The 72,089-nt window shown below is 33.8% G+C and overlaps 1 protein-coding gene, 2 long non-coding RNA genes and 1 pseudogene across 3 annotated transcripts; all 4 read left to right on the plus strand.

The window, feature by feature from the left end:
• The first annotated feature begins 15,569 nt into the window (after window positions 1-15,569).
• On the plus strand, window positions 15,570-19,812 carry LOC148788092 (putative disease resistance protein At1g59780; annotated as a pseudogene).
• A 4,922-nt stretch (window positions 19,813-24,734) lies between these two features.
• LOC148788093 (uncharacterized) lies at window positions 24,735-27,937 on the plus strand. The gene is made up of 2 exons (XR_016065607.1): window positions 24,735-24,871; window positions 26,836-27,937. It is a non-coding gene; the product is annotated as an uncharacterized LOC148788093 (long non-coding RNA).
• Window positions 27,938-31,942: 4,005 nt separating this feature from the next.
• On the plus strand, window positions 31,943-34,665 carry LOC148788094 (putative disease resistance protein At1g59780). The gene is made up of 3 exons (XM_088880347.1): window positions 31,943-32,094; window positions 32,497-32,945; window positions 33,884-34,665. The coding sequence occupies exons 1-3, from the start codon at window positions 31,943-31,945 to the stop codon at window positions 34,663-34,665; spliced, it is 1,383 nt and encodes a 460-aa protein (XP_088736473.1).
• Window positions 34,666-35,621: 956 nt separating this feature from the next.
• LOC148788095 (uncharacterized) lies at window positions 35,622-37,293 on the plus strand. The gene is made up of 3 exons (XR_016065417.1): window positions 35,622-35,682; window positions 36,196-36,262; window positions 37,026-37,293. It is a non-coding gene; the product is annotated as an uncharacterized LOC148788095 (long non-coding RNA).
• Window positions 37,294-72,089: the final 34,796 nt, after the last annotated feature.

Consider the following 72,089-nt stretch of genomic DNA (forward strand, 5'->3'; position numbering starts at 1 on the left):
TGTGGTGATGCGGTGCAGATGGATTCTCGACACAAAGGATTGTTTTTTATTCCGCGTGGCTGGCTGTCTGGTCTTCTAAGTAAAACTAGGATGTTGTGCCTGATAATCGTCCGAGGTCGTGTCCTACTAATACAGGGCCTAGTTCATATTATGGTAGAGGGCCCTAATTATGTGTCTGGGCTAGTAGATCAATCTCACGATATAGTGCATGCATCCAAGCAGCCGTTGTGAAATGGTTGCACCCAATCTCAATTGAAGGTTGTTGCTGAGTTGGTGAGTATCAAGGTCGCCGACCATTTTCTCAGCATATGTATGACCAAATATCTTAGCGGGCTGATCATATAATGCCCCGCAACCACACCCTGCCCCATGATTACTATAGTACAAAGAAATTAATAAGAAACTTGGGTTTACCTATTTAGAAGATTAATGCGTGTAAAAATGGTTGCATGTACAGGAAGGACGACATTGATCTGCAATACTGCAAGTTTTGTGGAGAAGCTAGGTAAGCGAAATCCTAATCGTAAAAAGACACTATATGCCATTCTTAGGTACCTATCAATTACCCCTCGCCTGGAAAAGTTGAATGCTTCAAAAGCGACTACCGAGCGAATAACGTGGCATGGCAAGAATCAAACGGAAGAGGGATCCATGCGCCATTCGTCCGATCCAAATGCATGGAGGCATTTTGATCGGACACATCCTCATTTTGCAGTAGATCCCCGTAATGTTAGATTGGATTTCTGCACGGATGGGCTAGCACCGCACGGGTAGTACGGTGGTACGTACTTATATTGGCCCGTTATACTTATACCGTACAGTCTCCCATTGGGAATGTGGATGAGTGCTGAGTATATGTTCGTGATGATGGTGATCCCCGGTCCTTCCAATCCAAAACGTCTCAGTAGATGTTTACCTGGAGTCGTTGATCGAGGAGTTGCAGAATCTGTAGTATGTAGGTGTACTAACGTGTGACACTAAGAAATGGGATATTCCCAATGCAGGCCTGTTGATGTGGGACTTTGAACGACCTACCCGCTTATGGAATGGCGTCTGGATGGAGTTGCACTAGTATTATGTGGTGTGCAGTTTGTATAGAAGACACACATTCATTCTACCTGCAGAACGGTACGAAGGTGTGCTGCTTTGACTGCCACAGACAGTTCCTGCCCCTAGACCATCCGTTCCGTAGGAATAAGAAAGCATTCACAAGGAATCGAGTAGAAAGGAATGTTGCACAGTCAAGATTGATGGGAGAAGATCCGCAAATGGGTTGAAGAGTTTAGCCCTGCGGTTGAAGTTTCGTTATCACTCCCGGACGGGAACAGTAGCGAGCATAAGTGGACAAAGAAAAATATCTTCTGGGAGCTCGAGTACTGGTCGGTACATCTAATACGACATAATCCTGATGTCATGAACATTGAGAAGAACGTGTTTGACAATATATTCAATACCTTTATGGATATAAAAGAAACAACGAAGGATACTCTGAATACATGGAAGGACCTGAAGATCATATGTGATTGAGCGGAGCTTGAGTTGGATGAAAGGAGGTTGAACGTGATGCCCAAAGCTGTATATAACCTGACTCTGGATGGACCGACATTGCATTTCAAGAGATTGAGACAATACCTACTCCATAAGTTGTGACGGACAATTAGTCGTTCAGCTTTCTATTGCTAATCAACAAGGAGCAGGTACATATTGATCGAGGAACAATAAACTGATGACGAGTTTAACGAGGATAGCTTTCATGAGGATTACGAGAATACAATAATTATGATTGACATTTACCATTTTCTGTATCAAGTGTCTGTGTATTTTGCCAATAGAAATTAGTATAAATTAAACAATTACTGATAATAATTTAGAAAAATAGTTTTCCAGCTACTTTTGAAGTATAACTTGCAAACTATTTTGTTCATACCAATATATTTTTTTTAAAAACAAAACACAATTTTTTTCTATTTAGGAATGGTTAAAGAATTAGGAAGTCGATCCAGAGCCCATTCCAATTTTGAACCGACATTAATAAAATAAACCGTTAAATATATTACAATTTCCCAAATAAAAAAGAGGAAAAGTAAAATAGAGGAACGGTCTATTTATTTTGACCGTTTCAAAATAAGTTCAAACAAATTTAATTTCGCACCAAAAGAAACCTGGAGGAAAACTCAAACCTAGGAATGGTTATTTAATATTTGACCTTTGCAAAATATGAAATTAAATAAAATCATTCGTATAAAATATTTGTTTCTAAAATGATTAAACTGTCCCTAAATATTCCATAGATTGCTCGTTCACTTCCCGATTATAATATCTCAACATCTGGGACAGTTTCATCATTTTTAACCTCGTTGATTGTGTATCAGATACGATATCTTGATATCCGTTTAACAAAAATTTCAAAAACTTCATCGAATGTAGTATTTTGTCGATTTTATACTATCCAACGGCTTGATAAAAATTTTATCAGTCTGATTAGACGATGCAATAGAACAGTATAAAATGTCACTTACATCTACATAAGAGTAACAATCTTATATATACAAATATACTTGATCTTCTGAATATGTATCAATTTAATTTATAGCATTATATGTTTCCAATAATCTTAATTCATTCTGCAATTATAGAATGTTTGTGTAATTTTTCAAAATTAATTGTATAGTTGTGTAATTGATGCAAGTATTGTTAAATTTAGTGCAATTTACTCATGTAACATTCCATAATTTTTGCAATTCTTATGTGTATTATATCATATTGCTTTTTTTTGTGAAATTTATTGTATACATGTGCAATTTATTTTATAAATATGCTACTATTTACATCTTAATGTAAGTAACCAAAAAAATTAGACAAATATATAATCTCAATAGTAACATTATTTAAATAATAAAAAGTATTGGACCAATATTTTCAAATAATATAATTTTTACATCATAATCTAAACAATCACAAAAATTAGACCAATAGTTAATCCCAATAATAGTATTATTTAAATAATAATGTAAATAACAAAAAAATTAGATCAATATTTCCAATAATAAAAATTTTAAGAAGTAATGTAAACAATCAAAAAAATTACACCAATATTCCTAATAATAATGTTTTTACATAATAACGTCAATAGTAAAAATATTAGACCAATTTTTTCAATAATAACATTTACATAATAATATCAATAATCACAAAATTAGACCAATAATCCCTATAATAATATTATTAACAAAGTAATATCAACAATAACAATATCAAGGTAATATTTTAAATTAAAATACAATTACATAATCATTAGAAATAGAAAACAAATTGAGGACAATATTTCCAATAATTAATAATTATTTAAAAATGTATAGTTCTCTGGTAACTGCGTACAAACAAATCACGCATGCCTTTCTTGTTAGCCCATTCATTGAATTTTGCCCGTAGAACTTGTTATGTTTATCCATCTTCATCTGTCAACAAAATATAATGTTAATAGATTAAAATGTATAAATGTAACGAATACTACAATAATAAGTTAATGTGATAGGGTAAACAAGCTTAAATTAATACTTGGCCCGTTTGTATGTATGCAGAAGAGAATTATACATTTTAAATAATTAATGAGTACAATAATCATAACTTCATGATAATGTTTTCGATGTGTAAGAATTAGAATATGCTTTTTTATTTAAATATTAATGTCAATAACCGTAAAATTTAGACTAATACTTCTGAATAATTTGTTTAGATCTTGTTTAGTGGTATGCCTCCTATACCACATGGTCGTGCTCGTGCCCCGCCACTTCTACCATTTTTGTGGGATGCTTCCCAATTTGGGAAGCAGTTCTTCAACCACCCACACCACCTGACACGACTGCACCGTAGCCCGCCTCGCAGACTCCAGATGACGCTGAAGCATCTGGAGCTGGACCGGCAGCGGAAGACAGGATATAGCAGTCTGTCACCCCGGCGGTTGCTCCACCACCACCATCAGCACGCCCAGTACATCAGCCTCGATTACACGAGGTAAATTTGTTTAACAATTTTTTTTAGTATTATTTTATATTAAAAATGTCTAATATAGGATGTAATTTTAAATCTGACCGCCACTTTCACGAGTGCATCAATGCAGTCGTGACGGGGACATTTTCCGCACCTGTCGCCATATCTGAGGTACGTGCCGCCAGAGTACCAGCATTTCTGGTTTGACAGCGCAAAGGTAATCAATTTTAAATTAATTTTATTTTATCTAATAATCTAATTATTTAATAAATTTTACTAATGTTTTATTTAATTTTATTATTGTAGATGACCTACTGGTGGGACTGTGACGATGAGTTAATGTTCTTGGTTTTCAACATGTTGGCCGATAAGTGAATCTGGAAGATATTTTCTATCACCCTATCCAGCCTCGTCAGGCCACTCTGGCTGGCCAACAAGATTTGGCTCCAGCTCCAGACGTACTGGGCCAACGTGGACTTCCAGCGGGAGTCCTAAAAAAATAAGGCAACCGGGCGGCGAACTCTACGGTGTCCTCAATTGTGTATCAGGGGGAGGGGGTCGTCCTCTATCGGCATGCACAAGAGGAAGTTGGTAAGTAAATAATATTTAAATGCATTATCATTATTTTATAAACAAGATGCTAAATGTTTTTTCTTCTACATGAGGCAAAGGTCGGTCGCCCCCCAAGCAGATGATATTATTGGAGATGTGCTACAAGAAAAAAGTAGACGGTGGCTGGAGTGGGCCGAGGGCGTTGGAGGTGGCAGTAATAGATACATTATTAATATTATTTTTTAAAAAAATTAATTCCTGCTTAAAAGTGTTTATCATTTTGTTTGTTCTGCAGGAGACGTTCCAGAAGCTACTAGAGGATAGTCAGCCTTAGAGGGGTGGATATTCCAGAAGCTGCTTTATTATTTGCAATATCCAACCCTCTAGTCTTTGTTATTCTTTTAGCTTTTTTAAGTGTCTATTATACATATGTATATATATATATAGGAATTAATGGATTCAAATGTGTCAATTGATTTTTCTTTTCAAAATATTTGAAAGTGATATATTCTGTGGTGGCAAAGAACCATATAAATTGGTGCAAAAAATTCTTACACACATTAGTTTATGTGTATAACTTTAATATAATTGCAATTCAATTTCAAACATAAATTACTAGATTGCAGTTCATCAATGAAATCCAGTCCTCAAAGTGTAATAAATGACATTAGTCTATACCTATCTTTATATACCAAACCATTAATTACATCTTTCAGATTAAAACACACCTACCACATATATTTCGCTCTAATATCCAGCCTTTGAAACCGAATTCCAAACCCGTAGTTAAAAGTATTGCCAAATTTTAATAAACACAAAATTATTGAACTTGCAAGAAAGGAATACATGATTAATTTTTCAGTTTTGAGTATCAATTTTAACTTCATCACTACTTTAAGTTTTTCAATTTTAGTCAGAAACTGTAGTTGTATACAAAGAAGTAAAGACAAATGGTTGATTACAATACAACAATATGTACAGATTGATGAACTCTTTAATTAATTTTCATAAATGTTGTCTCATTTTTTTATTTTTTTTTTTTGCTTTTTCTGGACCAATTAATATAGAAAATAATTCATTGTATTGTATTCATAGATAGAATCAATATATACATTTCTTTCTAAAAATGCTTTTTGTCTTATTATTACAATAATATTATGTAACGACAAACCAGCAAAGAAGAAATTAACAGGAAAATATTATGACAAAAAGACAGGACGTAACTTCCGAGGCTTCTGCTACCCCCTATCGAGATTTGATGTTTGAAACACTCGCACATACACACACAACATTTACTCACACTCTCTCAGTCAACCACTCACACTTCAAATTTTCTCATGCCTTTTCTCCCTCAACACACTCACTGCAGAACACTGTTCAAGTCCATAAAGTACTACGCTCAGAGAGCCCTAGGGACGTTACATCTGATTCCTTCGTTAGCCAAGAAATGGCGAAAAACTCCATAAATGTAAGATGAATTGTATCCAGGCAACTGCATTATTCCTTTTCTCAAACATTTGATTCTTTCTTTTTCCTTCTTTAATTCTTCTTTTTGAATCAATTTGTTAATTCATCATCGTTATAATTTGCCAACAAAATACTTCAAGAACATACACTAAAGATTTTGGCCGGATTATTTCATCCGACCCAAATTCAAATTCATCTTGTGAAATTTCGGTGATGTGCTATCGTCAGATCCCATCTGTTGTGCTCTTCATGCAAGATTAATGGAGCCTCAGGTACAGATTTAATTATTTGTCTTTTTATTTCTCCAATTTGTTTTTAATTAATTTCTTTTCTTGTCAAAGTTTAAAAAAGTAAATATTTAATTTTTGAATATATTAAGAATATTTTTTCCATAATTAGGGTTCAACAAGAAATTCAACATTATCTTCACAATCAATAAAATAAAACAAGAAATTTTACAAACTAACCTTGTGAATAGTTGTTTGGGAGTGCTATCTTTTGAAGGAGCTCCCATCCTTCATCTTCATCCAAACACTTCATATTGTGGACGTATCCTGTGGAAGCAATGTTTTGATTTCTGGTTGTGAGCAAAACTTTGCTATATGCCTCTCCAATGGGAAAAGTGTGCCTTCCCAAACGTCATCCAAAACTAGGAGACAGTTTCTGTCTCTTTGTACTTGGTACAACTTTCTGATCAATGTATCTTCGTCTTGCTCCTCACTTTCATTGGGAAGAAGTTGTTTTAATAGTCGTTGGAAAATAGTGTTGGGTTGAAATTGTTGGCGTACACAAACCCAAGCACGATATTTGAAGCACTGCTGCACGGCCTCCCCATTGTAAATTTTAGTAGCAAGAGTGGTCTTTCCCAAGCCTCCCATGCCACATATGGAAATCACTCCATTTGATTTGTCATCAGTTGTCAGAACTGATTCTAACTGTTTAATATCCTCCTTCATTCCTACAAAATACTTTTCAACCTCATTCCCATACGTTCTTCTTGACCAATCGTTATCATCTACCAATCTTGATGAGTTGTCTCCAACACTCATGGACTCCGACTGTTTGGTGAGGTCGGACATACGAGACTTGATATTTTTAACGTCTTCTCCGATTTGGTGCATTCTCAACCACTCGCTCAATATACAAGTGAGTCGAAAAACACTAATTTTGATACCTTATATTTAGGACAAAACGGGGGATGAAGAGAAAGTGCAATAGCAGTGGTGATGGCTCAAACCAAACCTGATTGTGCCTATTTTCTTTTCTTTCTTTTTAAATGAAGATGAGATACTTTTTTCAACAAATTTAAGTAAATTATGATTTTATTTTAAATAAATAAATCATAAATTAAATCAAACAAATAATCAAAACTACAAAAAAAAAAGTAGCTAAGACCGCATAAAGAACTTAATAACAATTGAACCAACTAGCTACAAATAATAAACTTAAATAATGGCAAGCCCAAAAAAAATTTAAAATACATTTTAAAAAAAAATAACAATGAGTTTTAGTGAATTGTTGTACTAATAAAGAAGTATAAGAATAAAGGTAAAACTTTTTAGAGTTTCCAAAGTATATAAAATATAGAATAGTTAAGCTACAAGAATAAAATAAAACTTATATGTCATATATTATTGAAAAAAAAGAAGTGGCTCGATTAGGTCAGCCTGCTAACTTGACCCAGGGTTAGGAGGTCCTAGGTCATTGGGCTGGGCCTATCCCAAGTATTGATACTTGGAATCAGCCTTGGTTTGGCCTGGATTGTACCAACCAACTCTTTCTGAATGGGCCAATCAGATCCTAGGTTGAGTCCCTCTTGATCCCGACTCTTTAGGCATCTTGATCACCCACTGGAAACCATGTGTTTAGTCCATGACCATTGAATTAGCATTAGTTTGGTGGATGTTTCTCAATTACAAGATATAATGTGAAATTCCTATGACAAATAAAACTAAAATAACAGTAATTCTTTATTTTTTGGTCGCAAGCTAGGTTTATATATCCAAATCATTTGAAGATTAGAAATCCGTTTGCTATTATGATTTATTGATTCCGAGTACTGAAGTAATCTTTATCTCATCTTATTAATTTTTATTCTAATATTTAGTTATTTTCTTGGTAATTTTTTATTTGCTCTTTAATCTACATATAACACTTTGTTTGTAGATTTTTTGACCATTCCTAAATAGAAAAAAAAATGTGTTTTGTTTTTTTAAAAAAAAATATTGGTATGGACAAATAGTTTGAAAGTTGTACTTCTAAATTAGCTGGTAAACTATTTTTATAAATTATTATCGGTAATTTTTTAATTTATACTAATTTCTATCGGCAAAATACAAAGACACTTGATATAGAAAATGCTAAATGTCAATTAGAATTTTTGTCTTCTTCAGTCTCGTAATACTCATCAAAGCTATCGTCGTCAGACTCATCATAAGATTTAGAGTTCCCCGATCGGGATGTACCTGCTCCTTGTTGATTAGCAACATAAAGCTCAACGACTAATTGTGTACCATTTGGGTTATGCAGGTTATAATTATGGTTGTCCGTCGGAACTTGGAGGTATTCTCTCAACTTCATGAAACGCAATGTCGGTCCATCGAGAGTCAGGGTGTATACGGCTTTAGGCATCACGTTCATCCTCCTTTTGTCCAGCTCAAGCTTCTGTCCGTTACATATGATCTTCAGGTCCTTCTATGTATTCAGAGTATCCTTCGTTGTTCCTTTTATATCCATCACGGTATTGAATATAATGTCAAGCATGTTTTCTCAATGTGCATGACACCAAGATTGCATCATATCAGATGCATCAACCAGTAGTCGAGCTCCCAAAAGATGCTTTTCTTTGTCCACTTATACTCGCTACCTTACCCGTCCGCAAGTGACAACGACACTTCAACCGCAGGGCTAAACTCTCCAACCCATTTGCGGATCTGTTCTCCCATCAATCTTTGTTGTGCAACATTCCTTTCTACTGGGTTCTTATTGAATGCTTTCTTGTTCCTACGGTTTGAATGGTCCAGGGGGAAGAACTGTCTATAATAGTCAAAGCAGCATGACTTTCTACTGTTCTGTAGGTAAATGAATGTGCGTCTTCCATACAAACTGGACACCGCATAGCACCAGTGGAACTCCATCCAGACGCCAATCTATAAGCGGGTAGGTCGTTCACAGTCCACATCAACATGGCGTGCATTGCGAATAACTCGCTTCTCAGTGTCACACGTTAGTACACCTACATGCCGCAAACTCTGCAAATCCTCGATCAAAGGCTCCAAATAAACATTGATGAAACGTTTAGGATTGGAAGGATCGAGGATCACCATTATCACCTCAGCACTCATGCACATTCCCAGTGGGCATTGTATGCTGTAAGTATAATGGGGCGACATGAGTACGTACGACCGTACTGCCCGTGCGGTGCGCGCCCATCCGTCCATAAACTCAATCTAACATTATGGGGCTCTACTACAAAATGAGGATATGCTCGATCAAAACGCCTCCATGCATCTGCATCAGACGGATTGAATACGGATCCCTCTTTCGTTAGATTATTAGCATGCCACGTCATTTGCTCGTCAATCGCTTCTAAAGCATACAACCTTTGTAGGCGAGGGGTAATCGGCAGGTACCTAAGACTGGTATACGCTGTCTTTTTGCGATTAGGGTTTCGCGTCCTGGTTGACTTGTACCTAGCTTCTCCACAAAACATGCAATAGTCAAAGATCACCTTCCAGTATAACATGCAACTATTTTTACACACATCAATCTTCCAACAGGTAAACCTAAGTTTCTTATCAATTTCTTCGCAGTATAATAATCCTGGGACAAGGTGTGGTTGCGTTACTATATGATCAACCCACTGGGATATTTGGTCATATATATGCTGAGAAAATGGCCAACGACCTTGATATTCACCAACTCAGCAACAATCTTCAATTGAGATTGGGTGCAACCGTTCCCCAATGGCTGCTCTGCTGCATGCACTACATCGTGAAACTGATTTGCCAGCCCAGACATATAATCGTACCACCTACCGTAATATGAACTAGGTCCTACATTAGTAGGATACGACCTCGTAGCATTATCAGGCACACTATCCCGGTTATACTTAGAAGACCACACAGCCAGCCTGGGAACATCAAAAACCATCCTCTTTCCCAAATCATCTGCACTGCATCACCCCAAGGCGTACTGGTACCCTCCATAATATTAGAAATGGGAGTTTGCTCCTCCTGCAATGGGGCCACGGTGACGGCCTCAAAATACTCCTACACCCTCTCCTCGCCTCAAAAGCTTTTGAAAAGGCAAAAGATCTTCGAATTTAAAATTTCCTTTTTAATTATATATGTTGACAAAATAATAGGAAAATAATAACGAGAAAATTTACTGGCTATGAATCAATTAAAGTGCAAGCAATGATCTCCAACACTTCATTATCCATTTTATTTGGACTTTCATTGCCCGGATCTGATAGAATGCCTATTAAGATAAGAACATATAACAAAGATAATAGTTAAAAACATGAATGTTTAGGAAGTTTTAATATGCATCCTGACAAAATGACATAATAGTTCATTCATTTTTTATAATCTTCTATAGTTGAAAAGTTATAAAATAAAACATATCCACATAAATTTTGATCAAAGATAAAATGAATTTATAGATTTTGAATTAACTTGTTCCAGCACTAGATCACTCCTCGGACAACTATAGAGTATAAAAGTTGCAACCTCCTTTAAAGAGCGGAAGTTTTTAGAAACTCTATCATGAATATAGTACTATTGCATGAAAATTTGGTTGAAGAATGTTAGTTATATTATATTATTTTTGCATAACACAGAAATTTAAAGATTATTTACGTAAAGTATTAAATAATTACTACCTTATCAGTAGCATTTGAGGCTCCTCTAATCGTTCCTGTAGGGTAACTTGGATCTTGGTTGGATTTTTATTGTCTCAGTAATTTTCGGTAGAGGGTCCACGTCTTGTTGGAGAGGCACTTTCTTCACCCTTACGTCTAACTTCTCTTCAATTTCTTGTACAATTATGTAATACATGTCCATTTCCCCTACTTCAACCCGCCATACATATATACGTTAGTAGAATAAATGAGTTTAGATTTTTCTCACTATTCTAAGTTGAGGATATGCATAAATTAACTATCTTTGATTTGCTTTTTTTCATAATGTTGATACTGTTTCTTCTTTATATTCACCAATGAAATAATCAATTTTATTGAAAAATGTCACGTGCATATTATGTGCATGGCAATTGTAACTAGGAAAAATTTTCAGAGACAAATGTCCGCAATGTGCTGTTTTTTTTTTTTCTTAAATTATTGTGCAATGGGGTCATTAACTGCTTTTTGTGAGTGTAGATGGCATTTTTTTTCTTTAATACTAGCTATTATAGCACGTCTTTCCTGTAGGAGTAGGGCTTATTTGTCTCTATGGAGGAAGGCTCGTGTGCCTCCATGGATTAAGGCTTAATGGTTGTCTACTCAAGTTTAGGGCTTTATTTGTCTAAAAGAAAATATTAATAATGGAGATATATCTATTATGAACAGAAGTTGTGTGCTTGCACGGAGCAAAATATGTGTGCCTCATCAAAAAAGGATAATTTGGGGGTGCCTACTCAAACATCGACTTAAGGGCCTTGCTAGAGGAGCGATAAGGTGTCTGGTCAGAGCAGGTTTATATGCCTTCACATAGGAGGGTTCAAGTGCATGCACAAAACTTACAAGAATCGCTAGAGAAGGACCTAGATTTACCTTCTTATATAATCTAAAATACGCCAATCTACCTCCCTATTTTTTTTTTTCATAAAGGACAAATTTACTCATTTATAATATCACAGGGTGTGATTTGCTATTCACCCATGAATTATATATTTTGAAGTTTAGATCAATAATTAATAATAATAGATATACCTATTCAGAACATCTCACTGTAATACGATTGTAGTTAATTAATTCTTGATGCAAGTTATCTTTGAACTACTTAATTTTTATGTCATTGCAGGATGGGGATGAGGTCTACTACCGGTTTCCGTGCGACAAGAAACTACAATACTTATTTATATCTTACTGTAAGCAGAAGAAATTAAACTACGATGCAATAACATTTGTGTACGATGGCCAACGCGTCAAAGCTTCAAAAACTCCCTTCGAGGTAACGTCTGTCGATACTTTCGCGTAACATCTTTATTTCAGTCTTTGATACTAGAATTTAATGTTAAATGTGATTCTGTAACGATATGCACAAATTGCTGCACAAATAGGAAATGTGCAATTTACCTCCGTGATACGAGAAATGGAAAAATAAATAAATAAATAAATAAAGTGTTGTGAAATAAAATAGCAAATTACCCCATGTGTTTTGAAAAATGAAACCAATTACCCCCCACCCATCTAAATAGTGCAATTTGCAAGTCTTTTTTTCATAGAAAATATTTGTTCATTTCACATATCCAATGGGATAAACTGCATTTAACCCCTTTTTTACTGTGTATGTAAAATATTTGTTCCTAGCATTATAAGATCAAAGGAAACAATGATGAAATCTGCCCAAAAAAATAACATTATGATAGCGGAAATGTAATTATTCTCTTGCATTTGCATTAGTTTGCGTTCATGTATTATCATACGCAAGTATAGTTTAGTTTTTATGTTCTAATGCATAGTAACGTTTTTGTGCTTATGATGCATGGCTGATTTTCGGAACGAAAGGTCCCACGTGCACATATGTCTTGCATATCGCTTGCTTTTGCTAACGTAAACATCTGATAACTATGAAACTTTTTTATTTGTATTGCTACTTTTGAGTTTATACATAGATGGAAATGGAGGACGAAGATTCTATAGATGCCATGATGCATCAGGACGGAGGTGGCTACGCACTCGTGATGACTTGATCAAGAGTGAAGAAAGTCGATACAACGATCAACCAAATAGACCGTAGAGACACTTACGTTGTTGGTTTGCTTTATCTAGTTTGTTTATTAGACTAAATGCTACAACGTGCGGGAGTTTGTCTATTTGCATGAGTACTGGAGGTATATGATAACAATGATTTTTCTCACTATTCTAAGTTGAGGATATGGATGAATTAACTATCTTTGATTTGCTTTTTTTCGTAATGTTGATACTGTTTTTTCTTTATATTCACCAATGAAATAACCATTTTATTGAAAAATGTCACGTGCATATTATGTGCATGGCAACTGTAACAAGGGAAAATTTTCAGAGACAAATGTCCGCAATGTGCTTCTTTTTTTTTTTTTTTCTTAAATTATTGTCCTTTGTTGCTAGAATAAATTTTAAGTGGACCAAAAGTGTTACCTTCCATTCTTATAGAACGAAAATTACAATTTTTCCAAGAAAAAAAGAAGTTGAGTTCATTGAACTATTAATCTGTATTAATGTTGTAACAAGTTGTCAATATCTTTTAAATTATGCTAGTTATTCGTCGTGGCATGTCATTCTTGCGTGCATATAAATATAATTTTTTATATTTTAAAATATATTATATATAATTAAGAACAAAATATATAAACCAATCTATGAAACTTGCTTTTGCTAACGTAAACATGTAATAACTATGAAACTTTTTTATTTGTATTGCTACTTTTGACTTTATACATAGATGGAAATGGAGGACGGAGATTCTATAGATGCCATGATGCATCAGGACGGAGGTGGCTATGCATTCGTGATGACTTGATCAAGAGTGAAGAAAGTTAATACAGTGATCAACCAAATAGACATTTATGTTGTTGGTTTGCTTTTATCTAGTTTGTTTATTAGACTAAATGCTACAACGTGTGGGCGTTTGTCTATTTGGAAGAGTACTAGAGGTATATGATAACAATGATTTTTCTCACTATTCCTAAGTTGAGGATATATATGGATGAATTATCTATCGTTCTTGATTAATGAAAAAATCCTTGGCAAATGCTTTTGCAGTCGGCAACTTTAAGGAGTCCCCATTCCACCAATACAGAGGTGCTAGCTAGAAGCAGGAGAGAGTAGGTGAGAGCAGGAAAGAACACAGAAGTCTGAAGGATTTTTCACATACCCGTTACAAAATATCCATCCCAAATCGAGTTTTTTTTTTTTTTTGCAGCGCCACATTCACAATCACACAAGTTTCTCCCACTAAGACAAAGTCGACGATGCAGATTCATGAGTTACATAAAGTTGGATCAGGATCCACAGTTCAAAAACATACCGTAAAAGAGTTATTTGATTTGACAAAGTTGAGTTATGGAAAGCATAGAGATTTTCACCAGAGAGAAGCCAAGCAAAGCATCGAATGAACTTTTGCCTGTGATGTACTCACAAAGGACGCTATGTACTCTTCTAAATATGTGTAGCATAGGACAAGAATGTTGGATTTCAAACAATCACAACTATTCATGTATCGCAGATTTTATATGTAAATTATCATATAGTTTAAATTTTCTTATTAATAAGGTACTTTAAGTTATCACGCTTTATTTCAGTATCATGTAATAGTCCAAGACTTATATTTTTTAGACTAGAGTTGTATTACTTCTGAAAGTCATTTTGCACACTCCTCATCATCATTTTTCGATGTCGTAAACATTCTATTTGTTGGATGTAGCTCAAATTGGGTGAGCCATGTACGTCTTATGTTATTAATTTTTCTAATTTTTATGTTTAAGATGGATGTGAATTCATAGATTTATTTAACATTCTTTTAAAAGAATAAAAAATGCATAGCAATTGAAATATCTGATACTTTTCCCATAGACTGATTGTAGTCCATGTGCTTCACACTTAAATGCAATTTGGCATGCACATCTTATTCTTGGGGGGGGGGGGGGGGGGGCGAGAAAGCATTTGAGTTACTTATATAATATAGATTGAAGGATCAATGCAGATCATGGTACTAATCATTATTAAAACCCGAGCATAAATTTTTTTAATAAATTGATTATAATTATATTATGCAATCATCAATAATTAATATCAAATATATATAATTAATTAAAATTAGTATTATAGTTAACCAATCACTAATTTTGGTATGGATACATTGATAGTATAGGGGTGTCAATGGATAGGGTGAGACCCTACTCAGACTCATACTCAAATTCAATAAATATTACTAAACCTAGGTCCAAATCCAAACCCATTAAAAAATATAAATTATATTTGGATTGAGTCAATACCCATCAATAAAATTGTGTGAAAGAGGAGAAAAGAATTTGTACCTATGAGTAGAATTTAAATTAAATCTGAAAGGGATTTCTTGAACTTGTGTTATGAGTAGCCAATTCTTTTGCTTTAACTTACATTAAAAGTGTGAATCAAAAAAGTGTGAAATATGGGAGAAAGAATCTAAAACTTTCAATTTACAAGAAAAGATAAGAGGAGAAAAGAATTTGTGTCCAGTAGCGATAGAAGTTGGTATGCGCATATATAAAATGAAGGCAGTTGGTGAATTAAAAAGATCAATACATCCCTCCACTTTGCAATTAGCCGCTACTGATCCAACACATTTCTCCAGAAAATCACCCAAATACAAAATAAAATGGTTGATTCCGTTGCAACAATTGCACTTGAAACACTTCGGGACTTATTGATTGAGGAAGCAAAGTTTCTATCGAGTGTGGGCGGTGAGGTTGAGGAAGTCCGTAGGCAGCTCAACATCATGCACTGTTTCTTGAAGGATGCTGATAGGAGGCAAGATCGGTACAATTCACAGACAGTCCAAAGAGACAGAAAATGTCTCCTAGTTTTGGATGACGTTTGGGAAGTTGATCACTGGAATTGCGTATGGCGTGCCTTTCCCATTGCAGAGGCAGATAGCAAAGTTTTGCTCACAATCAGAAATCAAAACATTGCTTCCAGAGGATACGTCCACAATCTCAAGTGTTTGGATGAAGATGAAGGATGGGAGCTCCTTCAAAAGATAGCATTCCCGAACAACTATTCACAAGGTTAGTTTGTAAAATTTCTTGTTTTATTTTATTGATTTTGAATCTTCTTTCTCTAGTTAGTGACAAAAGAAAAAAGAGTAATGATACTAAAGATATCATTAATAGAATATATTTAGCAAAAAAGATTATTTTGTTAAGTGTAATTTTTTTTATAGTTTTCATGATGACAAGATTGTTTGAATTTTCTTATGTAAATTTCAAGTTGATCTATATGTATAAAATGCTATTGAATAGCAATTTAAAATTTATTTCTTGATACAAAATTTGTTTAAAACATAAAAGGAATCAAACATTTAGAAAATCATACAAAGAAATGGATTCAGCAATATAAAGTTATGCTTTCAGATTTTATTTCTATTTTTTATTTGTTGACAGTATAGGGCGAAATTCTCTTGTTTTGATTTGTTTTAATTACTATACATATTTATAAGAAATTCAAATTTTATAATATTTTGAATTAACTGACATTCATTGATTATGTATTCAGAGCTACCTACAACTGAAATAAAGTTGTTGGAAGAATATGGAAGGGAAATAGTAAAAAAATGTGGTTATTTATCATTACCCATTTCAATTGCTGGAGGAACTCTTCATCATGAAAAGGCATCAATAGAATGGAAAAATATGTGTAGAAATCTTGATTCGTACCTTCTACATAGGAGAGGTTTGGAGAATGACAAAGGAGTAAATCAAATACTAGATTTGAGTTACAATGTGCTCCTTTACAATCTGAAACCATGTTTTTTGTATTTGGCTTGTTTTAAAGAAGATGAAGAAATAGATATAGAAAAACTATATTTACTATGGATGGCTGAAGGTATGATTTGTTCCGAAAATAAGGGAAGAGGAGAAAGTTTGAAAGATGTGGCAGAACGGTATTTATTCGAGCTAGCAAATAGGTGTATGGTTGAAGTGGAAATAGACAAGTTGCCGCTATATAATAGATTTAAGTCATGCCGGCTTCATGATATGATACAAGATTTGTGTTTGTCAAAAGGAAAAAAGAAGGATTTCTGGAGGTTATAGATAAAAAGATGGGAGGAGAAGAGTCTTCAATTTGTAAAACAAATAGATTGGCTATCCATATGGAGGGAGTGGATAACGATCTTAGTTACAGGATTGGGGAAAATAAGAACATAAGATCTTTTCTAATCCTCAAAACGGACTGGCGAGATACATTTTTGTATAATTACATTACGTTTGGGATTTTCAAATCTCTCAAAGTCTTAGTATTGGAAGGTTATACATTTGAGAATCTGAAATTGCCCAAAGGAATCAAAAAATTGAAGCTGTTGTAGCTATTGAGTCTCGAAAATAGTGGTGTGGAAGAATTGCCACCATCTATATGCAAGCTACCTTGTTTGCAGACATTGAATGTGAAAAATACAATTAGATTACCTAATTACATATACAAAATGAGGCACTTGAGGCATCTATTTCTGGGATTTCTTCATGAGAGCATTGGAGGTGAAAAATTGAAATTGGAAGGGTTGAATGAGTTGGAGATGATAACTGGGTTCAACAGTTTGGTTGATGACATCACTCATCTTCTTAAATTGCCGAAGCTCCGAGTATCGGAAAGAAGAATATTTTATGAAGAAAGTTTGTCAATGATTGTTGATCACATCTTAAATCATCAATTTGAACCACTACTTTATCATCTACCCACTACTAATCGTTGGAGTTTCAATATCAATTTTCTTATTCATTATTAACTATTTTCATTGTCTTCTCAAATATACTGCACACATATTTCTTATCAATTTGATGTATTTACTTTATGAACTTTACATGGAATTTTGAACCAATCAAAATTAAGTGATTTAATTTATGTTTTATTTTCGATTTTCTTTTGTAACAGGGAATGTATCCTACTTTTATAGATACACCCATGTCTATGTGGACAGTTAACATCTATCTTATTTTTTATTAATTTTGTAAAAGATAGTTATAAAAATTATAAACTTTGGATTGTTTTGAAAAATATAATTAGTATTAACTATTTGTTTAAAAATTAATATAATAAGTTTTTATATGCCGTATAATAGTTGCTATTTATTAAGATTTTTTTTAGAAATGTCCTTAATGAATCTATAGTTTCACTAGGGTTGTTGGTTCTATTTTTCAATTTTCTAGCTTGAACTTTGTCTGTTTTCGTATTATTAAGTTAATTATTTTGATGCAATTATTCAAAAATATTCTTAGATTGTGTAGGTTATAGTAAATTATATGCATGAGTGAAGATGAAGGATGGGAGCTCCTTCAAAAGATAGCACTCCCATACAGTTATTCACAAGGTTAGTGTTCATTAATAGTATATATTAGGCGAAAAAGATTATTTTAATATGTCTAATATTTTTTTATAGTTTTCATGACGACAATATGTGTGAAAAAATTATCTTTAAAAATTATTAGTGACAAAAAAATTGTCATTATGAATAATTAGTGACAATTTCATGACAATACAAATATAACAACAATTCTCTTTTTATTTGTTTTAAGTATGGGGCGAATAATTGTCATTATGAATTAACAAACGTAAATAACTAACATTAATTCATTATGTATGCAGAGCTACCTACAACTGAAACAAAGTTATTGGAAGAATATGGAAGGGAAATAGTAAAAAAATGTGGTTATTTACCATTACCCATTTCAGTTATTGGGGGAACTCTTCATCATGAAAAGACATCAATAGAATGGAAAAATGTGTGTAGAAATCTTGATTCGTACCTTCAACATGGGAGAGGTTTGGAGACTGACAAAAGAGTAAATCAAATACTGGATTTGAGTTACAATATGCTCCCTTACAACCTGGAACCGTGTTTTTTGTATTTGGCATGTTTTAAAGAGGATCAAGAAATAGATACAGAAAAACTATATTTACTATGGATGGCTGAAGGAATGATTTCTTCAGAAGACAAGGGAAGGGGAGAAAGTTTGACAGATGTGGCAGAACGGTATTAATTTGAGCTAGCAAATAGGTGTATGGTTCAAGTGGAAATAGACGAGTTGCCGCTGTATAATAGGTTTAAGTCATGCCGGCTTCATGATATGATTAGAGATCTATGTTTGTCAAAACGGAAAAGACAAGGATTTCTGGATGTTATGGATAGAGAGATGGGAGGAGGAGACTCTTCCATTTGCAAAACAAATAGATTGGCTATTCATGCGGTGGGAGTGGATAACGATCTTAGTCAAAGGATTGGGGAAAATAAGAACATAAGATCTTTTGTATTCAAAGGTTATCAATTTGAGAATTGGAAATTGCCCAAAGGAATCGCAAAATGGAAGTTGTTGAAGCTATTGAGTCTCGAAAATAGTATTGTGAAACAATTGCCACCATCTATATGCAAGCTCCCTTGTTTGCAGACATTGAATGTGAAAAATATAATGAGATTACCTAATTGCATATACAAAATGAAGCGCTTGAGGCATCTATTTATGAAAGATGATCATGACAGGGTTGGAGGCGAAAAATTGAAATTTGAAGGGTTGAATGAATTGGAGATGGTTGATGATATCTGGGTTGGTGATGTGGTTGATGATATCACTCATCTTCTTAAATTGCCCAAGATGGACATGGATGTCAATACGAATCGGGAAGATGGCTCAACTCTTTTCAGGAGGTTGGTGATGTGTCACTCACTACATTACTTGAGAATCACACATTGTCAAGTGAGCAAATTACCAGCTTATGAAGTTCAACTATATCAAAATGTGATAGAATTGCAGCTTGTGGGTACAAGGATTGAGGAAGACCCAATGGAAATACTAGAGAAGCTTCCCATGTTACGAGTTCTTGGCTTATGGAGCAATCCATATGTGGGCTGAGAGATGGTTTGTCGGGCAACTGGATTTCGTCAACTCAGGGAACTTGTTTTGCATGGGTTGTTGAATTTAATGGGGTGGAGAGTGCAGAAAGGAGCAATGCTCAACCTCTCCAGTCTACTTATTGCAGAATGCAGTAAATTGAAGATGATTCCAGATGAATTGAAATTCATTAATACTCTCCAAGAACTGAGAATTATATCTATGCCAGAAGAGTTTGTGAAGAGGGTAGGAGTGGTGGATGGTGAAGGAGAAGATTATCACAAAATCAAACACATTCCAGATATTTTCATTTATACCAATTAATACCAATTGTAGGTCTCACTTATTTATAACTATAATTGATGAATGTATAATTAAATAGCATGTGTTCCGTGTAATGTAATGTACGCATTAATTAAATTAATTAATTAAAATCACAATTGGTACCTTTTTTTTTTGTTCTGGTTATTTCATAACTTTTTTAATTTTGTGAAAGTCAATCGAAATATTAAATGTTGTACATTAGTAATGCAAATAAATTTTGTTCTTTAAGTTATAATACATCGATATAAACAAAAAGTTCATAATAATAACAATATATATGAATGTAATGTTCTCTGTTTGAAAAATTACCATGCAACCTTTGATTCTAACATTAGTGTAATAATTAGTCCAATTAATCTATTTTTGTGGTAAACTGACTAAAATATTCTTGTGAATTTTGAATTATAATTTTAGTTATTTTTAAAAATTTTGTAAAAAATTTTTATGGACTAAGTTGATAATATTTCATCCACTATGTATGTTTTTTTTTCCATTATTTAATTTTTTTAGAAAAAAAGATAAAAATACATCAAGGGCAAAGTTGATAATTTTAAACCTCCATCCAAGGATTATATGATTTTATCAAATATTAAGGGGGAATTTATAATATTTCAAACAATGAGGAGTTATTCGTAATTTTTCAAACAAAGTTGAGAATAAGAAATATAATTAAAAAAAAAATTGACCCACCAAAAAAAGTGAGACACCAAAATAGTGCTCTTAATTAGTAATAAAGATAGATTGTTAAGGTTTAACTTTTAGACTTATCTTTAATTTTTGTAATAAAAAATTACTGAATTCAATTTTTTATATAACTTTTCGCAAAATGTAAATTCATAAAATTTATCACAATTTTGTATTTTTTTTATTTCAATAAAAAAAGAGAAAATAGAGTAGACTGTTTATTATGTTCACAAGAGTGCAAATTTTTTGTTATTCATAAAAGATAATTTTAATATATCAACATAAAAAATATACATACATTTTTTTTCCTTTGAAAAAAGGATGAATTTGACAATGTTATAAATTTAAGGGACTAAAGTGATAAAATCAAACTTAAATGGACTATTTTACCCTCCAAAAAGTCAAAATTCGGCCACGCATTCAACAAAAAATAGCTTGAGGGACCAGACTGAGACAAAAATTGTAAATATTTTGAAATTTTCGTAATTTTTTATATTTTTTAAATTTTTTCTGTAAATTTTTTGTATTTCTAAAATTTTTCTTTAAATTTCTGAAAATACTTTTTCAAAATTTTCTAATTTTCTGTACATTTTTGGTATTTTAAATGTTTTTTGTAAATTTTTGGTATTTTAAAAAATCTGTATGAATTTTCAGAAAAAAATTCTGAAATAAATTTTAAAAAATTTCGAAAATATTTTTTCAAAATTTCTAATTTTCTGTAAATTTATACAATTTATGTAATTTATGTGCAATTTATGTGTAATTTATGCAGTACATGTGTAACTTATGCAATTTATAGTTTTTATGTGTAATTTCTGCAATTTCTGTGTAATTTTAGCAATATATGTGTAATTTATGCAATTTATAATTTGTATGTGTAATTTATGAAATACATGTGTAATTTATGTAATTTATAATTTTTATGTGTAGTTTATGCAATTTATGTGTAATTTACACAAATTTATGGAATTTATGTAATTTAATAAATTTTACACCTAATCACATTAATAAAGAATTTTGAAACAATTAATGCAATATCAAAATATTACATTAATAAATATAAATAATTATAAATTACATAATAATCATAAAAAAATAAATTACAACAATATTCCCAGTACATACTAACATTGTTACATAATAATGTACATAATCATAAAATTTGTTAAAATGTATAAATTTATTTATTTGTTCAAAATTATTAAATATATTAATAATTTATAAAAAATTATAACATTCAAAAATTAGGAACGGGTTTAGTAATGCTAAAGAAAATATTAAAAGTTTTAGCAAAACTCGTTCCAGAATCCGTTACAAAGACTGTCCCAAAAAAGTGTTCCTAAACTAAACGAATTGTTCCAAATTAATATATAATCGGTCCAAAGAGAATTACTAATCAGTATCTAATATGCGTTCCAAATTATATGAACCGTTCCTAATTCTATTCCTAAAATAATTCTAAAAATGTGTTGCAAATTCAATAACTCGTTGCAAAAAAATATTTCAAAGACCGTTCCTAAATTCATCCAAATTAGAAAAAAAAAAACAGTTTCAAAATAAAATTATGATTATAAATACCGTTCCAAAATTTCACCTAAAAAAATATAAGTAACCATTAGAAAGACTATCCCCAACTGTTCCAATTCTTAAATTAAAATTTTTTGGGCTAAATCGATATTAGGAACGATTTTCAACGACTGATACAATTATCATCCCTAGTTGCAACTGCTTTTTATATAAACCGTTCCTACATTTTTGTAACGCCAACTGCAGGGGCGGATTTCCATCCATTCCAAACTCCAGTTCAAATAGGTTTTGTGATCTTGAAATCGTCCAAAGTTAAACATTTCAAAATCTACTCAAATTCTGCCTTTTTTTGTAGTGTTACCATCAAGTTGAGTCAAAAGTTTGGCGTGTTAAAAAAATTTTATCGCATCGTCAATTAGCAATGAATATATCTCAACTTGAATCCTTCAGATTATTTGTTGGAGGTACCTGCAACAAAAAATCAAACAAACCAACACAGCCAGAAAAGAAGGGCACCTTAGTTTTATGGCCGGACAAAAGAGAGCATAAGCGGGGGTAAAATCCACTAACATTTGTCAACAACAATAAAACTCAAGTAGAAACTAAGGAGTACAACTTACAAACAATAAAAATTTCCAAGATATGCAATGCAATGGAGGACACCTCCCAAATACAGTTAAGTAGCAAAATAAACATGACCCCGTTATACACCAAACAGACAAGCATAGTGGAGGATAGAACAGTCAGCCCATGGATCCTCATAAGCACCTATAGGTATGGTTAGTATTGACAATTCAATACAACTAAGGAAAAATAAAGCATAATTGGGAGTGTAACACCCTCACGTCTCTGCATAGTTCTGATGTTGGGGAAGCCATAATTGTCAAGTTTGGTGATTCCTATAATCTTGCCTCGCATGTGATCGTTAGTTAGTAGAGCGTAACACAGGCTTGGTTAGCAAGCAAATCTGCTGCTTGGTTGTCTTCTCTATAGATATGGGATTTCTTGATCTCATATTTGAATACAAGATTTCTCATAATTTTTTTTTTAACTATATACATAAAGTAAATGTATAAAATATTAGTACAATATTATACCAATAAATAATAGTATTTATGTTAGAAACAAACGTGAAAAAATATTTGAAAATTGAAAGAAAGAAATTGAAGGAAAAAAGTCCTTTTACAGTCAAAAAGATCAATTTTATGCCTAGATTTTATTCCATATGAAGACTAATTAAATAATGTGGAGCAATTTACTCTATATTGTAAGTTTAAATGAATATAAAAATGTGAATAATAAATTATATTAAAAATTAAAGATATAACTTCTATTAGACAAACAATTATTTAGGTTCAACTTCCAATCAACCGATAGTCTCCTAATTTAATCGTCGGAGTGATTTTTTTGGGTGTACCCCATCACTTTTGACTTGTTGCTTTGATTTCAGACTTATTTTTTATGAAAACCCCGAGTACCTAGGGCGATTCCACCGACCTCGTCATTATACAGTTATCATAACAAATAAAAGCATAATCATGTTTATTGCGGAGTAGCACAAAATTATTGAATTAAAAATATTACCTTCGGTTGCAATCAGGTTCATTGTAATTATTACTTTTAAGAATAATAACAATATTATTACAACTATATTTACCATAAATATATTAAAAAAAATAAAAGAAGTACTCGACTTGGTTCATGAATTGTTAAACATTTATAATCTGATTCGAGCTCGAATCGTGAAGGAGCTCAAGATTTTAAAGCTCGCTTACTCTACATTCCTAGATCCGAACTAAACTAATGCCTAAATAACATTTAATTGGTAACGAAATTATGTATACGATTCGACAGTGTATACATATCTAAAAGTTCGAATATAGTTAAAATTAACATATAAACCATATAAACGGTCGAAAGTTAATTGTATTACATGATCATTGAATACGTGAGGAGAGGGTGTTTACGAAAGAATAACGTTAAATATTCATGTTAGGAAATTTTATTTTATTTTTGGGAAATGATTCTTAAAAAAACCAAAATATATTATAAACTCATTACAATTTACATAGTTCAAGTAAAATTTTAAATCACTAAATTTGAATATATTTCTAAAAAATGGAGATAAAACAATGTTATTTCCTCTACTATTTGTAATTTTGGAGTCTCCAATTTGATTAAATTCCATATCGGACTTTATTATATTTTAGTTTTCCAGATACTTACTATACAATGTATTTCCATTTTAGAGAAAGGAAACCTAAAAATCATACACACACACACCCACAGAGACACACAAAATTAAAGTGTATAAAGACAGAAGTGGTTCAATGCTTTAACTCAAACAGCAACCAAAGGAGAATCAAAGGAGGCGTTCTTATTTGTATTTGTGTTTGTGGTCGAACACACACACACACACACACACACACACACACACTGAACTTAAGGCTGAAAGAAAATGAGACCAGGAGAGACTTCCAACGGCAAGAAACCAAATCATGACCAATCCATTGTTTCTAAAATTGCCCTCTCCATCAAATCTCAGGTAAATTTCTTCTTTCATTTCCCTTTCTTTTTTTTTTTAATTGTTACTTATATATATATATATAGATATATATATTCTCCTTTTTGTGTATGGTTAGATTAGTTTGATTTGATGTTAATCCTTTTGAAAATTTATAACCAAGAAACGATTTTTATGTGTTTTTTTTTTATATTTGTTTATGGGATTTGAAAAATTTATAACCAAGAACTAGTGATTCGGCATGTTTGTGGACTCGGTTCTTTTTGTAATTCTTGATGTACTCCAAATCAAGAATCTTTCCCGTTGATAATCCCAAGAACCAAGATTGATAAACATTGCAATAATAATAATATTATACAATAATAATAATAATAATAATAATAATAATATGAAATTGAAGTATTCCCTTCAACCAAAGTTGTAGCACGGGGGCTCAGTATTTATAGGTAATCATAAGTTGATTGGAGATGATCGAATCCACCTGTGACTCGGTGGAGGATTTTCATAGATTTGATGGAGCATCATCTCAAAATGGTTGGATAAAGCTAAATCTTGCTAGATTTTGTAGAGGTCATCTCCCAACAGTTAGGAGTTCTCCACCGGACTAGGTTGAGGGTTATTTCTTGGAAGTTGAAGACCCCCGATTCTTGGGCGAACGGGATTGGAGTCCGTTGCAGGTGAATGTATCTTTTAGAGATAACAATGTTTTCCAAAATTTTACATTAAGTAATTGAGGAGATACCTTATTCCAACCGGAGTTCAAGGTTTTAGGTTTTAAGGTTACTTCTGGTTGGAGGCACCACGTGTCCTCGAGGGGGCTGCTCGTCTTTATTTGATTTTGTGATATGTGCCTTTAGAGATCCGACATGAATGGCTTGTACTATGAATTTTGACTTTGCCTAGGGGATTTCAAGTATCTAAACTTCCTTATGGGCCTGTGAGGACTTCTTGGGTCTGGGCCTTCTTGGATTTTAGCCAATTTGGGTTTCTTTTGGGTAATTTATGTTTTTAGAAGCATTTCCTGCTAGACTCCTTGGGGGCTTTACCCGAACTAAATTTTCATAGGGCATTCTAAGCTCTTACTCGAACTGGGCCCCTTGGGCTCCACTTCGGCTTTGCATTCTTCTGAGTTTTGAAAATCTCTTTTTTTTTATTTGGACAACTTGGGCCTCTTTAGGCCAGTGTATTTTTATGGGCATCATTCTACTCCTCAATCTAATAGATGGAAACTTCAAAACTTATTAGAATAACCATCTCAGAGGCAAGAGACTAGCTTGAAGAGGGAGCCACTTTTTTTTCTTACAGGAAAATATTAGTGGCATAAACATGTTTAGAGAAAGAAGAGCTTACTTCATGCTATATGGAGCAGGAATTTTCTGAACCAGCCCATTAGGAGTAGGGCTTTTCTATCTCTATGGAGGAAGGCTCGTGTGCCTCCATGGATTAAGGCTTAATGGTTGTCTACTCAAGTGTAGGCCCTTATTTTTCTAAAAGAAAATGTTCATAATGGAGATATATCTATTATGAACAGAAGTTGTGTGCTTGCACGGAGCAAAATATGTGTGCCTCACCAAAAGAGGATAATTTGGGGGTGCCTACTCAAAGAAAGACTTAAGGGCCTTGCTAGAGGAGCGATAAGGTGTCTGGTTAGAGCAGGTTTATATGCCTTCATATAGGAGGGTTCAAGTGCATGCACAAAAATTACAAGCATCGCTAGAGAAGGAACTAGATTTACCTTCTTATATAATCTAAAATACACCAATCTACCTCCCTATTTTTTTTTTTCATAAAGGACTAATTTACTCATTTATAATATCACAGGGTGTGATTTGCTATTCACCCATGAATTATATATTTTGAAGTTTAGATCAATAATTAATTATAATAGATACACGTATTCAGAATATCTCACAGTAATACGAATGTAGTTAATTAATTCTTGATGCAAGTTATCTTTGAACTACTTAATTTTTATGTCAATGCAGGACGGGGACGAGGTCTACTACCGATTTCCGCGCGACAAGAAACTACAATACTTATTTACATCTTACTGTAAGCAGAAAAAATTAAACTACGATGCAATAGCATTTATGTACGATGGCCAACGCGTCAAAGCTTCAAAAACTCCCCTCGAGGTAACGACTGTCGATACTTTCGCGTAACATCTTTATTTCAGTCTTTATTGCTAGAATTTAATGTTAAATGTGATTCTGTAACGATATGCACAAATTGCTGCACAAATAGGAAATGTGCAATTTACCTACGTGATACGAGAAATGAAAAAAAAAAATAAATAAATAAAGTGTGGTGAAATAAAATAGCAAATTACCTCATGTGTTTTGAAAAATGAAACCAATTACCCCCCACCCATCTAAATAGTGCAATTTGCAAGTCTTTTTTCATAGAAAATATTTGTTCATTTCACATATCAAATGGGGTAAACTGTTTAACCCCTTTTTTACTGTATAAGTAAAATATTTGTTCCTAGCATTATAAGATCAAAGGAAACAATTATGAAATTTGCAAAAAAAATAACATTATGATAGCGGAAATGTAATTATTCTCTTGCATTTGCATTAGTTTGCTTGGATGTATTATCATACGCAAGTATAGCTTAGTTTTTAAGTTTCAATGCATAGTAACGTTTTTGTCCTTATGATGCATGGCTGATTTTCGGACTGAAAGGTCCCACGTGCACATATGTCTTGCATATCGCTTGCTTTTGCTAACGTAAACATCTAATAACTATGAAACTTTTTTATTTGTATTGCTACTTTTGAGTTTATACATAGATGGAAATGGAGGACGGAGATTCTATAGATGCCATGATGCATCAGGACGGAGCTGGCTACGCTCTCGTGATGACTTGATCAAGAGTGAAGAAAGTCGATACAACGATCAACCAAATAGACCGTAGAGACACTTACGTTGTTGGTTTGCTTTATCTAGTTTGTATATTAGACTAAATGCTACAACGTGTGGGCGTTTGTCTATTTGGATGAGTACTGGAGGTATATGATAACACTGATTTTTCTCACTATACTAAGTTGAGGATATGGATGAATTAACTATCTTTGATTTGCTTTTTTTCATAATGTTGATACTGTTTTTTCTTTATATTCACCAATAAAACAACCAATTTTATTGGAAAATGTCACGTGCATATTATGTGCATGGCAACTGTAACTAGGGAAAATTTTCAGAGACAAATGTCCGCAATGTGCTTCTTTTTTTTTTTTCTTAAATTATTGTCCTTCGTTGCTAAAATAAATTTTAAGTCGACCTAAAGTGTTACCTTCCATTCTTATAGAACGAAAATTACAATTTTTCCAAGAAAAAAAGAAGTTGAGTTCATTGAACTATTAATCTGTATTAATGTTGTAACAAGCTGTCAATATCTTTTAAATTATGCTAGTTATTCGTCGTGGCACGTCATTCTTGCGTGCATATAAATATAATTTTTTATATTTTAAAATATATTATATATAATTAAGAACAAAATATATGAACCAACAAATCCCATTTAAAAAAAAAAACTTAAGGTATTATTGACACAATAAAAAAAGTTAGTGTAGTAATATTAAAATGATGGTTAATCACTTTTGTAAACAAAAAAAGAGGAGTAATTAAAATTAATTTTAAATTAATTTAACTAGGGGTGCAATTGCGATATTCAAAAATTGGTGCGATGTTGTCATTAACTGCCTTTTGTGAGTGTAGATGGCATTTTTTTTCTTTAATACTAGCTATTATAGCACGTCTTTCCTGTAGGAGTAGGGCTTATTTGTCTCTATGGAGGAAGGCTCGTGTGCCTCCATGGATTAAGGCTTAATGGTTGTCTACTCAAGTGTAGGGCTTTATTTTTCTAAAAGAAAATATTAATAATGGAGATATATCTATTATGAACAGAAGTTGTGTGCTTGCACGGAGCAAAATATGTGTGCCTCATCAAAAGAGGATAATTTGGGGGTGCCTACTCAAAGAAAGAGTTAAGGGCCTTGCTAGAGGAGCGATAAAGTGTCTGGTCAGAGCAGGTTTATATGCCTTCACATAGGAGGGTTTAAGTGCATGCACAAAACTTACAAGAATCGCTAGAGAAGGACCTAGATTTACCTACTTATAAAATCTAAAATACACCAATGTACCTCTCTATTTTTTTTTTCCTATAAAAGACTAATTTACTCATTTATAATATCACAGGGTGCAAATTGCTATTCACCCATGAATTATATATTTGAAGTTCAGATCAATAATTAATAATAATAGATATACATATTTAGAATATCTCACAGTAATACAAATGTAGTTAATTAATTCTTGATGCAAGTTATCTTTGAACTACTTAATTTTTATGTCATTGCAGGACGGGGACGAGGTCTACTACCGGTTTCCGCTCGACAAGAGACTACAACACTTATCTACATCTTATTGTAAGCAGAAGAAATTAAACTACGACGCAATAGCATTTGTGTACAATGGCCAACGCGTCGAAGCTTCAAAAACTCCCCTAGGTAACGTCTACTGATACTTTCGCGTAACATCTTAATTTCCATCTTTGATGCTAGAATTTAATGTTAAATGTGATTCTGTAATGATATGCACAAATTGCTGCACAAATAGAAAATATGCAATTTACCTCCGTGATATGAGAAATTGAAAAAAAAAAACTGTTGTGAATAAAATAGCAAATTACCCCATGTGTCTTGAAAAATGAAACCAATTACCCCCCACCCCCACCCATCTAAATAGTGGGGTAGTTTGCAATTTTTTTTCCTAAAAAATATTTGTTCATTTCACATATCACATGGGGTAAACTGCATTTAACCCCTTTTTTACTATATAAGTAAAATTTTTGTTCCTACCATTGTAAGATCAAAGAAAACAATGATGAAATTTGCCGAAAAATAACATTATGATAACGAAAATGTAATTATTCTCTTGCATTTGCATTAGTTTGCGTTGATGTATTATCATTCGCAAGTATAGTTTCGTTTTGAAGTTCTAATGCATAGTAATGTTTTTGTGCTTATGATGCGTGGCTGATTTTCGGACGGAAAAGTCACGTGCACATAAGTCTTTCATATCGCTTGCTTTTGCTAACGTAAACATGTAATAACTATGAAACTTTTTTATTTGTATTGCTACTTTTGACTTTATACATAGATGGAAATGGAGGACGGAGATTCTATAGATGCCATGATGCATCAGGACGGAGGTGGCTATGCATTCGTGATGACTTGATCAAGAGTGAAGAAAGTTAATACAGTGATCAACCAAATAGACATTTATGTTGTTGGTTTGCTTTTATCTAGTTTGTTTATTAGACTAAATGCTACAACGTGTGGGAGTTTGTCTATTTGGAAGAGTACTAGAGGTATATGATAACAATGATTTTTCTCACTATTCCTAAGTTGAGGATATATATGGATGAATTATCTATCGTTCTTGATTAATAAAAAATCCTTGGCAAATGCTTTTGCAGTCGGCAACTTTAAGGAGTCCCCATTCCACCAATACAGAGGTGCTAGCTAGAAGCAGGAGAGAGTAGGTGAGAGCAGGTAAGAACACAGAAGTCTGAAGGATTTTTCACATACCCGTTGCAAAATATCCATTCCAAATTGAGTTTTTTTTTTTTTTTGCAGTGCCACATTCACAATCACACAAGTTTCTCGCACTAAGACAAAGTCGACGATGCAGATTCATGAGTTACATAAAGCCGGATCAGGATCCACAGTTCAAAAACATACCGTAAAAGAGTTATTTGATTTGACAAAGTTGAGTTATGGAAAGCATAGAGATTTTCACCTGAGAGAAGCCAAGCAAACCATCAAATGGACTTTTGCCTGTGATGTACTCACAAAGGACGCTATGTACTCTTCTAAATATGTGTAGCATAGGACAAGAATGTTGGATTTCAAACAATCACAACTATTCATGTATCGCAGATTTTATATGTAAATTATCATATAGTTTAAATTTTCTTATTAATAAGGTACTTTAAGTTATCATGCTCTATTTCAGTATCATCTAATAGTCCAAGACTTATATTTTTTAGACTAGAGTTGTATTACTTCTGAAAGTCATTTTGCACACTCCTCATCATCATTTTTCGATGTCGTAAACGTTCTATTTGTTGGATGTAGCTCAAATTGGGTGAGCCATGTACGTCTTATGTTATTAATTTTTCTAATTTTTATGTTTAAGATGGATGTGAATTCATAGATTTATTTAACATTCTTTTAAATGAATAAAAAATGCATAGTAATTGAAATATCTGATACTTTTTCCATAGACTGATTGTAGTCCATGTGCTTCACATTTAAGTGCATTTTGGCATCCACATCTTATTCTTTGGGGGGGGGGGGGGAGGCAAGAAAGCATTTGAGTTACTTATATAATATAGATTGAAGGATCAATGCGGATCATGGTATTGATCATTATTAAAACCCGATCATAATTTTTTTAATAAATTAATTATAATTATATTATGCAATCATCAATAATTAATATCAAATATATATAATTAATTAAAATTAGTATTATAGTTAACCAATCACTAATTTGATATGGATACATTGATAGTATAGGGGTGTCAGTGGATAGGGTGAGACCCTACTCAGACTCATACTCAAATCCAATAAATATTACTAAACCTAGGTCCAAATCCAAACCCATTAAAAAATATAAATTATATTTGGATTGAGTCAATACCCATCAATAAAATTGTGTGAAAGAGGAGAAAAGAATTTGTACCTATGAGTAGAATTTAAATTAAATCTGAAAGGGATTTCTTGAACTTGTGTTATGAGTAGCCGATTCTTTTGCTTTAACTTAAATTAAAAGTGAGAATCAAGAAAGTGTGAAATATGGGAGAAAGAATCTAAAACATCCAATTTACAAGAAAAGATAAGAGGAGAAAAGAATTTGTAGCATGCGTAGAATTTGTGTCAAGTAGGAATAGAAGTTGGTATGCGCATATATAAAATGAAGGCAGTTGGTGAATTAAAAAGATCAATAACATCCATCCACTTTGCAATTAGCCGCTACTGATCCAACACATTTCTCCAGAAAATCACCTAAATACAAAGTAAAATGGTTGATTCTGTTGCAACAATTGCACTTGAAACACTTCGGGACTTATTGATTGAGGAAGCAAAGTTTCTATCGAGTGTGGGCGGTGAGGTTGAGGAAGTCCGTAGGCAGCTCAACATCATGCACTGTTTCTTGAAGGATGCTGATAGGAGGTAAGATCGGTACAATTCACAGACAGTGAAGAATTGGATCGCTGAACTTCGCGATTTGTCCATTCAAGCTGAGAATGTGCTAGAAAGATATGTCATTGAAGTGGTGTCCAGAAGAAAAGGAAAAGGCCTTAAAATGGTTCTCAAAAGATTCACTTGTATTGAGCGAGTGGTCAAGAATGCACCAAATCAGAGAAGACATTAAAGATATCAAGTCTCATATGTTCGACCTCACCAAGTAGTCGGAGTCTACGAGTGTAGGAGACAACTCATCAAGATTGGTAGATGATACCGATAGGTCAAGAAGAACGTATGGGCATGAGGTTGAAAAATATTTTGTAGGAATGAAGGAGGATATTAAACAGTTAGAATCAGTTCTGACAACTGATGACAAATCAAATGGAGTGATTTCCATATGTGGCATGGGAGGATTGGGAAAGACACTCTTGCTACTAAAATTTACAATGGGGAGGCCGTGGAGCGGTGCTTCAAATATCGTGCTTGGGTTTGTGTAAGTCAGCAATTTCAACCCAAAACTACTTTCCAACGACTATTAAAGCAACTTCTTCGGAATGAAAGTGAAGAGCAAGACGAAGATACATTGGTCAGAAAGTTGTACCAAGTACAAAGAGACAGAAAATGTCTCCTAGTTTTGGACGACGTTTGGGAAGTTGATCACTGGAATTGCTTAAGGCGTGCCTTTCCCATTGCAGAGGCAGATAGCAAAGTTTTTCTCACAACCAGAAATCAAAACATTGCTTCCAGAGGATACGTCCTCAATCTCAAGTGTTTGGATGAAGATGAAGGATGGGAGCTCCTTCAAAAGATAGCATTCCCAAACAACTATTCACAAGGTTAGTTTGTAAAATTTCTTGTTTTATTTTATTGATTTTGAATCTTCTTTCTCTAGTTAGTGACAATAGAAAAAAGAGTAATGATACTAAAGATATCATTAATAGTATATATTTAGCAAAAAAGATTATTTTGTTAAGTCTAATTTTTTTTATAGTTTTCATGATGACAAGATTGTTTGAATTTTCTTATGTAAATTTCAAGTTGATCTATATGTATAAAATGCTATTGAATAGCAATTTAAAATTTATTTCTTGATACAAAATTTGTTTAAAACGTAAAAAGAATCAAACATTTAGAAAGTCATACAAAGAAATGGATTCAACAATATAAAGTTATGCTTTCAGATTTTATTTCTATTTTTTATTTGTTGAAAGTATAGGGCGAAATTGTCTTGTTTTGATTTGTTTTAATTACTATACATATTTATATGAAATTCAAATTTTATAATATTTTGAATTAACTGACATTCATTGATTATGTATTCAGAGATACCTACAACTGAAATAAAGTTGTTGGAAGAATATGGAAGGAAAATAGTAAAAAAATGTGGTTATTTACCATTACCCATTTCAGTTATTGGAGGAACTCTTCATCATGAAAAGGCATCAATAGAATGGAAAAATGTGTGTAGAAATCTTGATATGATACGAGATTTGAAGTGGAAACAGACAAGTTGCCGCTATATAATAGAGTTAAGTCATGCCGGCTTCATGATATGATACGAGATTTGTGTTTGTCAAAAGGAAAAAAAGAAGGATTTCTGGAGGTTATAGATAAAAACATGGGAGGAGAAGAGTCTTCAATTTGTAAAACAAATAGATTGGCTATCTATGGGTGGGAGTGGATAACGATCTTAGTTAAAGGATAGGGGAAAATAAGAACATAAGATCTTTTGTATTCAAAGATTACAAATTTGAGAATTGAAAATTGCCCAAAGGAATCGCAAAATGGAAGCTGTTGAAGCTATTGAGTCTCGAAAATAGTATTGTGAAAGAATTGCCACCATCTATATGTAAGCTACCTTGTTTGCAGACATTGAATGTGAAAAATACAATGAGATTACCTAATTGCATATACAAAATGAAGCGCTTGAGGCATCTATTTATGAAAGATGAGCATGAGAGGGTTGGAGGCGAAAAATTGAAATTTGAAGGCTTGAATGAATTGGAGATGGTTGATGATATCTGGGTTGGTGATGTGGTTGATGATATCACTCATCTTCTTAAATTGCCCAAGATGGACATGGATGTCAATACGAATCGGGAAGATGGCTCAACTCTTTTCAGGAGGTTGGTGATGTGTCACTCACTACATTACTTGAGAATCACACATTGTCGAGTGAGCAAATTACCAGCTTATGAAGTTCAACTATATGAAAATGTGATAGAATTGCAGCTTGTGGGTACAAGGATTGAGGAAGACCCAATGGAAATACTAGAAAAGCTTCCCATGTTAAGAGTTCTTGGCTTGTGGAGCAATCCATATGTGGGCAGAGAGATAGTTTGTCGGGCAACTGGATTTCCTGAACTCAGGGAACTTATTTTGCAAAGGTTGTTGAATTTAATGGGGTGGAGAGTGCAGAAAGGAGCAATGCTCAACCTCTCCAGTCTACTTAATGCAGAATGTAGTAAATTGAAGATGATTCCAAATGAATTGGAATTCATTAATACTCTCCAAGAACTGAGAATTATATCTATGCGAGAAGAGTTACTCATTTAGACGGCTATAACCACTATATATCTAACAAATTATATCTAACAAATTGAATAAGATCCAAAGATGATGCTGTAACCACTATATCATCAATATAGATGAGAAGCGCTAGGAGGTCAGTATTAGTCATTTTGGTGAAGAAGTAATGGTCATAAGCAGATTGCGTAAATCCAAACTCAGTGAGCTTGAGGGTGAGCTCTACATTTCATTGACGAGAGGCTTGCTTCTACCCATAAAGGGATTGACGGAGTTTGCATACGAGGCCAAGCTTGGTAGAATAACCCACAGGCAGCTCCATGTACATATATTCATCCAAACAACCGTGCAGGAAGGCGTTGTTGACGTCCATTTGCTATAAGGGCCAGCTATGGGAAGCAGCTAGTGAGAAGAACACATGCACTTGAATAAGTTTGGCAATAGAGGAGAAGTTGTCAATGTAATCCACCCTTGCAATCTGAGTAAATCCCTTTTCTACTAGACGAGCTTTATAACACTCCACAGAATCATCCACACACAACTTTGTCTTAAATACCCACAGTCATCCAATGTGTTTCTTCCCAACTGGTAAAGGAGTGAGAACCTAGGTATGGTTATCCCAAAAGCAGTAATTTCATGTGACGCCCCAAAGATTATACATAATTGAGAGATTAATTGGTAAATTTTTATGAAACTTAGTTAATTGGTAAATAAATTATGGGCCATAATTGGAATATAATAGAACTTGAACGGTATAAATTGGAGCTCGTTATAATATTTGAGAGCAAATAATATTAATTAAGAAATTAGGAAGGACGTAATGGGTATTTTGAGAAAAGTTTAATAAAAAAAATATTATATATAATAATAATATTATGTATATAATAATATAATATATATATATAAAGTGAAGAGAGAGAGAGAATGAGTGGCCACCGCCTCAACTCTCTCTCTCCTCTCTTTATTGCACGCACATAGCCATACACAATTCACACACAAACAATTGGAAATTTGAAATTCTCTCGGCGAAAAGGAAAAAAAACAGAGGTAAGAATTTATATTTTAAAAATTATAATAATTTATATAATGATGTTGTTTAATTAGTCCGTTTATTAAATGTTGTTTATACTAAGCGATGTACTATTTAACCGGAATATTTTACGGGTTTGACTATTTAAAATAGTATCTAATTAAATATAGAATCGAATATAAAAATGATTTCGTTGGTTAATTAGATTATTAAATTCGTTAGATTTGAATATTACTATAGCTAATTTATACAATTTCATCGGAATTATTAATCAAATACACAATTCTATGTATTATTGTTCAATTAAAGATTATAATAGCGAGAAATTGATAGAAAATTCATAGAAACATTTCGAAAATTATATTTAATAAACGATATGTTAATAAAGAGAAAAAATGAAGATTTGTATTTTGGTAGAAATGAAATATTAAAGAATTATTAGAAATTGTACGAATAATATTTAATATTATATTTAAAAGAAATTACGATATTCTCGATATATTAATTGTATGTGGTATAACTCATTATAGGATACGGAGGTGAGGTGAAAGGACTGACAATTCGCGATTGAGTAGAAAGAAACGTTGTGAGATTGAGGTAAGTAAATAATTAGTATTATCTATATATGCTTTCTGTATTTGTGGTTTTACTGTTATATGAATTTGTAGTTCGTGCTGATATTAATTTATCTGAAGTATATGAGTGATGGATGATTTGATTTGATTGACGGTATTGTGTACGTGGAATGAGAAAATACGTGGAAATATTATGTTTGTTGTTTGATGTGTTGTGGATGTCTGAAAATGAGAATATATGTTAATATATTGTTTTACGTTACTAGTTGCTTACAAGAATGGTGATATGTGGAAATGAGGGAGTGGTGAAAATTGAATATAATTGTGGTGTGAATACCCCTTGATGTGTTGAAAAGCCTATAATGCGAAAATATGATATGAAAGAGCTATGTGCGATATGAAAGAGCTATGTGTGAAATGAAAGAACTATGTTCGATATGAAAGAGCTATGTGCGAAATGAAAATACTATGCGCGAAATGAGATTGATGAGCTGGCTGTCAAGGGGGTCACTTATATTTATATAACGGTGAGATTGAGTTAGTGGGAAAAACACAATATCACCTTCCGGTAAGCAAACTAGGAAAAATGGAGTTTGGGTGGTTGTCATATTATGAGATAGTCATGTGGTATAATAAAGCTGATTATGTCGGAATTAAATTGATTGTATTCCATGCGTGTTGCTTGTTTATCTTGTTTGAGTTGTGTTTGACATGCATATATAGATAAGGCTGGTTATTTACTTACTGAGTGGCAGGCTCATCCCTCTGCTGACATTTTCTTTCAGGAGTTGACTTTGAGGCGTCTGACTGTTGAAGACTAGGACTACGCATTATACTCAGGTAGGTCGGGCCAGTATGCTGTTTTCTCCTCTTTGTCAGTTAGAGTACAAATCACATTTTGTTGTATAGAGAGAACTTAAGCGTAGAGATTACTTATGATGGACTACTTGTGGTGTTTGATGCGCATATATGATATTGTAGGTTGATTACGCTTGTTATGACGTTGGGGTTACGTATACATATGAATTAAATTATTTTGTGCATTTATATTTGTAAACACAGGGATTACTATAAGTATAATGTTTAGCGTAGATATAGCCTTGTAGCGAAGGGGGTGCTACATTTCAGCCTTCATGGCATCTAACCATTCTTTCAAAATGTGAATAATTCATTCGGCTCCTGATTGGTCCATATAATATAGAGGGTTAGTTAGTTTGTTACAGTAGTTTCAGGCAATTGCTCTTCTTTGTATTTAACCTGGATTCGAACTCCTCCTGGTCATTTTTTTCATTTTTCCATGAATGAGAAACAAGGTATTTTGTTTGCAATTTATCTTTGATAATGGATTCTGTGAGCTTGTTGTCTTCTGCAAGTTTTAACATGGTATCAGATCCTTTTTCGTTAAGGTCTCTGTATATACACACTACAATGCATACCTCTCTCTTCATGGACGACGAAGTAGCTTCATCGATGATGGGAAAGAGACCTGGTGAAACTGCGTCTCAATATGAGAAGCATATGTTGTTTGTTCATCCTTCTGGGCATTCACAACTAACATTGACATCTTCTCCTTTGGATGGCACAAACTTTCTGGTATGAAAACGAGCAATATACGTCTCGTTTGAAACGAATCTTTCCAACACCAGCTCTTAGATCAATCAATTTTGAGCAATAGAGGCGCGTTAATCTGATAGTGACATCATGGACCTGGAATTCCATGTCCAAGGACATGGTGGAATCATTCATTCATTTTAATACTTCGTGAGGACTGTGGCTCGTGATAAAGGCAAGGTATGGGTGGAGTAACGGGCCGTTAATTTACCAGTTACAGAGGGAACTGTCTTCAATGGTACAACAAGATTTAAGTCTTACAGCATATCTAACAAACGTGACAAAGCTCTGGAATGAGCTCAATTGTTTGGCACCTGCGCCGAAGTGTAAGTGTGGAGATTGTACTAGTGGTATTAACAAACAAATTGATGAACTCACTTCATTGACTCAACTAATGCAATTTCTTATGGGTGTTTATGAAACCTTTAACAATGAAGGAAGTCAGATACTTATGCTTGATCGACTGCCCAGTGTGGAAAAGGCTTTCTCTATGCTTTACACAGTTGAACAACAAAGAGCAATACAAACATCTACAAAGATAAGTACAAGCAATGTGACCTATCAACTGACTATGAAAGGAACTAAGAGAGATGATGATAAGTATGTGCAGAAAAAGAAGTTCATTGCAGATAAAGGGAATTTCCTATGCAAACATTGTCGAAGACTAGGACATGGAAAAGATACATATTTTCAATTGCATGGCATACGTGACTGGTATAAATCTCTGAATGAGCGAAGGAAGAAGGCGAGAGCTTTTGCTGCCAATGTCGATGTCAAAAGTGAACGTATGCAGGGCACCTCTATGGGAAATGAATTGATTAAGCTGCTGCAGAAGGAAAACACTCCCTCAAATCCCATTACCAGCTATGCAAAGGCTTTGCACAATTCGACGAGGAGTTTGCAGGTAATGCCGCTAAACTTACTTGTATTGATTTGGATTGCTAGATAATTCACAGTAGAGCCATCAATCATGTATGTGAAAGCATTGTATTATTCCACTCATTTGTCAAACCCACTAATCCTCACTTCATCCACCTGCCTGATGGTTCAAAGAATTCAGTTCAATATGTAGGCAGAGTTAAATTGAATGATGATATTACTTTGGAGAATGTATTCGGTATTCCTCAATTCTCTGTCAACTTGATATCTGTCAGCCAAATTTGTGGCCATAAAAATTATCAGTTTTAGTTCGCTAAAGACACATGTTTCTTGCAGGAGGTCTTGGTGGATGAGATCGAGAAGATGGAAGAAGGCAAGGCAAATTAATAGGTTTTAGGGTTTTTAAAACTTGTAATTATTTGACTTTTATTTAGATCGTCTTCCATCTTGTTTCTATACTAGCGATATCCTCTATGTTCCCAGAACTCGTCAATCATTTCTTAGATCAATGATGACTGTTTTATTTATATGAAATCCCCTTTCATACCTGCAAACTTTGAAGAATTCCATTGAGCAAACAAAATCAATAAAGTTCCCTTGAATATAATCGACCATAAGTCGAAATGATTGGTTATGTTCAAGTCTATCTTTTTCAGATAGATCTTTTTCAGATACCCTTTCAGATTGCAAGGTTTTCAGTTCGCGCGATACTACCTTTTCCAGGTCGCGTAATCGCCTAATCTTTTTCGGACATGATCTTCACCTTTGTTAGGATATCTCAGGTCGCAGTCGTTTTTACACAAATTTTAACCTTTTTTAGGTTGCAATCTTTTTCAAACAAATCCAAACCTTTTACAGGTCGCAGTCTTTTTGAGACTCAGTTTCTACCTTTTTCAGGCCGTAGTCTTTTTTAGAATCAATTTGTACCTTTTTCAGGTTGTAGTCTTTTTCAAATCCAATTTGTACCTTTTTAAGGTTGTAGCCTTTTTGAGACTCAATTGTACCTTTCTCAGGTCGTAGTCTTCTTTTGACCAAGGCCGAGCCTTTCTCAGGTCAGTAATAATTCGTTGCAATGCTAGTTATCCCGAAAGTGCTTTTATTTCATGCGAGCATTTTTACATAGAATGTAACCAATTTCTCAAAATATTACAGTAATATGCATAATCATTTACTTCTATCACTAGTAAAAAGACTGCTCCTGCAAAAGTTAAATATCCACGGTAAAAAGTTAACGAACATACAAACATATCGATATTTTCAAGTTGTTGTCTTCTTCACCAAATAACTCTACTGTTGCATCGTGTTTTTCCTTCGTTCCCTCGAGCTCGAACTCCTCACTGCTCCTTGATCTACTAGGGGATGTTCGATCTCTTCCTCTTCATATTTGCCTATCTCGATCTCGACCTCTATCCCGTTCTCTGTCCTTGTTTCCATTAATTTTCTCGTCGATATACTTTCGATCTAAGTACATCAATTGTTCTACGTCTCCAGGAGGATCTCTAGCTAATGCTGACGCAAACAATCCCTTCTTCAACCCATGTATCAATATGCTCTTCATCATATCAATCCGCAAATCCTGTACCTCTAGGGTCTCGTTGTTAAATCTCCCTATGAAACTTTTTAGGGATTCATCGCTCCTTTTTTGGATCGTGAAAAGATAGGTCGCCGACCTCTTCGATCTCCTTTCGCTAGTAAAGTGAAATGCAAACTTCTGCGTCAGTTGTCCATATGATTCGATTATACCACTCGCAAGCTAGTAAACCACTCTTGCGCTTTTCCTGTCAAAGTTGTCGCAAATAATTTTACGTTAATAGAATCCGTTTCTCCGCACAAGTTCATTACTAGTTCGAAGGCAGAAATGTGTTCCTGCGGATCCTTCGACCTATCATATTTGGGTAGATCGGGTACTCAAAAATTTGGACCGACAATTTTGGTCAGAATCTTATTGGCAAAACGCGAGTCCCTATTTTGCTTCACTAGGTCACCTCGTTTCTTCAAGTCGTCTATCTGTTGCTTTAGTTTTTCTATCTACTTCCCTAAACTTTCCACTTCAGCTCTGGAGATCCCTGGTTCCCTCATCCTGATATTGCTAAATGTTATGTCTAAACTCTTTCTTGCTAGGCTGGTTTCCAGTGTTTGTCGCATATTCCTCCTCGTGCGATTGGTTCCTTCCATGTGGTCATTTGCAATCACCTTTCTCTGCTTTTTGATCAACCTCCTCCTCTCTGATTCAGCCTGTGTAACCATTTTCCTTTCGTTTTCCACCATCACATTCCTGCTTGCTATTTCTATCATCTGCCATTCTTCATTTGTTAGATGCAATCTTCTTCCCTCTCGTCGTGGAAGGATTCATTCTTCTTGCTCGTCCCTTGATGACTCCGACATGGTGAATTATCTTTGCTGGATACCTAAATCTTTCAACCACCTTGAAACCCAATCAAACCGAATTAAAGGACCTCTTCTCAAGATTCCCACAGCCGACGTCAAATGATCTGGGTTAAAATCTATGTGACCTCCTTGGTTGGGTGAACTGTCCTCCAAGCGGTTCGAGGTTGCTACCTTTTCCACACTAGTGATTGGGCCCTGAGAAAAGTGAAGCAAATTGTTAGGCTTGCTGGAGTGGCCCCCAACTAAGACCCTCCGATGCTTAAGTTAGTATGTTTTTTAGGTGGTGAAAGCAGGTCGTTGGCGAGCTGATGAGCCGAAGCGACCAAAAAGTAAAGAATGGTAAAGTGAGCATACCATAAATGCACTAACTGTGGAGTATTTATAGCGTAAGACAGGGGGTCTTGTTGGTCCAATAGCCTTCTTCCACGTGTCTCGGGTTGCCAGGGTCGGGTCGCCAGATCCAACCCAGGGGTAATGCCCTGACTTGATAAAAAATGCGTAGATCCTTCAGGTAAAATTGTAATTTTTTTATCTTCCAGGAACAAATTAGTCTTTTATTGACAAAATTAAGGCTTTCCACATCATGGCCAGTATGCTTAATCAATTTAATATATAATAATATAAAATGTAGGTAAAATTACACTTTTGGTCCTGTAACTTACTTTATTTCCACATTTATTCCTTTTTGACGAATTTAGTCCTGAGCCTTTTTCTTAAATTAGAAGTCGAGAATTTTTTAAAATAGTTGAACAAATTCAATTATTAGTTAAAAATTCAATAAATTAATTTATTCAAAATCTCAATGATCGAACATCAAAATATAAAAAAATTAATTTGTATTTGCCGTTCTTTTAACATCTTCAGTAAAAGAAGAAAACAGTAGAATGTCTATATTTTCACTGCATTATCAATTTTATTAGAAACATGAATCAGTAAAGCTTAATTGTTCCTTATTGAAAATAAAAAGAATCAAGAAAAGCTAAAGAGGAATGATGATATATGCATCTTTCTCTCTACTGCGTTATGTCTTTTAATTTCTTTCTTTTCAAAGACCGGTCAACTGTGGCCCTTTCAGGAAGAATTTCATTGAGTGGAGAATCATATTCTCATTTTTCAATATTCAAGAAATCCTACTAAATACATACTTTTGAAATCCAATCAAAAGGTGATCAGTTTGGTTCACTACTTTGAGTCTAATTCTTTGAACCCATCAAACGAAATTAGACTTGTGAACCCCATACTGAATTTTTGTGTTTTGGTGACTTACAAATATCACACCAGATCCAATCCAATGTGCAAATGATAAGCTCATTTTGACCTACAAAATAGCTTTTGTGGTCTTTCTCATTCTCAGAAAAGATTTTGAAAGCTAATGGATCCAAATCGCCTATTTCTAAAGCTCTTTGAATCCATCACTCTTTCTCATCCTCAGCTAGAAGATATTGTCCAACCAGAACGGTAAGTTTCATTCTTGATTATGCATAATCCAATTATGTGATAATATAAATTTTATATTTCACCCAATAGACATCTCCCATTTAATGTTACATAAAAGACTTTATTGACCAATATACGTAATCAAAATTGTCCAACAATAATTGAAATCACTATTTCGACCATGCTAGGTTACATAATTGAAATCTCGTTTGGATTGTACATGTGCAAACTAAGGGTGGTCTACCTGATCAAATGCAAAAGTAGACGTGATCCCGATTCTATTGTCTGACCATGCTCCTTTAATTATAAGTGTGACTCTAAATCAGCAATTTTCACGACAACTGCTATAAGGTGTAGCGCTTTGGGGCAATGTGGTTGAAGGTAGACGAGTGTCTGAAGATCATTTCTGATAGTGGGAAGGTTGTTTGTACCTGTTTTAACATTAAACATCTACTTAGCGAGTCTAAAGCTGTAGGATATAACTGGATAGATAGAACAAGTGCTCATTTGGACACTTGAAATGGATGATTAAAGAGCTTGAAGAAAGGATTAAATTTCTAGAGTCTTAACCATTGATTGAAAATGCTGAAAAAATGTTTAGATGAAATTGAGAGATGTTTTATGGAAGATGAGATCATCTAGAAACAAAGAGACAAAGAAGATTGGTTATTCCAGGTCGATTAATATCTATTAATATTTTTCTTACTTATGATGCTAATCACTTCTTGAAATCTGAGACAGGAGGAAAGAAAGGCTATTTAATAATGAAGCTTGACATGAGCAACGTCTAGGACCTGGTTGAGTGGCTCTTCTTGGAGTCTATCTAATTAGACTAAGGTTTAAGTACTCTTTTGTCCGTCTTCTTTTGAAACTTGTTTTGTACTATTAGTTATTCTTTTGTTCTTAATGGTGAGAATTTTGGACTAGTAAAGCTGTCTAGGGGAATCGAATAAGGAGACCCCCGATCGCTTTACCTATTCTTATTTTGTGGAGAAGTTCTCAGTGGAATGTTAAAAGCGGCTAAATCAATAGGTTTGATCCAGGGTGTTTGAATGGCAACCGTGGCACCCCGAATATCTCACCTATTCTTGGTTGAAGATACCCTTCTGTTTTTTGCAAGGGCACATTGTCATCTTTCCATGGTATCATACTATACCGATACACACAAGCATCGGGGTAGATTATTAATCTTAAAAAATCAAGCACGGGGTTTAGTAGGAACATATGCAATGAATACCACTTGGCCGTAGCGAAAGTCAACACTTGGGGTAACTGGCGGTGGGTGGACTCTTGAAGAAAGAAATATTAATGTGCTAGAATTAATGATAAGATTTGACAAAGAGTACAAGGCTGGAAGAAGAAGATGCTCTCCCAAGCGCGTAAGGAGATTCCCCTAAAGGCAATTATTCAATCTATCCCAATGCATCCTATATCATGCTTAAAATTTCCCTCATCACCTATTCATGATGTCTAAATTTGTTTTAGGATGTATTTTTGCATCAATGATCAACTCGCAAGAATCAAGCATGATCGTTGCCTTGACCGTAAAATCTCTCTCTCCTATCTTCGCCAGGTAATTTCAATTATTTTCTAGCTTATTTAGTTTTTAATTATTTTTTTTTATCGTCAAATCTCCTCCCATTATTTTCTTTTTTTAAAGAAATCAACTTATACCAGTCCCTGTGGAATCGACCTTACTCCCACTTTCACAAGTTTTGTAGGAATTATTTTTTGTGATCTCGACACTCACCAAATTTTGGCACTGTTGCCGGGGCTGGTGTTTTTAAGAATATTTCTTTTCTTGTTACTTGATTTTTTTTTTTTGGTTACTTGGTTTAATACTATAATCTTCTCGTACATGTGAACTTGATCTAATTCAAGATTGAGAAGACTGGACGGAGATTTTGAAAGGAAACCAAGAAATAAGTTGAAAGGATACCCACTTCTTCCGAGCTATAGTTAGCACAAGAGATATTGGACACTTGGAGTGAACCATAACACACAACCCAATTACAATCATGTGGGCCAATACTCAATAGTTTGGGACTAGATACGGCAATCCTCCGGTGAATGAGGTAAATGTATCTTCCATTTATGATCGTTTTGATAAACTTTTGTCCCTTGTTGAAAGAGTTGTCGAAGAAGAATTCCAACGAATGAAGGCTTTTCGTTTATGTAATTCTAATGCACATCCCACCGATTTGTGCCCTATGCTTCAAGAAGAAACCATCGAGCATGCCAATGTTGTTGGTGGAGGACTTTTTGGAACACCACAAAGAGGATATGATCCTCATTTCAACATGTATAATCTAGGAATGACAACTTACCCCAGTCTTAGCTACATTTTGCAATCTCAAAACTGGCCACCAACTCCTTCGCCTAATCCCACACCTGTCCATCTCTCGTAGACATGATAAAAGCACTAGTGACCAAAACACAGTAATTCCAACAACAAACACAATACTTCCAACAACAGTTCCAACAGCAGACCCAGACGAGCATTCAAAATTTGGAATCTCAAATCAGTCAACTGGCGTCATCTATTAGTAAATTGGAACCCTAAGGTAAATTACATTCCCAGTCTGTTGTTGACCCCAAATAAAATGCTGTTGTTTTTGTTCTTCCAAGTGAAAAAGAGTTGCAACCAAACATGGACGAAAATGACACTAAGCATGCGCATGACCAGCACTGTGAACCAGACCAAAAGATGGAGATATCTCAAAAGCAGACCAACAAATCAAAAATGACCGATAGTGAACATCACAAGGTGTTGATGGTCAAACCTCCATTACTTATTCCTAATCGAATTATTTTAGCCCCTTATCTAAACTGTGCCGACTAGTATCAATTTCCTGTATGTCACTTCGGCATTTAGAAGCTGATTCATTGGTTACTATCTATTGGAATATCTAAATCACCGCAACAAGTGTTTGATGGAGTCATCAAGTTCTCACACTGTGGAGATAATACATCAGTCAGCAATCCATCTTCCCGAGTTCATGAATTGTTACCAGAGTCTTCGTATAATATGGAATCAAGCTCAAACAAATCAGTGGTATCCTCCACCTACTGATTCAGTAAAAGTTCACTTTGATGGTGCAAATTCTCATGAACAATCATCTATGGGTGTAGGGGTTATTCCAAGAAACTCAAAGGACATCTATTTAGCAAGGTGGATGAAATATTTCTCTTTTCCTACTACACCAGACCATCTGGAATGAAAGGAAGTAGTGGAAACACTGCAGGAGTGTTCTTATTAAAGGTGATTGCTTATCCATCATAAATTGGTCTCCTTATCACTAGGACCAATTTCTGAAGGTATCAAGCCATTAGCAGTGGCTTTTCATTCCATCACTTTTGTGCATGTTCATCAACAAGTGAACAGTCTTGCACATCGATTGGCAAGAAATGCTCACTACAGCACTGAGGGGGTTGAATTATTACTTATATGTATTATATACCTCTTCGTGGCAAACATATGATATGATTTTCGTATCCAAGAAAGAAAAAAGAAGTAAAAGAATGCATATTAACCACTTATTGTGTCCTAGCAATAGCAAATATTATGAAGTTAGATTTAACCAAATGTTGGGTCCTAGGGGTTACCTATATTATTTGTGATAATATCTAATCAGACTGAATGGGTCAAAGTTGAAATAGTGAAGCTTTTGCAATAATAATTTTGTTCCAAAAACTTGTTTATATAACTTATCTGTTTCTGGATAAACTTATATCCCAATAGTGTGATTTTGCCTAGTTTATTTAATAACTATAACTAATATTTATCTTTTATGGTAAACTAAAGGTACTTTAAGATTGGTTTACAAGTAGTGTCTCTATTGTACTAAATTGGGCAGCACACAAAGTAATGTAACTCTTAAGGAAAAAATTGCACCTTTTGTCCCGTAAGGGCCTTTTTCAATTTAGTTCCATTTATTGCAATTTTCTCATATTGCATCTCATGAGTGGTCGTATTAATATTATACCAAAATGACGTCATTTCGAAACAAATGACATTGTTTTTTTGGGAATGGTTATTTGGAATGGCTAAACAATAGGAACGACTTTTCAAATATTGCTTGTCAATAAAAACAATGTTTTTTTTTTTTTTTTGCAAAGAGAGGTCTTACGAATGGATTTTTAAAAATTGCCGGTTGCAAAGCCCGCTTCAAAAATCGGTATACGTACAAAACTTAGAAGATTTTTTTATTTCACCCTCCCTCTTCCTCCTTCACTCTCCCTCCCTCACTCTCCTCGACCGACTGCCTCCCTCACCTGGTACTTAGCTCCACTACCGTCAGCCGTCCGCCGTCGTCTAGAGGTAACTGGAATCAAATGGTTGGGTTTCCTTTTTCTTTTTTTGGACCCCCCAACCTTTTTCTTTGATACCCCCACCCCCCCACCATTCTTCTTCTTCTTTTAACCACACTTTTCTTCCTTTTTTCCTCCACTTTCGTATAAAATAAAACACCAATTTTTTTAAAACATTTTGGCTACTTTTCGAAAAAAACATTCGGGCATTTAACTATATAAAAGTTCTGTTTTTTGAAAAAAATTTCTAAATTTTTTTTGAAAAAACTAATTACGGTTTCCTGAAAATTTTCTGATATTTTTGTATTTTTTTAATTTTCCTAATTTTATATAATGTTTTTGTAATTTTTCTAATTTTTTTAGGTAATTTTTAAAAATTTTCTATAAATTTTTGGTACTTTTTTTAACTTTTTTTTATTTTTAAAAAATTGACAGAAAACTTTTGTTAATTTTAATTTTTTTTTTGTTATCTTTTTCTAATTTTTGGTCATTTCCACAATTTGTGTAATTTATGCAATTTATGTATAATTTTTTGAGTAATTTATGCAATTTATGTTTATTTCATTGTGTAATTTACGCAATTTATATTTAACTTATAAAAAATATTTGACAAATTTCACCAATATTACATTTCTATATAATAAATATAAATAATTAAAAAAATTGAGAATTTTAATAATTTCTTACATAATAATCTAATTAATAAAAAAAAATTCACCAAATTCCCCCTACTAACATTTTTACATAATAAATGTAAATAATCACAAAAATTGGACGAATATTTCCATTAATAATTTTTTACATAATAATCACATTAACATAAATTAGGCTAATATTCCCAATGTCACCAATCCAAAATTAGAAAATATTCCTAATAATAATATTTTTACATAATAATGTCAATAATCACAAAATTAGATCAATAATTCCAATAATAATATTATTTAGAAAATAATATAAACAATAACAATATTGAGGTAATATTTCAAATTAAAATACAATTAACAATTAATAATTATTTAAAAATATATTGTTTGTTTGTAACCATATATAAACAGATTACACATGCCTTTAAGTTTTTGCCCATCAAGTGAATTTTGTCAGTAGAACTGTTTAAGTTTATCCATCTGCGTTTGTCAATGGAAGACAATGTTGATAAATAAGATGTTAACTGTTTTTTTCTTTTATTAGAGGCAGAGCTCGATCAGCCGCCCAAGCAGATGGAGTTATTTGAAAGGTGCTACACAAAAAAGGAGGATGGTGGCTGGAGTGGGCTGAGAGCAACTGAGGTGGCGGTAAGTAGATTATTGATATTCTTTGTTTTAGGAAAAATAATTCTTGGTTAGAAGTACTAATAATTTTGCATGTTTTGCAGTAGACGTTCCAGAATTGCCTTCAACAGACCCCCCAGCTTCAAACCAGGACAATATTGACGTCGCTGAAAAGGAGGGCTTAGATTTGGTTTTAATTTTTTTTCATTTTTTTAATTAGATAATTTTTCATATTAATATAATATTTTTTCTTAATTATTCATGTTTCATAATATTTATTAAATTTCATTATATCAATTTTAGTTAATTAATTAAATTCATAAATATAATTAATTAAAAAATTATTAAATTAATTTAATTATATATTAAAATAAATAAATTTATTTATTTATTGCAATATATTAAATATATGAATAAATTATAAAATATAAATAAATTATAGAATTAAAAAATTAGGAATGGTTTTAGTAATGGTAAAGAAATATTATAAATCTAAATAAATGACCGTTCCAAATATTTATTACTGAAATAGTTCCAAACCCCTGTTCCTAAACTGCATTGACTGTTTCAAATACCATTGCTAAAATTATCTCTAATAAGTGAAAATAGTGTGTGATCGTTCCTAATACCATTGCTATTTCAATTTTAAGTACGTGTTCTCAAAAACACCATTGCTAATACCATTATTAAAACAGATTTATATATGTGTTCCTAAATACGACTGACAATTCCTAAACCGTTCCAATTGAAAAAATAAATTTTTCTTGACAAATTTAATATTAGGAATGGTTTTTGTAGTGTGTTACAGTTCCCATCCCAAATAGAAATAGTCTTGCCAAAACCGTTCCTAAAATTTTGTAACACCAGTTGTAAGGATGAATTTCCAACCGTTTCAAAAATCACCCCAAATAAGTTCAATGTCCTGCAAACCGTTCCAAACCCAAAAATACCATCCTAAAATCGCTTCAAATTTCGCCTTTTTTTATAGTGATAGTACCTTAAGCTAGCTTGTTAAACTAAAAAACTTGCTGACCCCATTTCTTGTGCTATGATCGGATCCTAGATCTTGTGCTCCACCAACCAGTTTTATTGATGGGATTTGGCTAGAGTACTTCACCACACTATAAAAAAATGTGGGATTTGGCATGGTCAGGACAATCGTTCCTAAACCCGTTCCATCTTGAAACGGTCTTTGGAACACATAATGAATAGATATTGAAAGATGATGTCAATGATCTACATTTTTTTTTGTTATAATTTTGGAACAGGCATACCATTCCAACATGAGTTCCGAACAAACAGTTACAAAATCTGATCCAAACACCATTACAAAATAGTAATGGTAGACGGTTGTAACTCTATTTGGAACATAATATTAGAATTAGGGACGGTCTTGAGTTTACCGTTCCTATATGTGTGACAAAGGATGTCCAAAAGATGATAGTTAGAAAATGTATTCGAAAATAAGGTACAATTTGAAATGATTTTGGAACACCCTTAATCAATTATGCGGAACACGATTCCAAATTATTAGTTTTATTTAAGAAGTAATGTGTTTCAACAATCGTTCCAAAATTCGGTGCAAATTGGAACTGTTTTTTTGTATTATTTATTTAGTATTACTGAGACTTTTCCAAATGAAATACAATGGCTATATTTCAACGGTAAAAAAATGTTCCTAAACTCGTCGAAAGGACCGTTTCAAAATCTAAATCAACGGCTAATTTTTAACAGCTAAATTTGTGTGCTCTTTCCATTTAATGTCACTATCTTCTTCGATTCTTATTTTCTCTCTATTTCCTCAATCTCTCTCGAATTTTTTTGATCTCTCACTATCTCACAAATATTTTTCTACTCTTGATCGTCAGCCTGTCTCAAATTTTTAATGATATTTGAAGTTATTTTGATCAGGTAACAACTTTAACCCTTTATTTGTTAATTGATTATATTTGTTGCAATTTTATCATTTAAATTTAATGTTATAATAATATATACATATATATATGTGTGTGTGTGTTTCTGTGTTTGTGTATGACTTATCGTAATCTTAAGACAGTTGAGTAGATGGATGTATGAGAAGATCCTTTCAAATAGGGCGGGTCTTACGCCGTTGAGGATGGTGTTAGTACATTTATAGAATGACCCAAGTCTCAACATGCATTATGGATGGTGAGAAAATTAAGTGTCCTTTTTGGAAGTGCGTAAATGAAGTTTTCAAAACCACGGATGAGGTAAAGTTATACTTATTTACGAAAGGTTTTACGTTGAAGTATTATAATTGGACTTCTCATGGAAAGGGTGCAAGAGTATTTTGAGGCCATTACCACGGCCCAATTGTAGGAGGAGCAACCTCCCATTTTTAATGTTATGGAGGGCACCAGTACGCCTTTGGATGATGCGGTGCAAATGGATTTGACGTAGACAATGGTTTTTGATGCCGCCAGGCCGGATGTCTGGTCTTCTAAGTATAACCGGGATGGTGTGCCTCATAAAGGTATGAGGTCGTGTCCTGCTAATATAGGGTGTAGTTTATATTATGGTAGGTGGTACGATTATGTGTCTGTGCTGGCAGATCAGTTTCACAATGTAGTGCATGCAGTTGAGCAGCCGTTGTAGAATGGTTGCACCCAATCTCAATTGAGGTTGTTGCTGAGTTGTTGAATATCAAGGTCGTTGGCCATTTTCTCAACATATATGAGACCAAATATCCCAATGGGCTAATCATATAGTGACCCACAACCACACCCTGCCCCAAGAATACTATAGTACGAAGAAATTGTTAAGAAACTTGGATTTACCTATTGAGAAGATTGATGTATGTAAAAATGGCTGCATGTTGTACAAGAAGGACAACATTGATTTGGATTATTGGAAGTTTTGCGGAGAAGCTAGGTACAAGTCAATCACGGAGCAAATCCTAATCACAAAAAGACATTGTATAACATTCTTAGGTACCTGCTGGTTACCCTTAGCCTGCAAAGGTTGTATGATTTAGAAGCGACTGCCGAGCAAATAACATGGCATGCCAACAATCAAACGGAAGAGGGATCCAAGTGCCATCCGTCTGATTCAAATGCATCGAGGTATTTTGACCGGACATATCCTCATTTTGCAGTAGAGCTCCGTAATGTTAGACTAGGTTTGTGCACGGATGGGCTCGCAATGTACGGGCAGTACGATGGTACATACACATGTTGACCTGACCGGGGAACTTTAAATTTGATGACGAGTCTGATGAGGATAGCTTTCATGAGGATTACAAGACTGAAGAAGACAATAATTATAATTGACATTTACCATTTTCTATTTAAATGAACAAAATACCGATAATAATTCATAAAAATAGTTTACCAGCTAATTTAGAAATACAATTTGCAAACTATTTGTCCATACCAATAATTTCTTTTTTCAGGAAAAACAAAACACATTTTTTTCGTATTTAGGAAATGTCAAAAAATTAGGAAGTCGATCGAAAGCCCTTTCCAACTTTGAACGACATTAATAAAATAAACCGTTCAATATATTACAATGTACTAAATAAAAAGGAGGAAAAATTAAAATATAGGAACCGTTAATTTATTTTGACCGTTCCAAAATAAGTTCCAACAAATTGAGTTTCGCACCAAAAGAAAACTGGAGGAAAAATCAAACCTAGGAATGATTATTTAATATTTGACCGTTGTGAAAATATGAAATTTAAATAAAATCGTTCGTAAATGTATAAAATATCTTTTACTAAAATTAGTAAAATACTTTTCTAAATGTGTTCCAAAAACTGTCCCTAAATATGCCCATAGATTGCTCGTTCACCTCCCGATTACAGTGTCTCAATATCCGGGTCCCTGATTAATATCAAATTTAAACTCATAACAATACTTTTCATATGTGAACATATCTAGTGGTCTGATCTAAAATCAAATTGTCTGATGGTCAGTTTCATCATTTTTTCAACCTCATTGATTGTGTATCGGATACGATATCTTAGTACCAACAAAAATGTCAAAAACTTCATAGAATGTAGTATTTTATTAATTTAATACTATTCAACGGTTTGATAAAAATTTTATTGGTCTGATTAGACGATCCAATGGAACAGTGTGAGATGTTACTTACATCTACGTAAGACTAGCAATCTTATATATACAAATATATTTGATCTTTTGAACATGTATCAATTTAATTTGTTGCATTATATGTTTCCAATGACCATAATTAATTTATAGTCTACTTTTTGATCATTAACATGTTTGGGACAATTTATCCTTTATTTTTTATTTTCTTAATTTTTTGGTGTAAAATAAAACATTTTAAAAAACATTCGGCAATTTAAAAATAATTACTTAATTTTGCTGTAATTTTTAAAAAATTTATACATTTATGAAATTATAAAAAATTTCATAATTTTTGGTAATTCTAATATTTTTCTATAAATTTTTGAAAATCTTAAAAAAAAAATTGTAATTTTATGTAATTCTCCAAATTTTTGTATATTTTTGGTTATTTTTATAATTTTCTCTTAATTTTTGGTGATTTTTAAAAATTCTCTGTCAATTTATTTTTATTTTTAAAAAAATTCTGTTAAAAAGTTATTTTATGTAAGTTTCGCAAATATAGAAATATTTAGTTGTATAAGAATATCTGCAATTATAGAAATTTATTTTATGTAATTTCTGCAATTATAGAAATTTTGTGTAATTTTTCAAAACTAATTGTATAGTTGTGTAATTTATGCAATTATTGTGTAATTTAGTAATTGTATAGTGTAATTATTTGTGCAATTTACTGTAATATTCTATATGAAGATATGCACTGACTAATTTCAATAAATAGAATTTTTGAATTTTTCGTCTTTTTACTTTTTTCTTTCGTGTTAAATATTTCAGATATTCAAATCAAGAAGTTACAATTGGTCAAATCATATGAAAGAAAGAGATTAGTTACTAGTCTCCTTCGAATTTGAAAATTCAAGTCAAATGAGGCCTATTTTTCCCTTTATGCAATTCTTATGTGTATTATATTATATTGCTTAAATTTTTTGCCATATTTATTGTATACATGTGCAATTTATTTTATAAATAGGCTAATTTTTTACATCATAATGTAAATAACCATAAAAAATTGGACAAATATTTAATCCCAATAGTAAAGTTATTTAAATAATAATGTAAATAATAAAAAATATTGCACTAATATTTCCAATAAAATAATTTTGACATCATAATGTAAACAATCACAAAAATTAGACCAATAGTAAATCCGAATAATAACATTATTTAAATAATAGAAAAAATTAAATCAATAATTCCAATAATAATCTTTTCAAATAGTAATGTAAATAATCACAAAAATTACACCAATATTCCTAATAATAATAACATTTATACATAATAATGTCAACAATCACAGAAGGTAGACTAATATTCCCAGTAATAATATTATTTTCATAACAATGTCAATTATCGCAAAATTATAAAATATTCCCAAAAATAACATTTTTACATAATAAAGTCAAATCACAAAATTAGACCAATAATCCCAATAATAATATTATTTACAAAATAATGTCAACCATAATAATATTAAGGTAATATTTCAAATTAAGGTACAATTACATAATCATTTGAAATAGAAAACAAATTCAGAACATTATTTCCAATAATTAATAATTATTTAAAAATGAATATTTCTTTGGTAACAGCGTACAAACAGATCACGCATGCCTTTAATCTTGTTTAGCCCATCAATTGAATTTTGCCAGTAGAACTTGTTATGTTTATCCATTTTCATTTGTCAGCAAAAGAAAATGTTGATAGATTAAAATGGATAAATATAATAAATACTACGATAAAAAGTTCATGTGATAGGCTAAATAAACTTAAAGCAATACTTGGCCCATTTGTATATGTGCACAAGAGAATTATACATTTTTAAATAATTAATGAGTACAATAATCATGACTTCATGATAATTTTTTCGATGTGTAAGAATTAGTATATTCTTTTTTATTTACATATTAATGTGAATAATCGTAAAATTTAGACAAATACTTCTCAATAGTTTTTTAGATCATGTTTAGTGGTACGCCTCCTATATCACGTGGTCGAGGAAGTAGTCATGGTCGTGGCCCGCCACTTCTACCAATTTTGTCAGATGCTTCCCAAGTTGGGGAAGCAGTTCTTCGACCACCCACACCACCTGACACGACCACACCATCCCCCATCCCCCGTCCCGCAGACTCTAGATGATGCTGGAGCATCTAGAGCTGCACCGGCACCTAATGAGACAATACACCAGTCTGGCACCCCGACGGCTGCTCCACCACTACTATCAATTCCACCCACCATCAGCGCGCCCAATACATCAGCCACGACGGCGCAAGGTAAATTTGATTATCAATTTTTTTTTAGTATTATTTTATATTGAAAATGTCTAATATAGCATGTGCTTTTAGATCTGACTGCCGATTTCAAAAGTGCATCAATGCAGTGGTGACGGGGACACTTTCCCCACCCATCGCCATGTCTGAGGTAGGTGCCGGAAGAGTACCAGCATTTGTGATATGAGAGCATGAAGGTAATAAAATTTAAATTAATTTTGTTTTATCTAATAATCTAATTATTTAATGAAATTTATTGACATTTTGTTTAATTTTATTATTGTAGATGACCTACTGGTGGGACTGTAACAAATAAGTCCATCTTCTGGGTGATCCACGTGTTGACCGATAAGTAAATCTGGAAGATACTTTCTATCATCCTATCCAGCCTGGTCAGACCACTTTGACTTGCCAACAAGGTTTGGCCCCAGCTCCAAATGTACTGGGCCAGAGTCGACTTCCAGGGGGGGGGGGGGGGGTTCTTCCTCTATTAGCATGCAGAAGAGAAAGTTGGTAAGTAAATAATAGTATTTTAAATGCTTTACCATATTTTATAAATAAGATGCTAAATTTTTTTTCTTCTACAGGAAGCAAAGCTCGATCACCCCCCCCCCCAAGCAAAAGGAATTATTGGAGAGGTGCTGCAGGAAAATAGTGAACGGCGGCTGGAGCAGGCTGAGGGCGTTGGAGGTGGAGGTAAGTAGCTACAATATTAATATTATTTTTTTTAAAAAAAATTAATTCTTGCTTAAAAGTGTTAATAATTTTGTTTGTTTTGCAGGAAACGTTCCGGAAGCTGTTAGAGGATGGTTGACCTTAGATGCTTTATTTTTTGTAATATCCAACCCTCTAGTATTTGTTATTCTTTTTCTTTTTTTAAGTGTCTATTATATATATATATATTGGGATTAATGGATTCAAAAGGGTCAGATTATTTTTCTTTTCGAAATATTTGAAAGTGATATGTTCTGTGGTAGCAAAGAACCAAATAAATTAGTGCAAAAAATTCTTACACACATTAGTATATCTGTATAACTTTAATATAATTGCAATTCAATTTTAAACTTAAATTACTATTCTTCAGTTCATCAATGAAATCCAGTCCTCAAAGTGTAATAATCACTAAAATTATGAAGCAAGTGACATTAGTCTATACCTATCTTTATATATGAAACCATTAATTACATTTTTCAGATTAAAACACATCGAATTTCATAAATATTGTCAAATTTCAATAGATCCTTCGTTAAAAGTATTGTCAAATTTGAATAAACGCAAAACGATGAACTTACAAGAAATGTTTATACTTCATTTTTTAGTGTCAACTTTTGAGTGTCTATTTTTACTTCATCACTATTTTAAGTTTTTCAATTTTACTCAAAAATTGGAGTTGTATATAAAGAACTTTGTAAAGACAAATGGTTGATTACAATATAACAATACGTACATATTGATGAACTCTTTAATTAATTTTCATAAATATTATCTCTTTGTTTTTTTGCCTTTTATGGAGGAATCTAATATAGAAAATAATTTATTGTATTGTATTCATAGATAGCATCAAATATATACATTTCCTTCTAAAAATACTTTATCTAATTATTACATAATATTAAGTAAAGAAAAACCAAAAAAGAAGAAATTAATAGGAAAATATTATTGGAAAAACACAGAACGTAACTTCCGATGCTTCTGCTACCTCCTGTCGAGCTTTCTTTTTTGAAACACTCACACATACGCAGACAACATTTATGCACACTCTCTCACTCAACCACTTACACTTCACATTTGCTCATGCCTTTTATCCCTCAACAGTCTTACTACAGAACACTGTTCAAGTCCATAAAGTATTACGCTTAGAGAGCCCTAGGAACATTACATTTGAATCCTTCGGTAGCCAAAAATTGCGGAAAACTCTAGAAATGTAAGATGAATTTTATGCAGGCAACTCCATTATTTCTTGTCTCAATCATTTGATTCTTTCTTTTTCCTTCTTTAATTCTTTTTACTGAATCGATTTGTTAATTCGTCATTACCATATAATTTGCCAACAGAACTCTTCAAGAACATACACTAACGATTTTGGCCGGATTATTTCATCCGACCAAAATTCAAATTCATCTTGTGGAGATTCCGGTGATGTGCTATCGCCAGATCCCATTTCTTGTGCTCTGTCGGCAAGATTAATGGAGCCTCAGGTACTAATTTAATTATTTTTCTTTTTATTTCTCCAATTTGTTTGTATTTAATTTCCTTTCCCGTCAAAGTTTAAAAAAATAAATATTTAAGTTTTTAATATATTAAGAAATCTTTTTCCATAATTAAGGTTAAACAAGAAATTCAACTTTACTTATTTCATAAATGTTTTAAAATAAAGTTTTGTGGAACCCATTCTTGAGGCTATAGAAATCATGCTCAATAAAACTTGTCTTTTCTTTTTCCTTATTTTTTGATATATTTTCTTACCAAGACCAATAGCTGCAATGACTAAACTCATATTTGAAAACAATAATTTTTATTTCACTAATTTTACCTTAAGTTAAGCATAAAACGGCTCAAACCAAACCTGATTGTGCCTGTTTTTTTTTTCTTTCTTTTTTTTAACGAAGATTAGATACTTTTTTAACAAACTTAAAAAAGTTAGGCTTTTATTTTAAATAAATAAATTATAAATTAAACCAAACAATAAAAAACTACAAAAAGAAGTAGCTAAGACCACATAAAGACCAAAAAAGATTTAAAATTTATTTTTAAAAAAATAACAATGAATTTTAGTGAATTGCTGTAATAATATAGAAGTAGAAGAAATAAAGGTAAAATTTTTAGAGTTCAAAAGTATAAAGAATATAGAATAGTTTAAGCTAAAAAATAAAATAAAACTTATATGTCATGTATGATTTAAAAAAAAATAATATAGAAGTCGGCCCGCTAACTTGACCCAGGGTTAGGAGATCCTAGGTCATTGGGTTGGGCCTATCCCAAGTATTCATAATTGGAATTAGCTAAGGATTGGCCTAGATTGGACCACCAATCTCATTGTTTCATGTTTGGAAGCGCAATAAGGTATTAATTGTTGTAAATATTATATATTCTCTCTTCATCACCATACATATATTATTTTTTTCGTAATAAGTCTTTTAGTTCACAACAATGGTTTTCCATGAAATGATTTAGAACGCGTTAATTCCCTTACATTATCATACATGGCACAAAATTGGATCTCTTGGTATGTCGTTTTTCATACTTAGGACAATAAATGTTACTTTTAGTATTTCTGGTCTCGGCTCTCTGATCCATCTGTCTATTTAGTATTCTATACATCTTTCTCAATTTGCCAACTTTTTTCATATCCAAAGCATATTTTCTTTAAAAATTCCAATCAGGATATCTTACTTATGATTACATTTTTGAACGTTTCAACGAAACCAATTTTTGTTCATATATAGATCCAAATTACTCTATACAAATAATATAATCCAACAACGGAAATTTGGTCAATATAACTTATTTTCCTTTCAAATTTGCTCATGTAGATAAGCTAGTAATACTTTATACTAAGCATGAGATAAAGTAGCATCTCAGTATGCTTGATTTTTAATCACTTCATAACAAGTTGAAGGGAAATTCAAACTTTTACAAAGGTTAGTTAGCACTGAAGTGTGTCAATAAAGAAATAACCCATGACCAAGATTGGAGATGTTGCGAGTTGAAAGAGCCATTTATAATACTAGATAGAGGACCGCTATCATGAAGTATTTCATGTGGATTTGGAATGAAAGATATCGGGTAAGAAAGGCAGCAATGCATCGATCACTATCTACAGATACAAATGGTGGTGCAACATGTCATTATGCGTCAAGAACAATGCTTTATCCATGTAGCATGGTGATGATGCAATTTGTGATGAAGGTGTTAGTGACCAAAATCTAAAGTGACCAACTTAGAGAGTGACAATATTGAAAGAACTCTATTTTGGCATGCACATAGGGTGGAAAAGATACTACAAAAGTGGTTGTGGGGAAGCTAAGAGGATTAAATGACCGCAAAAAAAATTCATATTGATGGTGGTGGGTTCCATGATATACCAAATACAGGCAGATTTTACATAGGGCTATGCAGTACAGTGGTTTTTGAATTAGGGTGATGGCATCTATGTCAATTCTAATAGTTATAACCATTTGTGAGATGATGGTATAAATACAAAAATGACATACTGGTAACTCATGTAAACTCTTTTCTAAAACAAACATTTTATGTCGGGGTAATGCTAAATTAGAATTCTACAGGCATGTGGTTTAGCGGACCTCATATGATAGGGATCTTTTGATTAATGTCACTTTGCATTTAGTTTGTGATGCAACGGTTCTTCAACATTAATGTTTCCAACAGCCTACTATTATACCTTCAGGGGAAATGACAGATTTAGTCCCGTAGGATAGGGTAGTTCTCACTTTCGGTCCCTTGCTATTCGGGGTCAACAATCTTAGTCCATTAGTTTTATGAAATTAACACATTTAGTCCCATTTCATCTCTAAATGGCATGAAAACATCCAGCTTGCGAAAAATGGTATCAAAGCCTAGGTTTACTGAAGAAATATATGATTATATTACAATTTGATATTATCCACTAATGGAGGAGACTCTTTGAGAGAAAATGGAATCGAACGAAGGTTCGAGTTATTTTGAAAACAGGGAATATTTCCAGATTCTGGAAATACAAAGAAGAGAATTTCTTATGGAAATTCTTGACAAGTGTGACAATAGTCCCAAGAGGATTGACCCAAAATTTCTTACGCCGAAAGAAAAACAAGAGTGGCTGAGAAACTTTGAAGTCCGACAAGTTCTACCAGGGAATGCAGTGAGGCGTCTACACTCCACTGAAGTTCATGGTAGAATCCCAACCAGGAGAAGCGGAACGGGTAAATTCCTACATAATTTCAGTTCTAAAAATTATGACTGATTGGAAGGAACTCTAGCCGGATACATCAAAGATCTCTCAAGATCTGAGGGAGATGTTCAAAACTATGGACATAGGTTAATCCATATACCTATGAGAATAGAATTTATGAGCCAAAAGGTGGACGAGGTCCTTAAGATCCTTCCCGATCTACACAAGGGTCTTACAGATCTAAAGGCAGAAATTAAAAATCTGAAGAGAAGTCAACGAGAGAACCCTGAGACATCTAGATCCAGACAGGAACGAATCAGGGACGCCCTTGGAATAGTACTTCTTCTACACAAAAAGGGGAAGGCCACGGAGATTCCAAAGCCGAAGTCAAGAGAAGATCTGACTATTGCTTCTATTAGATCTATAAAATAATGGAATTAACAAGAGCGGATCTATCAGATCTACAAGAATTGGTAGAATCCTCTTTCCAACTCGGGATCGTGGATTTAGTAAATATCCAAACAAATGAGATCACTCCAGCACTACCACCGCCTAGAAGTACATGCTCTAATGATCCTCCGTAGGATCAACCGATGAGAGAAAGTGCGAAATTCCACACTAATGCCACTCCAACATTTGTGAGAACCAGGCAAAAGGAAAATCCAGGAAGAAATCCAAAAAGAGTACCGGAGAATACACTTTGGGCAAAGACCATGTTCCAGCCCTTACGTCCATATGGCGCTATACTGAACCTAGATATTATCAATTTCTAAACTACCGATATATTGATAGACGAATGGGTTGCAGCAATCAAGATAGCAGCAACTACCCTAGAGCTTGATAAAGAAAACTTTATAAAACTTGTGGAATTGAGCTTAGAGGGAACTGTAAAGATCAGATGGGATAACACCCCAGAAGATACCAAGGCCAGCATCCTTGCAAGAGATTCAAAAGGTGCGATAGCAGACCGGCTAGGAAGGCTTATCAAAATACACTTCATCGGAGACGGATACTTTGAAGGAAGTAGAGCACAAAAGGCTAGAGAATATGCACAGGCTCTCTTCAGCCTTGAACTTAGAAGTATTGGTTTCGCAAGTATTTCTTTTAAAGTAGAATAGCAACGGAAGTAGCAACGGAAGTAGCAACGGAAGTAGCAGCTCCAATGTTCTTTGCAAAAATATGTAGTCCATAGAGGGAAATGTAGATCTAGTCATACAAAGTACCTGAGGACAGCTACATTCAGTGGTGCAAAGAATGTCTTTCCTTAAAGACAAACTAAAGGAGTGGTGTTATCAAGCATCCATCCAAAAGAATATGAAAAGACTGAGAGGTAAAATCAAACGAACCCCTCTCTATTGTGATAATAATGATTTTTCAACTATTATAGGAGAATCAAGTAAGCCAAGGAAAAGGGAGAAGCAGAATAGTGACTCCTACCGTAGGAGTTCAAGAAGAACCTTTTCCCGGCGGAGATCATGGTAGTCCAAGTCCAAGGCTACAGATCTGGATAGAGAACAGGACCAACAAGGGTTTCATCCCAAGGATCTAGACGAGCAGATGCAAGATCCACTGAAAGAACCCATACAAGAAGAACTTTTAGATGGGCCCATACCTGAGCCAATGAAAGTTTCAAAGACTGAAATTGCTGGACTTGCGGAGCGAAAGGACATATATCTCGCGACTGCCCGTAGAAACGTGGTGAATTGAGAAAATTTGAAGCCATGGATGATATCCTAGATGCAGTATACTATGGCGATTTGGTACCCATCTACCAATTCGAAGATCTTCCTTCAGATGAAAGCGTCTATGAAGAAGAAATAGAGACTGATTCGGATGGATCTTCAACCGAGTCAGAATAATTACAACGAGAAAGAGAGGCTTCAAACTTCTGAAAGCCTATCAGGATTCTTTTCCAGAATGGGGTGTCAAACAAAACCATGGAGAGAATCATGCGGCAAGATTCCAACCTTAGCCCATACGATGGATTTAGGATTGGAGGAATTGGGAAAGTCTTGAACCAGATAGGATTAAACCAAAGGAAGCATCACATAATCTACAAAGTGAGTTCAGGTGAGTTTGCTATACCTATAGAACTTACTGGTAATGTGATGGAGATGCAATTAATTCCTAATGAAGAAATTCTTGATGAATTAAGTAAGCTTAGAGAAGAAGTAGCTGTTACTATGAAATGGATCCACATAGGAACTATAGGAACTATTGAGCTAGTAATAAAAGCAACTTTTAAGGAAGGAATTGATTTAGAAATGCATTTATCGATAATAGATAGAAGAATCAATAACTTAAGAGATGGTTGTCTTGGAACAATAATAGGTAATTTGTATGCAGGCAAATTGATGTTTGACATTCATCTTAAAATTCCATTAGTAGAGTCTTAACCCTTCATCAAGATTTCAAAAGGAAAGAATTAATGAAAGAAGGTAATAGACCATATTCTATAACTTATAGAATAGCTTATGCCATTTCCAATACATATCATTCAAATTTATTTCTTAGGAAAGAGTATATTGAGATTCCTAGAATTTTCAAGGAATTCGCCAAGGTAATGACACCAGATCCTATTAGGATACCTAGAATAAGTGGTGTCGATATTGTTATAAAAGATCACCTAGTCTTAGATCGAACACCTAGCTCTAGGACTGAGTTTAGTAGTCAGATGTCCTTTTCAGAAGATAGGATTATAAGCTACAAAGGAAAGGAAAAAGAGTTATTAAAAACTTTAACTCCTCAAGAGATTAGGGTAGATAACGTAAAACTTAGATGCCCTGAATGATGAAAAGAAATACAAGTAATATTCGACATCACTAAGAAAGAGAATTATTTTCCTTGTGATGAATTATATCATTTACAACAACCTGTGGTTGGAAAATATGAAGGCATGCTAGAAATAGCAGGCCATGAAATTTTAGTTCCAGGTGTTGCAGGAAGAGAAAATGGGAGTATGACTTTGGGGTTAAGTTTCCTCAAAGATCATAAACCATGGGGAAGAAAAGGTAACGGAATGGAATTTAGTCTTGATGGTGTTACCATAAGGATTGAATGACGAATCCCTTTTCGATATACATATCTGTTGGTATGTTGTATGATCAATATAAGACAGAGTATTTTGCAGCTTATATTAATTCAGGATCAGAAATTTGCACGGCAAAACCTAGAGTTTTCAAAAGGAAGCAAGGGGGAAACCTTACCCGTTTTATTGCAGGAAGGGATTTTTCACAAAAAATCCTGATACTCAATAAGCGAATACGAGATGCCAAAATCATGATTGGAGGAGCATTCGGATCACCCTGGTTTAGGGTAAAAACACCTCCTATATACTTTCATGATACAGGTGCCGATATCCTACTAGGCAACAATTTCATTCAAACATTTGCAAGATATATGCAGGATAATCAGAGGAATCTGTTAATCTGTACTATTAATTGTGGTAGTGAGATATAGGTTTTGCTAAGAGAAAAGACATTTAACAGGATAATGCTAATAAATTTTCGCAGCAAACGTGGTGATTTTGATGCCAGATTAACTAATCCAAAAATGCAGGATAAGAGAAAATTTGGTAAAATCCTTTTGACTTTCAGGCAGCAGGGACTCATAGACAGCAATAGCTTTTATAAGGAAACCGAGGTGGAAATTCTGTACCTTAAAGAAGCACTCTGGAAATGAAATCGCTAGACATCAGCGAAGAGAGCAGGCCTTCTCTTGAAAATGTCAAGAGGCTTATTCAAAGGAACTTCAGCGAAAATCCTCTAGCTTGGTGGGATATGAACAAGATCGAAGCTACTCTGAAGGTCAAAGAAGAGTGCAAATACGAGTATGTTCGATACAAGCCTATCCAGATGAACATGGTGGATAAGAAGGATATGCAGATGATAATCAAAGAGCATATCAGTTTTGGACTCATTGAACCCGGAGTTTCTACCTACAGTAGCCCTAGATTTATGGTATGAAACCATGGTGAGATTAAAAGAGGTAAACCCAGGTTGGTTATTAACTATCAAGGTATTAATAAGATATTAGAATTTGATGGTTATTACATTCCTAGTAGAGAACACTTAATTGATTACATTAAAGGAGCAAAAGTATTTTCTAAATTCTATTGAAAAAATCTGGTAATGTATCTAATATTCCTCTCAGGAATCGTACAAGCTTCGACCATGTGAAGTATTATTGATGGAACGTTTTCTAGCCTATCATATTACTTTTGGATGTCATTGGTCATTGAAGCTAATATGATACTGCGTCCTTGTTGTTGTCCTCATGCTACATCTCGAACGTCACACGTTCTTCGGGCGAAAACCCTTCTGGTAAAGTCGCCGGGAGCAGCTTGTCCAAGACATAGCTTGGTTCTTGCAACCTCGGGCAATCGTTAGATTTTCCAGCTAGTTGTTGTAGCTCGTGCCATTAAATCTATTAATCTCCATTATCAGGGTTAAGGGGTTCTTAGATATGTTCTACAATATAGAATTAAATAGATTTCAACATATGATAGTAATATTATTGATAAGTTCAAGACATGGTCTTTTAGTCTTTAACTCTCTCACTATTCATATGAAAGCCCACCACTCTCAAGTGGGGTATTGGGAAGTCATTACCTAGTGGGATTGGGATCCACAAGAACAATTTACCATGCCTGCTTTTACAATTCACATGGAAAAAGTCTCGTGGGAGGCAATCGATGCTATTCTCATTCCATGAGATTCCCAAGATATTTTGCCTCACCTCTTCACATGATCCTGAGGACTGCAATAGAATCATGTTACTCAATGTTAGGCTTGACCCATCAACAAAATCACACCTCAGTCGTTGCCCTCCATGACTTGTGAGATAGAAAAATGCTGAATTTGTTCTTTGTTCACAACAATGGTCTAGCTTTCCTATATTCCAACTGTGCCAAGACTCGTGAGACCACACTTGGGTAACGGTAGCTTCCTCACCATATTTTTGTGGATGGAAGGCTTGGTCAAATCAAGACAATCTTGATCTAAGTCCATTTTGAGCCTAATTTTTAATTTGGTCTAACCAAGCAAGAGTTAGTGTTTCGGTGTTTGACCGAGACCTCATCACATAATTTTATTGCATGCAAAACATCAAATGCTAACGCAATAAAGAAATCACCGCATGCAACATAATTAAGCATACCCATGTCGGATGATCACAAGCGCTACCTATGCGACTTTATTGTGCCCGGAGTGAGTCTATGGTAGGTCTAAGGTGGTCCTTCGCTATTACAAAGTAATTTATCCATCAAAATGTAGATGGGCCTTGTAACATCTTCGTGGGCCACCTTATCCTTGTACCTTCTTCTCCATGAGCTAGCTTTAAAATAAAAAACCTCATAAAAAATGTTCCTATACTGCTCTCATTACAACTGAAAAGAAATCCCAATCAGAACTTAGGGGGAATGCATAAGGAGGGAGATAGCAGGCCTCATTATTCCAAGGTTAAAAACGAGAGGGAAAGAGAAGAAACATTACAAGGGCATACGAGCTGAACCATAAACTCAATCTTACAAGAGGTCGTGGGCTCTGAGATCATCCATCCATACACCACATAATATACATCCCATGTAATATTATACTCCAGGATATCTAATATAACAAAAAATAATTTTACGAAGAAAACACAGGCTCACAATTTGCAATCAAAACGATGATAAAAAATAGGTGTATTGGCCAATTAATTATGCAATTTTAATTTTAGAAAAAATTCAATTTTATCCCAAAAAATTAAAACATATAATTAATACTGAATGAAATTTCAGAAAATCAAATCTTCGAATTACGGGCGAAAAACATCCGAGCCGTTGGTTGTCAGCCCTGTAGCACGTACTATCGTCGTTGCCTGTGCGTGCGCTCTAGCCCTCTCCCAACATTCGCGCGCATGGCTGCATTGTAGGTTGCTCACACGCGCTTGCTCTCTGCTAGCTTCCGCGCATGCAGGCTCCCTTGCTTGCGCTAGTCTGGTTCGGTGAATACTGTGCCCCAACAGCGGCAGTGCTGCTGCAATGTTTTTCCTATATTTTGTGTGTTTAACATAAAACAACATAAAAAAGCATAAATATAGAAAATTTCAACTTTTCACATGCTTGAATCATCCAATTAATTTCAAAAATCAAACGAGCTATTTTCACCATACAATTACTTATCGAAATGCATTAAAACATACTTCAAAAGCTGTGAAAGCACGTTAACATGATGTTCAAGAAAATTCACGTTAACATGGTTGTCAAGTGGTCTATGGGCTTTGTCATGATGTTCAAGAAAATGCAAACATACAAAATAAGAACAAAAAAGTAGATGCCAAAATAAGCGAATATTCATTTTATTTCCTTAAAAATAATATTACATAATGTCGATTAATTGTTAGAATAAAATACATCTAGGCCAATCTAATTGGATTTTTTTGTCATTTATTCTAACATTCTCCCACTTGACCTAAGGCCAATAACCCATCGGCCTCAAACGTATCTTATCAAGATGTTGAATATGAGCAATTTGTGACACCGGTTTAGTTAGTGGATCTACTTTGTTTTGTGCTGAGTTGACTAGGTCCATCCGCACCCCACCTCTGCTCACCATCTCTTCAAAGTAGATAGAAGCGTCTAAGAATATGTTTGCAATGGTGATGAGATCTCGGTTCCTTTGCTTATGCTACTGCTCCATGGTTATCACAGAAGATAACTATGTCAGCAATGCTAGACGACACAACCAAGTCTCCGATGTAGTTTTTCATCCAAATCGCTTCCTTAGCTGCTTCTAAAGTTGCATTGTTTTCAAATTACGTTGTGGAAATGAAAGCAACAAAAATGCTAGTGGATCAGCCTGGAAACGGGCAAGTAGAACCGGTAATATAAAATTCATAAATTAAAATCGAAACGTAATAAAACTATAAATCCCAGGGGTGTACCCTTGGAGTTCCCGGGCGTTCGATTTAGTTAATAATAACAATAATAAAACTAAATGGGGCTTATAGTGAAATTAAAACAAGACGTGCAAAAAATGTAAATCAATTATTACCTTTCTCTTGATTTGTTTCGAAGTTCACATAAGACATCAATGTAGTAGCCCTCTAAAGACACGTATACACCACACCAGAATATGAGATCCCCAAGTTATCTCTGCTAGAAGAAAATTAGGGAGAAAGAACACACCAAGTGTGCTTGTGAGAGGGCAGCCGAATTAGAAGCTTCTAGGGTAGGATCATTTTTGTGTTATATTTTTATTAGTTATTCCAAATAACTAACTTACATATGTATATACGTTGTATAGATGTACTAATCCAAGATGCAAGCATCGCATACACGTGATTGTCGTGATTTCTCAATTCTAAGGATTACTCCCGTACTAGCAGAGCTAGGGACTTAAGTTATTCCGACCAAGCATCTAAAGCTTACATATGACGATCCCCACGTGTTAGTTCAGTCAGCTGACCACCTTATCAACTAACCCACTAAAATTTCATAGATGTCCAATGCCTGTCGCGGATGAAACACGGCACTCATCCAATGAATGCAATACTCAGTACAGGTCTCAGTAGGACTCTCAATGCCCAGATTCGAGGTCTTCGACTTAGAATATTTCAGGCCAACCCATAGAATTTGCCTTCATAGCCACCATCGAATGCGCAACCCAACTACATGGGTTACAAAGTGGTCTATGGGCATGTGTTGTGACGTCAAAGTTGTAGTTGATGTAATTTGGTAAGCACAATACTTACATGCGCCAAAGATGAATATTTATTATATTCGTTAAGAAAATATTGCTTAAATAAAGATTGCTTGAATGGTTCTCAAAATCGCCAATCTAATTGGCTTTTTGGCTATCTATTCCATCAATTTCCCACTTGACCTTAAAGCGAATTGCTCATATTTTTAGATTAATCTGATTATGACTAATCTGCGATACTGGCTAGGTCTTATGGGTCTACTCTAGTTTTTGCCGATGTTCTGCGGTCCAACCGCACGTTACATCTTTCTATCATCGCTCCTAGCAGATGATGGTGTCTAAGATTTTTCCTTAGACTTGTGATGAGATCTCGGGCCTTTTATATTGTGCCATAGCCCAGATGTCATCCTCCAAGGTGACTACTAGCACGGCTCTGCTAGGTAGAACACCCAATAATTGAGCGTTGGTTTTCGATCCTAACCTTTTTCCAGTATAACTTTCAAAGTTTACCATACATTAAATTTTTCATGAATAGGTTCTTTGTGATATTCCAGTTGGAACCTTTCCAATATTACCACATTATCATTAAACCTCGAATTTACATTCATTTTTTAGATTAAATATTATTCATATAATGCTGGAAGCTACTATTGCTATAGCCTTCCAAAACCAACCTCCATTAATATGCATCAAGAGCTCTTGTCTAATCCTTATTTAGGTATTAAAGATTGTCCTTTCAACAGTTGTTTGTTGCCTCATCGGTGCACACTCGATATACATTTTTATGCTTAAAAAGCATGAGCAACATCGGGCTTAATGCACCGAATAACATTCCACGCAGCTTACAACAAAGACGTAGGGGATAACAAATATCTAAGCAACTCATTAGTCTACCATGGCTGAATCTTGGATAGCTTATCCTTAGATAGGAGTCCAATTCCTATTATAGAAAATTTGATAAATAATGTTCGTGTTTTAGACTTTCAAGGTATCTTTATATCATTCCAAATGATCGAGACATTCTGAACCTCTAAAACACTTGGAACACAATTGGGCTCCCATTGAATTTCCACCTTGTTTTTGACCAAGTCATGTACCTCATGAACTTGTCCAAATAACTATGTAGGGCATTCAGACCTAGTTTGAACTCCATAGCGTATTTATGTCTCCATGCCATTTATTCGGATAGATGTCCTACATCGCTTCCTCTTGTCCGATTTCAAGAACTCAAACCTTTCAGGTAATTGGAGTTTTCTGACTATCCTTTGGAGAACTTAGACATGTTCAGTTAAGTTCCAATTACAATTGATGTTTGTATTGTTTCATAACGAACTTGTATAAATTAGACTCTGAGTCAAATTTTCCTCCCACTAGTCTTTTAATGTATGCAGGACCATTTCTCATACTCAAGACTTTGGTACGACACAGGTTTACCTAACCATATCAAGTATATGTCTGTATTACGACTTTAAGAAAACACAATGTTTTACAACTGGACGGTTTTCAAAAAGTCCACATCTAGTGAAGCACCGATTGAACCATGTTCAATCAAGGTTCAATTTCTTCCTTACCAGAAACAGTTCAACATCTTCTCTTTCGGTGGAATTTTACTGAATGAGAATTCCATTCTCATTTAGGATGTTACAAGAAATCCCACTAAATATGCACTACCTCGATCCCACCGAATGGATTATTTCCGTAACCAGCTTGGTTCTCCACCTCAAGTCTAATTTCTCCGAACTTTCCAGAAGTCCTTAGACTTATGAACCCTCTACTGGTATTTTTGTATTTACTAACTTACAAATGTCTATTTTGCATCCAATCCAATTGATTGTTTTTTAAAATTATTCTTTGTCCCATAAAGTGCTTTCATGGTTTCTTCCTTCTGAGTAAAGATTCATAAGTTAGTAAACTCAAATCATATATTGTTGAACTCTTTGAATCTGCCAACCTATTTATCCTAACTAGAGGAATATGGCCTAGTTCATGTATATTATTTTCTATAAGTTATGTTCTTGATCATCTGTTTTAGTCATTTTTTTTGGATTGTGCATAATCTAATTATGTAGTACGACAATTTAATAACTCAGCAGACTCGAAAAAATCTTTTATTGATCAATTTTGTAGTCTAATTTGTCTAACAATTGACTAACGACTTGATCATGCTAGGTTACATAAACGTAAACTATTTCAACATCAATACTATTAGCTAAGTTTATGTAGTCTTATTGGTTTTGCACTAATGGCCTAGCCATTGCTTAGCTTTAAGAGTAGTTGTCTTGGAGCTCTATTCCATTCATTTCTGTAAACTATTTCCATAAATGCATTTTGGGAGCAAGTGTCTAACACTGGGGAATACGAACAGTAATCATGTTTACCCGACAAATGCCATAGTTTGGGTGAAGGGGATTTCACGATACTCCCTCATCTAATACCCTTTGATAGTTATATGTAAACATCATAAGTGAATTTTGACTATCGAACCATTATCCCATTTTTCCTTTTACATTCGCTCATTAAGGTGACAGGAGCACTCAAAGTGCTTGAAGCAGCTGACTTTGCTTCATCTTTCTTTCTCATTCAATTCCGGCTCCATTGCCTTTTGCTTTTGAGGTTGAAGCCTCCAAATCTAATACAGTCTATGCAGATTCTACAATCGTTGCCTCTTATTGGTCCAGCCATTTTATCAACTGATGAAATGGTCTTATCAAGCCCATTTAGAGTTTATGATAAGTAGGATGAAGGAGTGATGAAGTACATTCCTATTAAGATCAACATTGGGGTTTTAGAGCTTCTCCATAAGGCATTGCATCTTAGCCCAATGTTTGTGTACAGACAACCTTCAGTCATTTAAGCTCACAAAAATGCTTTTATCTTGGCTTATCCAATATGCGGGTTCGGTGCCACATAAATATGATTTATGTGGAGCATTTATTGAACCAACAACATCTCGCCTATCATACTGCTCATAGATGATAGAAGTAGGTATGATGTTGCGGACCTTGAGATTGTCCTTATGCTTAAATCCTGAGTGTCAAGCATTCCTTAAGCAAGGACTCCTTTCGCAAGTCCGATGGAAGTACCTTTTCCATGACATATGCCTAGGTTCGAAAATCAAGGACAATCCTTCGATTTTCACATTCAACTTTAATTGATTGTATTCCATTAAATAAGTTTCAAAAATAAAGAAAATGGAAAATGGTATCTAAGATATACATTCTAAATACAAAGTAGAAAATAAGTAGATTATAGCAATGTTGAGTTTGAGTAAAGACTCAGTCTTTTAGTCGTTAACTTCTCCCACTATTTCTATAAAATCCCAGCACTCTCAAGTGGGGTTTCAAAAAATCCTTTCGTAGTGGGCTTGGGATCCACAAGAACAATTTACCATACCCCGCTTTTATAATTCACATGGAAAAAGCCTTGCGGGAGGCAACCGAGGCCATTCTAATTCCATGAGATTCCCAAGATATTTTTTCTTACCTATTTACATGATCCTGATGAATCTAAGCGAATCATGTTATTCTGTGTTAAACCCGACCCATCAACCAAATCATACCTCAATTATCGAGTTGTTTGATCGAGACCTAATCAAAGAATAGCTTTGCATTCATAAATATCAAATATTTCAAGCATTAGGTAAACACATCGCATGCAATTAAACCTAGCATACCCCTGTTGGATGCTCACAGCCCAGCCTATGTGACCGACGGAGCTCGCAGTGAGTCTAAGGTAGCCCTATGCTATTACAAAAAATGTTTTACCCTTCAACATATAGATGTGCCTTGTAATATTTTTGTGGGCCGCCTTCTCCATAGGCCTCCTCCTCCGTGGACCTTCTTCCATGGGCTCAATTAAAATAAAAACTCACCAAAATAATCTATACTACTCTTATTACAATTTAACAAGAAACTCTGATCAGAGGTCGGAGAGAGTACATTAGGAGGGAGATAGCAAGCATTATCATTCCAAGACTAAAAACGAGAAGGAGGGAGAAAATAAATCACAAGGGCACACTGGCCCACCTAATAAAATTATACGACATAAATGCGGTCTAGGGCTCCGTGATCATCCACCATATTCAGCTATCACATAATATCAATTAAGCATGCTAGATAAGAAAATGAAAATCCAAAGAAAATATCGTGATATCCAATATCATGATAAAAAATTATATGCAGAAAACAAAAAGTTTAAAAGTTTTAATTCGAAGGGATGATAAAGCGCCATGCATCCAATCCACGCAAATCAACTATATTAATTAAAGCAATTTAATTAAAAAAAATCCAATTTTTTTCAAAATTAAATCAGCAAAAAATAATATTTTTCAGAAAATATTCAGAAATTAGAAAAACGACAAAAAAAGACCCAGACGTCGGCCGTCAACTGGAACAACAGCCGCACTGCCTGCACGCAAGGCCTGTGCTATCTAGGTTGCGTGCAAGCTCTTGCCCGCACGCACGCGCTATGCACTGCCGATCTGTAGTGCACTGCTACAACACTATATTTCTTTTCACACATTAAACTAAAACTAAAACCAAGTATTTTTACCAGAAAATTCAATTTCCTTAAAATACTTCAATCATTCAAAATTGCAAAAACTAAACATGCTGATTTTCTCATATAATCATTCAAGAATAAGCATACATAAATATCATGCTTCAAAAATAATAAAATCATATTATCAAGCTTATTTACATAAATATATAGCCCCTACATCGAAGCGGGCTCTAATACCACTTGAAAGCAAAAAAAATGCGAGTGGATTGGCCTGAAAACCAGCAAGTGGAAGCGATACTATAAAATTCAAAAATTAAAATCTAAACGTAATAAAATCATGATTCCAAGGATTACCTTTTTCTTGATTTGTTTCGATCTCGATTTCATTGATCCATTCACATGAGATTCAAGGTAGATACCTCTGTCATTGATCCACTCTCGATATTCAATTTCGTTACGCCAAATTGCTCGACATAGGAACCTCATTTCCTATTCGATCAATGACT

This window comes from Sesamum indicum, linkage group LG5, assembly GCF_026168435.1.
Source record: "Sesamum indicum cultivar Baizhima isolate 11 linkage group LG5, ASM2616843v1, whole genome shotgun sequence".
NCBI classification, from domain to species: Eukaryota; Viridiplantae; Streptophyta; class Magnoliopsida; order Lamiales; family Pedaliaceae; genus Sesamum; species Sesamum indicum.

What these genes read in the sequence shown, in the direction of transcription:
- LOC148788094 (XM_088880347.1), top strand. Translation starts at nt 31,943, where the DNA reads ATGGTTGATTCTGTTGCAACAATTGCACTTGAAACACTTCGGGACTTA. An exon ending in TTGAAGGATGCTGATAGGAG is followed by an intron (nt 32,095 to 32,496) that starts GTAAGATCGGTA and finishes AATCAAATGGAG; the next exon opens with TGATTTCCATATGTGGCATG. An exon ending in CCCAAACAACTATTCACAAG is followed by an intron (nt 32,946 to 33,883) that starts GTTAGTTTGTAA and finishes AATTGCCCAAAG; the next exon opens with GAATCGCAAAATGGAAGCTG.